The 72,089-nt window shown below is 37.2% G+C and overlaps 2 protein-coding genes and 1 pseudogene across 6 annotated transcripts; 1 reads left to right on the forward strand and 2 right to left on the reverse strand.

Moving 5' to 3' along the window:
• The first annotated feature begins 3,347 nt into the window (after positions 1-3,347).
• Positions 3,348-7,411, forward strand: LOC149190087 (putative sulfate transporter 3.4). The gene is made up of 9 exons (XM_089410427.1): positions 3,348-3,404; positions 3,596-3,709; positions 3,873-3,989; positions 4,099-4,225; positions 4,639-4,925; positions 5,020-5,210; positions 5,333-5,418; positions 5,538-5,629; positions 7,253-7,411. The coding sequence occupies exons 1-9, from the start codon at positions 3,348-3,350 to the stop codon at positions 7,409-7,411; spliced, it is 1,230 nt and encodes a 409-aa protein (XP_089266553.1).
• A 28,604-nt stretch (positions 7,412-36,015) lies between these two features.
• LOC149190088 (glucan endo-1,3-beta-glucosidase 9-like) lies at positions 36,016-42,930 on the reverse strand. 4 transcript variants are annotated; one of them, XM_089412026.1, is made up of 4 exons: positions 41,085-42,930; positions 36,766-36,852; positions 36,580-36,672; positions 36,016-36,407 (listed from the first exon to the last, which is right to left on the reverse strand). In XM_089412026.1, exons 1-2 carry the CDS (start codon positions 41,432-41,434, stop codon positions 36,828-36,830), a joined length of 375 nt encoding a protein of 124 aa, XP_089268152.1. In that variant the 5' UTR covers positions 41,435-42,930; the 3' UTR covers positions 36,016-36,407; positions 36,580-36,672; positions 36,766-36,827. The 4 variants fall into 4 exon arrangements, with proteins under 4 accessions (XP_089268152.1, XP_089268153.1, XP_089268154.1 ...); XM_089412028.1 differs by having other exon boundaries at positions 36,095-36,407; positions 41,085-42,119; XM_089412027.1 differs by lacking the exon at positions 36,766-36,852.
• A 2,178-nt stretch (positions 42,931-45,108) lies between these two features.
• On the reverse strand, positions 45,109-47,117 carry LOC149190089 (ran-binding protein 1 homolog c pseudogene; annotated as a pseudogene). Its single transcript, XR_016255620.1, has 3 exons — positions 46,685-47,117; positions 45,411-45,562; positions 45,109-45,251 (listed from the first exon to the last, which is right to left on the reverse strand). The product of XR_016255620.1 is annotated as a ran-binding protein 1 homolog c pseudogene (transcript).
• Positions 47,118-72,089: the final 24,972 nt, after the last annotated feature.

Genomic DNA, 72,089 nt, shown 5'->3' on the forward strand with positions numbered 1-72,089 from the left:
GTGACCCCTCAGGAAATCCTATAAATAGAAGAGACCACAAGATCATTTAGACACACACATCTTCTCTTCTCTTTTGTCTTGGTTCATACAGGTTCGATGGAAAGAGTTCGCTCAAGGGTCTGAGATAATAGGCCGAAGGTTTGCTCTGGGTTAGGGTCTTCTAGATCTCGGTTGCTAGAAAAGGTATGAGTTTTTTCATCCTCAGTCGTAGGCACAGAGTGGGTAAGAGAGTGATTTTGGCCCTTTGGTCACTAGGAGTTAGTTCAGAGGGAGTGACTTTGGGTTTATAGACAGATCAGAAGGTTCTGCTCCCCGTTCGCTAGCTTTAGGTAGCTTGGATAGCACTGCAAGGGTGCGACTTTGACTTTTTGGTCACTCAGACAACCCAGCAAGAGAGAAACTTTGGTTCTTCTATGTTCAGGGCCATAGTCGCAGGCACAGAGACCTCCTCGAAGCAACTTTACTGTTATAGTCACTTGGATAATGTCTTCATGGGTGTGACTTTGAGGGTTTTAGTATCTCATTGATGGTACTGATGAGAGTGACCCAGTTTAGATTTGGGGTTTTGGCATATCAACATCAATGATCTATGGATCTGGGTTTCTCTATTACAGATCGATGGATCTGAGTTTCTTTGTCGTTATGATAGATCTGTAGATCTGGCTTATTGTTACATGTTGTTGATCATATGTATTGAGCTCACTATAGTCACTGTTGTAAATTTTTATGATGATCTAAGAAGAAGAAGAATATTTGCAACAGTTTTCTCCATAGTGGGTTTTTCCCTTCTCACGGACCAATCTTGGTGTATCTGTATGTGTGCATGCTTTCTTCTACTATTCCTTTTATATTCTATTGCATTGATGATGATGGTGATGTTGTTTCTTTCTATGTTATTGCACATGTTGATGTATAATAGTGTAGATCTAAATAATGAAATGATGATATGGGGTGAACTTAAAGTATTAATTGTGAAATGCAACTATCATAGTAAAGAACAATGTTGCCTTAAGGAAAATTAACAGGGCAGTCCCTATACACATGGCCAACCTCATGACAATGATTACATCAAAATGGAACACCTTCATAATCTAATTTCTAAAGATGTACAATCCATTGATAATGTAGTTCCAAATTGGCTACCAAACCCTCCCTCGTGTCTTGGTGTACCAATATTCTACCATAAGCCTTACTTCTAGACTCCATAGACCCTCTATTATAGTCCAAAAATTTCCCTAGGTCATCCCTAATGCATCGAAAGATGTATTCAATGCACAGATGCAAAGGAAGGCCCGACAACCTCACCCATATAGGTCTTGATCCCAATTGCTTATGTTCTGGTTTGAATAGAAGAGTTTGTTGTAACCCTAGAGGTAACCTCTCGACGAGAAGAGATCAGTGCATAGGACATCTGTAAAAAAAGGAAAAAAACGTTGTTTTATGTCCCATTATGATTACTCGGAGATATGTTATACACGTAATGCAAAGAAAACTCCTTGGATAAAAGATATATTTCTAGATGGCCACGTTGTTTGTGAAAATGATTTTAGAGTTGTAGTGAGGCGACAAAATGAAATATTGGAAGATTCAAAATAGAAGGTTGCAGTTGCAGAATCTTTTATTGTAAATCTTAGCAGAATGCATGAAAGACTTAGAAAATGAATATATGGAAATACGCAGCACAATTTAAGGTTATCTAATTAAAGTTTATAAGTAGTGTGAGCTTTTCCCAACCAAAGTAAATATGTATTACTAAAAATAACCAACAGCTTCCTTACACATTTCCAAGAGAAAAGCAATTAATGAATTACAGTAACAAAGGAACACATATCATATTCAGAAGATAGTTAGAATCATCGAAAAAGATTTATCATATCTCCAAGAAAAAGTGGACACATTACACAGGAATTTCTCTCCGAAGTCAAGAATTTGGAACCCCAAAATGGTTCCTCCATGTCTTTCTTGTAGAAACATTACAATGGATACAATTATAAAAGATTGTTAAATACCATTAACTAACTTAAACTACTTTTTAAAACTACTCTAAACTCTACTCGTTCCTTATGAGGACTCAAACTAAACTTAAAAACTTAAAATAATTTCTTTTGGAATTACAAATTACAATATATTTTTAGAAAATATAACATGCAGTTCACTCTCATTCGATATCTTGGGATATTTGTGCATACTCACTTGAAGAAGCTCTAGGTTCCACTACTTTGGTTGGTGATAATAATTCTCTGAACTTTTTCCACACTGCCAAATCAAGATTCAGGCAATTGATTAATCTATCATAAACCATTCTGAAATTTTCTATTCGGTTGTAGGTTGGCTTCTCTTTGAAGAGGGTACTAACCAACCATAATAATTGAAAACCCTTGTGCAAATTATTAACAATGGTGGACCCTTTTAGAATTGTTGCATTTTCATGAGAGGCATTGATTTTACTCTTTGCTTCAACAAATAAGGTTTCTTATGTCTCACATGGGAGACGATTACCCTGTTGATCCCAACAAAAGGGAAATCATGCTCTGATTCTTTTATCAAAATTTGAATTCAATGCCAATACAGATTCTTTGATTTCCCCTAGTTTAGTCTCTGCATTTTTTTCTGTAAATATTCTTTTGCACCATTTTGTTTATTTTCAGAAAAATGGATGTTATGTCGTCAATCTCCATTGCTCTCAACTCCTGAGAAGACTTAACATTTATAAAATCAATCATTCTTTTAGCTAATTGTGCACTTCGTTGTGATTTATCTTTGGGAAAATAAATGAATTAGATATTGTAGTTTTTTTTATAATTTACTAAAAATAAACAATAATTTAAAAATAAAATCTACATAACATATTTAGTACTTTTATTAGAGTAGTGATTTTACGAGAAAACACTCACAAAACTCATATATGTGCATAAAAGCATTAAAATCAACTTTCAAATTGAAAAGTTATGTTATTAATAACACTCTTCTTATTAGTCCCTGCCTGGACTATAGCGATCGATTGATCGTTGACTCTGCATTAATTCATCTTTTGACAGATTTTTTTTCCGCCTAAACATATTTTAACCAAAGTTTAATGCTGACAATGTGATTCACTGAAATTTTAACCAAAGTTTTCCTTTGAAAAATATTGTACCTCTTATTGCGGCCTTCACGTGGCCCGAGACAAAAATATTGTGGTAACTTTGTTTTATACAAAGTTTTCTGGCACCCTGCAGCAGTGATTTTTTCGTGCCTTCATTTTGCAAGAAGCAATACCATTTTATCCAAAGTTCTATCATTTTATATACTGTTGCCAATTTCTTTACATCAAAGTTTTTGCAATTTATTTATATCCCACTGGCTGCATGCCGGCCACCTGCATGTTCTTCGGGCCACTTGTCACCTCCTATATCTCCTGTCCTGTATTCGTTCCACGCAATAAACAATACATGCTCATTCCTCTTGCCCCTCCATGCTCATGTTAGCCCATTGTTCTCTGCATAGTTGAGCGAGTCGTTGCCTGTTAATAACATCGTTAAACTTTGAATTTGAATCACGCAACATGCAAGTGCTGAAATGATCGAGTTTTTCATTAATTTTTGTTGTATGGTAGAGCAAGAGGAATCCCAAGCTATTCTGGATTTCTGCTGCTGCTCCCTTGACATCAGTGATTATAGCTACTGTATTCGTCTTCGCCACTAAGGCTGATAAACATGGCATTAGCATTGTAAGAATACATTATTCTCTGATCTCCATTATGACAAGTGGCTTTCTTCACAGCCATTGCCTCACCCCACCCACAGATTTCATCTTCTCTGTGCACATTTTATCTTTGTGACCATTGGACTCTGGAATTTGGTAACTCACACTTATTATTTTGTTTCCTGCAGATTGGTCACTTGAAAAAAGGGCTGAATCCACCTTCCCTTAACATGCTGCGTTTTAATGGCAGTTACTTAGGATTGGCAATAAAAACCGGGCTTGTCACCGGACTCATCTCACTCACGGTATTTATCATTAGCACTTTCTGTTTTGGTAAATACAGAGAATCATTTCAATCAATTCCATGCTTGTTGAATCAGCCTAACGAGAATAGTTGTGATAATAATGTAAGAGGAAGGTATAGCAGTGGGAAGAACATTTGCTTCAATCAAAGATTATCAGGTTGATGGAAACAAGGAGATGATGGCCATTGGATTGATGAACATGGCAGGCTCTTGCACTTCCAGCTATGTTACAACCGGTTACACACTCAATTCTTTCTATATACTATATTGATTTTAGTGGATTTTAATCATCATCAAATATATATTACAGGGTAGTTTTCTCGATCAAGCTCAATTCAATTATTTCAATTAATATTTGACTATCTTTAAATTCAATACACCATATTAATTTTAGTGGACTGTAATCATCATCATAGAATATATGTTGCAAAATCATTTTTTAGATCAATTATTTCAACTAATCTTTTACTATCTTTAAGTTATTACTCTTCGTGGGACTTTAATCATCATCATGGAATATATGTTGCAGGGTCATAGAATATATGTTGCAAATCATTTTCTAGATCAATTATTTCAACTAATCTTCTACTATCTTTAAGTTATTAATCTTAGTGGGACTTTAATCATCATCATGAAATATATGTTGCAGGGTCATTTTCTCGATCAGCAGTAAATTACAATGCTAGCTGCAAGAGTGCAGTATCAAATATAGTGATGGCTTTAACAGTCATGGTTACCCTTCTGCTTCTAACGCCTTTGTTCTACAACACGCCTGGAGTTGTATTGGCATCCATAATAATTGCTGCAGTTCTGGGTTTAATCGACTTCCCTGCAGCTTATTTCATATGGAAAGTTGATAAGATGGACTTCCTCGCATGTGTGGGTGCTTTCATGGGAGTCATCTTCATCTCTGTGCAGATGGGTTTTCTTATTGCGGTAAACATAACATAACGGACTTTTATTTCAGGCAATTCATGAAATTTTAAATTGTTTCTCTTCTTAATATTTTTAGTTTCATTCATTTTTTCAGGTCGGCATCTCTGTATTCAAAATACTTCTGCATGTGACGAGGCCTCACACTTCCCTTCAGGGCAGAATTCCTGGAACCAATTATAACAGAAACATAGAACAATACAGTGAAGCCACCAGAATCCCTGCATTTCTCATTCTTCGAATCGATGCCCCCATTTACTTCGCCAACTCGACCTACTTAAAAGAAAGGTTGGTCTGAGTTGATTTATAGTTTCCCAAGAGTCAGCATTAATGGTACTAGTCTTGAGAACAGTAAACCTGCATTGATTACACTGAGTTTGACAGCGCCTGAGGGTGTAAATTCTGTGCAGGATAATGAGGTGGGTAAGTGAAGAGGAGGACAGAATCGAGAGTGAAAATGAAGATACTCTGCAGTATGTCATATTGGACATGACTGGTAAGACAGTCAGGCATTAATCCACCCTCGCCTTTCATGGTTATTCTGACTACAAATTTCAATTCTAATGGAGGCAGATATATGGTACATAATCCAACATGTTCTGTTGTTGTTTGCAGCTGTGACAACTATTGACACAACAGGGGTCAATATTGTTGTGGAGGTCAAGAAAACATTGGAGAAGAGAGGATTCCAAGTAGGCAGTTTTTCTGTGAATATGTCCATTTTAATTTTTAAATCGTTTGTCAAACATTTACATTACTATATATTCAAAAGTAAAGACCGATGTTTATTAAAGTAAAACATCTATGGTTAATATATTTAAAATTAAAAATATTCTTTAAGAAAGTAATTTTAAATACGGAAAAATAACTTAAATAAATTGAACATGGTTCCCAAAATTGGAAATTATCGTTTCACAAGTAATCTTTCGTACGGAACGATAATTTTAAAATAAATAGCTTTAATAATGATTTCCCAAATTCAAAATTTATATTTTCAATACGGAACAACAATTTTTAAATATATAAATTCAAAGATGCCTTCATATACAATTTTTTAAATATATAAATTGAAAGATGCCTTCACATGGTTTTGTAAAAAGTGAAACAGATTTAATTTGGGTTTTTATAAATTAAATCTTATTAATGTTATCCAATTTGGTTATGTGGGCGATTAACAGTATCTATTCCCTATATATATATTTGATTTTTCCTTTTTCTCGGTTTAGTTATGTGGGTGATTAACAGCTTGCATTCCCCGCATTCTCAACTCGGCATATCTTTGTTTAGTATGCAATGTGCCTTGTGGGTGTCCTTGTTATTCCAATTTTATTTCAGGGGTTTTTAAGTGTTTTTAATTTTTAAATCTGTAGTGTAGCTGCACTTTTTTAATTTAGGATTTGATTTACAGAGATGTCGCATCTTGGTCTTGTTGGGTTTTGAATCCTAAGTATTCCTTAAAAATGCAACAACGATTGAATTTTCTTTAATGAAGTTTAATTTACAGAAAAGATTCACCTGAAAAGACAGCTCTTTATAAATTCTAGTGCTCAGACAAGAAGGTTTGACATTCAGATTTTTAAATATTTTTATAAATTATACAAATTATGCAGCTGATCAAGTAAATTTCCCAGCAAAAAGTTTTAGAATTTTTTAATATTTGTTGTAAAATGCAGGGCAGGCACCAAGTCTAATGCAGGGCATGAATAAAACTTGAAAGTCTAAAAGAGGATCACTCCGATTTTTAATTTTTTCCTTCTTTTTAAAATGCCGCTAGTGAAGACGTATTCAAACTTCCAGATTTTTCTTTATAATGCAACTCCTGAATTAAACTTAAATTCACTTTCAACAAGCATTTATATTTTATTTCTTTATATTGCTCTAAGGCAATAACATTTAATAAAATTCGAATTTACATAAGAAAAAGCAATTGGATATCTATATGGATTTTGACGGAAGATCTACATGACGATGGGGATGGGGTTTGAACTTGTTATTGAAGAAGAGCAAAGGTGCCACGGGACGAGCTATTGCAGTCAACGTGGCAGCTACCAAGTACTCCACGATGGCAACAACACCGAATGTTGTTTTTTTGCAATGCACGATGGCAACAAGGTCAAATTTACGTGGTAAGTGCGGATGAGGGCGTATATTAAGGTCAGTTCATCACTTGTCTACTCTTCTACTGGTTTGGTGGGCCGGGCACTAATTTAAGGTAGAGGTATTGGCTCTTGGGGATGCTTCCTGGCTCACTGGGAGACTCCAAAATAGTTATAGATTGGGCTCTGAGCCACAAATTCATTATAATGCCTTGCCTACAACATTGGTTGCAGAATGCTCAAAATCTGATCGCTTCTTTCTCCAACATCACCTTCGAGCATGTTTTTTGGGAGCAGAATCTGTGTGCTGGTGCTCTCTCCAAACATGATTCGATCCACTTTGACTCTCAGGTGGATGGCTCTGTCCGTGGATCTGGGACTTTCCTCTTCTAGCTCTAGGTTTTTTTTTCTTTACTTGCTCTATTTTTCCTCTGATTTTTGGGTTTCTGACGCGGGCCTCTAGATCATGTGGAGGCTTATTGTAGTTCCTTTTTGTTTTGGTAGTTTTAGTTTTTCCTTGTCCCTAATTGGATAGTGGATCAATTTTAGATTGCATGGGGCAATTTTTAGTTCTTCTGGCCCATTGTGGATCTGTGCCTATGTGCAACATTTGTTATGATGTATTTTTGGCGATTTCTGGAAGGTATGTTCCAGATTACTGCTCTTTCTTTTTGATTTTCACTGGGCTATGGGGATAATGCGATCTATATATGTAAACTTTGTTTTTCAATGAAAGCAGTTTGTTTTTTTCCTGTGAAATTGAGAAGGAAGTCAAATTTACAAGGAGGCAATTGCCATGAAAATCCCATGCCCTCCTAATGGTAATGGAAATGTTGAAGCAAGAACGGATATGTTGATGTTAAAACTGTAGAAAGGGTTAATGTCAAAATGGCAGGGATGGGTTTCTTCTATAGTTGATTTGTCTTCCTATTTCGAACTGGTCTATGTATGCAAGCACTGATGTCCAACGAGCCCATTTTGATATTAAACTTAGTGGGCGGAGGATCAGGACCACGGACAAATAAATGCAATATATTTATCGCAAGTCTTCGTACTGTACTATTTATATTAAAATAAAGTTTATATTTTTGACAAATTAAAAATCAATAGGATTTCATAACAATTGTGATGTAAAAATCATGATTTCATATTTTTAAAAATAAACAGAAATTCGAATGTTTTTTAAAAGTGATTTAACTTTAAATTTTTATGTAAAAGGAGTTGATTAAATTATTTATTAATATAAAGACTATAATAGATAAATTAAATATATATTAAATAAAAGTTTTGGACAATTTGGATTTATTAATTTTTAAAGTTATAAGTAATTTTGATATATAAATCCATAATTAATATTTTAAAGTGATTTATTGGTTTTTACGGTGAGTCTTTTTAGTGTGAATTAATCAACTACTATTTAAGGTAATCTATTAATTTTATATCTTAATAGTCATTTATAGGGATTTAATCTGGCTCACCACCACTGCTTTGCCAACAATAGACAAGACATGTTTATTAAAAAATAAAAAAAAATTATTGTACTCTCACCAATATAACTCGTTTAAAAACAAATCTGCAAAAATAATTTGAAAACAATTTCAACCGACATCTTGTACTCTGACCAATACAATTACAAAATAATTTATTACAAAATAAAAAATTACTCTTATGATTTCAGTATTTAAAAATAATTTCGAAAAAATTTCGGCTGTTATGCCATCTGCAACGTAGACCTTCTGGCAGGCCTTGGCAGGGACTACCGGCTGCATGCAGCACTTGTTTTTTTTAGATTAGAGTTACAACATTTTGTAACAATGCCTTTTAAAGTTCATAATTTATCATAACTCTTCAATCAAAAAGTGGTCCTACCATGATAAAATTACAGCTTGTCAAAAACCATGATCATAATAATTGCTATCTTCATAATAAAAAATTTAACAATAAAAATTTTAAAACTGACTCTTGCATCAAAATGTGGTATTATTAATAATACCATATACATATATATAATTGGAGTCTCCTTTAGGTAGTTGCTCAAGAAGTTAGCAGGTTGGTGCTCAGTGAAGAGTGGAAGTTGCTACTTCCAGCAAGTCAATGCTTGCAAAGAAAAAAAAAATTGAAGCCTCCTCTAGGTTGGTGTTTACAAAATATAATATAGAGAGAAGTTGGCACTTGCATTTGCATCAAAACAAAAAGGTTTGTGATTTTCTCCCTTTATGAGTTTTCATGTATATATAGTGTTTTTATGTGTTGCTTATGTGTGTGATGTTCATAATATTATTTTGTATTAATTTCATGGTTAATTTTTGAATATTTATGTATCTTTGCTCACTGTTAAAGAAAATGGCTAAAAATGGTTAAAACTTATAAAATATTGATTCACACTTTCTTTCTCCCTAGCCGCCCTCATTATTTTCCTACTTTCCAACACACTTTGTAATTGATTTTATGATTTTGTTTGCAATAGTATATATTTTTCACACTACGGTTTTAAAATATTGGATTTTTAAACTTCAAAGAAATGGTGTTATTAATAACACCACCTTTTTATTCCAAAGTTAGTGTTAAAAAAATTATTGTGATAATATTAATTATTATGGTTATAGCTTCTGACCACTTAATTTTATCCTCTAATAAATGGTAGTATTACCTTTTGATTCCAGAATTGATTTTAAAGTTATTCCTCACAATATTATGAGCTTTAAAAATTATTGTTACAAAAAGTTAGTAACTTTAATTAAAAAAAATAAAAGTATTATTAAAAACATAACTTTTCAATTTAGAGATTAATTTTAATGTTTCTATATTCACAACTAAATAAAATAATATATGATGTAGATTTTATTTTTAAATAAATGTTTATTTTTAATAAATTATAAGAAATCTATTATATATATATATATATAAGCTAATAAGAAAAAAGAGGCAATGGCCAATTGAAAAACTAATTTTTTTTTTTTAAATAATATTTTTTAAATATAAAACACTTATAAAACCTATTGGACTAAAAAAACACCCCTTTTCTTTTAAATTAAAACTATCAATAGAATCATCTTTTTTACTAGTATAGAGTTAGTTTAATAACTTAAAAAATAAAGGTGAATTTATCCAATCTAACTCATTCTATATCAGTTTAATAATTTTAGGTTAATAAAGTTATACTAGTTTACATATATTTATTTTAAAATTTTACCAAGTTGATGGATTGAAACTCTCTCAACCATTTGTAAACTATGTAAATAATCACCTTTACATAATAATTTAAAAGATAAATGATTAATCTTAATAATGTGATTCCTTCGCAAGAAATGTGGCATCTAAAATGCAGCAACGTTATATTGGTTGGATTACTAAAATTGTTTTGTTTAATTAAAAGTTATTTGATAATTTTAATTTAAAAGTATTCGATTACGTTAAAAAAAAATATGATTTTTTTATAATTTATTTAATAATTTGTGTTTTTAATAATAATTTTATTCAGTTTGTTAGGTTATGTTAGTTTTCAGATGAATGGATGGTATTTAAGGCCTTAAAATTACTTAAAATCGTACTCAATTCATGCTATAATTATTTTTAATATAACTAAATTTTTATCTAGATAATTTAGAACCAATAACCTTGATATCATGAAATATCTTAACAAAACATCCTATCACCTAATAAATTTTTTAATAATAATTATATTAAAAAACAATAAAAATCTATTTATTAATTTAAAATAAACTAGTATTCATAAATAATTATTATTTCACTGCGAACGTCATCACCAAGTTAGGCTGATAGGTCTTCCTATGCATCAACAATCGTCAACACTTTTACCGTGCACCGTTGGATCAGGTGAGACACTTTCAACCGTTGATTTGAAGTGTGACTGCTTTTTCCAAATATCGGTTGAGTTGTCTTCTTTTCACCTCTGAGTTCTATTGTGCGGCTCCATGGCATGGAAAGATATTTTTACTGCTTTTTTCCATTCTTTTATGTCACTCCTAAAGATATTTTTACCGCTTTTTCCCATTCTTTTATGTCACTTTGGCCTCAGAGTTGATCGTTTCTTTGGTCTGCCAGTTGTTGTTGCTGTTCTTCTTCCCTGGCTTTTGGTAAGCACTGTTCTTCTTCCCTAGCTTTTAGCAAGCACTAATTAGTATTAAGCATTCTAGAACACAAAAATGTCGGTTTGTTACTGGTTATGTTCTTTTGACCTAATTCCATTAATTTGTCGACATAACAAATGTGATTGCGGTGGATATTTGTGGAGGATAGCAGTTTTGTATTTCTCTACGAATTGAACCAGACATAATGTCCGGGGTTGATGGAGAAATTAAAGATTTTTACTCAGTAATGGGTGTTAAATCTGACTGTACTTCTTCAAAGCTTAGGGCTGCTTACAAGAAGCTCGCAATGGTGTCCTTCATAACTCTGTCAATGACTTTTGGCCCTTTTTGCCTTTAGTTTCTTCTTGCTTTTGTAGAATTTGTCTCAGGATTGAATATCTCTGTCTGCTGTGATTATAAACGGGATTTCTCATTGTAAAACAGCTCGGATTTGACAGAGATCATTGATTTTGTGCTTCTTTATTTTGGAGGATTCATGAATGTGCCGAGCATAAGCCATGGATATAACTAATTCCATGGATTGATTGATTAGAACTAATTATAAGGCTCTTTTAGTAGTTATTAGAAGATTTATATTGATTGATTTACGCTGTTACTATTGAATTTCTGATTGGGAAATCATCTAAGACTAGTCATGTTGCAAAGATGGCACCCGGACAGGTGGTCTGCCTCAGGGAATGCAAAGGTAGCAGAGGAGTCTAAGAAGAAGTTTCAAGCGATCCAGGAGGCTTATTCAAGTTCAGTAACTCTTTATATCTTTGCATGGCTCAATTAAACAGGGAATAATGATATAGTTGTAGATAAAGTTTGGTACCCAGGGCTAATCAGCATGGAATGGATTGGATTCTCAGTTTTGTCAGATGAGAACAAGAGATTCCTGTACGATGCAGGAGTTTATGAAGACGATGATGATGATGTGAGTAGTGATCCCACTCATTTGTATCACAGCGTCGAGTATTGTTGTTATTATTGTTCAAAGACAAATAAATGGCGCCTCTGGAAATTCATTGGAAGAAGAATGTATGTACAGGAAATGGGAGAATTTTTGGATGAAATGGCGGTAATGATGAATGAGAATAAGGGGCAAGTGAGTCATAAGAGCACTCAGGATCTTAAACTTATCAATGGCTGAATCCTGACAGTAGACTTGCTATCCTAGAAAAGATCTGTTTGTGTGCTTATTGTGTTAATCTTTTTCCTTTTCAGGTGAGTGGATCAGAGAGCTTTGAGCAGTTACAAGATCTGTTCATGGAGATGTTTGAGAGCGATCTCAATAGCTTTCATACACCTGTGAAGCCTTCCAACAATAAGAGGAATCGAGCCGATTTCCACAGGGGCGGAGCTGTGAGAAAAGATGAGATTGCAGAGCCGAGCTTCATGAGTTCAAGTCCCTTCTAGGCACAATCTTTTAGCAGGGGTGTAAGTTTGCATTTCTGTTCTATTTTATTTCTTTGAGGCGAAGATCCGCTCAAAGTTAAGATCCATTTGAAGTGGTGGTGGGATGGGTTAGTAGCTAACTTAGACTGAGTCTTTAAGATTAGGAACGAAAAGTCTTATCTTAATTAAAGATTAGGAATGAAAAGCGATATTAAGTTGAGTTTTGGTTATTATTGTTTTCAATTAATTAATATTTATTTATATTATTTTATTTCTAAAATATGTATTTATGGGAAACTCCCTTTACATTTTAGTATGTTTATATTGATGAATTGGTATTGCGTTGAACTTGAATCACACTTCTTCCATCAATGAATTTAAATGATAATTAATATTTCATTAATTAATTTGTAATATTTTATAATTAATTGGTATATAATATATAGATTGTTTATATTTAGTTACGAGAAAAAATTTCGGCCCAAATCACATTGTGATATATTTGTGGACGCCTTTTGAATCAGCAAGTGTGGTTCATCGTCAGGACGAGTTGAAGAATCAGACCATGGTTGCAACTTGTCCTGACGATGAACCACACTTGGCATCGGAGTTAATCGTCAACACTTTTACCTTGCTACGTTGGATCAGGTGAGACACTTTCAACAATGGATTTGAAGTATCACTACTTTTTCCAAATATCAGTTGAGTTGCCTTCTTTTCACCTCCGAGTTCTGTTGTGCCCTCCGTGGCATGGCAAGATATTTTCACTGCTTTTTCCCATTCTTTTATGTCACTCTTGAAGATATTTTTACTGCTTTTTCCCATTCTTTTATGTCACTCTTGGCCTCAGAGTTAATCGTTTCTTTGGTTTGCCAGTTGTTGTTGTTGTTCTTCTTCCCTGGCTTTTGGCAAGCACTGTTCTTCTTCCTTGGCTTTTGGCAAGCACTGATTAGTATTAAGCATTCTAAAACACAGAAATGTCGGTTTGAAGCTCTGTAAAGAGCTTTTCGAAATTTGACTTCCATTCTCTGATTTTCCTCGAGAGGTTGGGCTTTCAGAGGAGACAATCGAGGCAATGCTGCGGCATTATCCTTCCATCAGAGGCATCAACTACGACCTCCCTCATGTCGTGGCCACTGCTCCCCATCTCCCAGGTTACTAACAACACCTTTGCTTCATCAATGGTATATATGCATAACAATCTTATACATATAAATATATGTAAATAGGTGTGGAGGACATGGGCGGAGATATGTTTGAAACCATGCCCTCTACGGACACCATATTCATGAAGGTAACTCTTGAACTTGCTGCGCTATCATGTAATTTAATTAGAATGAGCTGAGAGCACATTTTGACTATACAATTTGTTTGTGCGATGTCATCAGTGGATCATGCATGACTGGGGCAACGAGGACTGTATCAAGATACTGAAGAGCTACAGGAAGGCAATCCCAGAGACAGGGAAGCTCATGGGTTTACTGTAGCATATGAATGGGATGCATCTAAGCATTGAAATTTCAGAAGTTGGGTTTATTGTGCATATGAAATGGCATGTGTTCATGCTTTTGAAATTTTACTCAGAGAAAAGAAAAAATGGATTTGGTATTGCATATGAATGAGATGTATTCTTCGTATATGCTTGGCCATCTATAGAGGTTTCTTGATTTTGGGTAATTAACTTACTCTAAAATGAAATAAGACATTCAATGTGTTCCTTGTAATATAGATATAAACAAAACATCTAAAGAAAAGTAATTGCACAATGATCAAGTCTAAGAAAACAAGGTTTTCCACAAACCAATTAACTCTTCTAGAAAAATTCAACAATTCCAATTTAATAATCCTATTGGCCTCTCTTTGTACCTTTTGGGACAATTGCTAGTTATAATACATTTTCTATTTTTAAATAGATATCGAATTCAAACAGTGAATAAAACTAATAGCCTTAATGAAGTTTGCTCTTCTCTATTCTATTTTTTATGAAGTTGGGAAATTAATTGATATATTTGTTGTTCCCCTAGGGACGACAAGGTATGATAAGTGACCTTTTTTTATTATTATCTATAGTAATTTTTCTTCGTTTGCAATTGTTTAATTCAATTGTATTAATGTAGTTTTATTAAAATGCATAAATTAAAATATATTATTAATAGGGTTTATGGATTATAAAATAATTTATTTAAATTTTATAATAATTTTTATAATTTTTTTTTATTAAATAAAAAATATTAATATGTTTTTTTGTAAAGTGAAGAAATATATATATATAATTATTTAATTTATATTATTTTAAAATAATATTTTCTTTGTTTAATAAATTAATATAAATATTGTAATATGGTATTTTTAATAATAAATATATTATAGTATGATTTTATTGTTTTTAATTTTAATGAGCAGATTTGGTTTTTCCAATAATAATTAGCTTCATTATTATTAATGAATAAGTTCTACAAATAAGTATATATAAAAAAAATCAAAAGACAGACATATATATATATATATATATATTAATATTATATATATATATATATATATATATATATATATATATATATATATATATATATATATATATATATATATATATATATATATATAGCACATTAACTCATAATTGCTTTTCTTTCTTTTTTTTTATTCAAAAAGAAACTTATATTCCATATCCAAATATACATTGTGTGGGGCAAAAGGACTATTTCAAAAAAAAACTAAAGCTTTATCAACAATTAAGCTGCAAAAACTAATAACAAAGTTCAACAACATTTCACCTCATATACATTTATAGTTTTGTCATAAACAATTGATTTTTTCAAAAAACTATAAACGGAATGAAATTCCATTTATTTCTTGATCATTCCATAATTCATATTAACTAAACAAACTGTGTAATGCCACTTTAGAAAGTTTTTTCACTTGTTGGTTCAATTCTCTATATATGTGGGTCAAACAACCACATTTCTATATATATCTCCTTGAAAATAAAATTTATGTTTGGAACATTAATATTTGCATTATCATTTTCCTAGTCAATGACTAGCTTCGAATCCCCAAGAACTTGAAGCTTGCTCAAACCAAGATGTCTAGTAGTCAAACCATGTCTAGGATCATACTAGAGACGATAATGATGATGTTGGTTGATATAAAGAATACCCCCTACACCACATCTCGAGGGGTCTCCTTGGCTGGCACCTTCGAAGAAGCCCCAAGGAATCTATTTATCCATATTTGTTATGACCGACACACGAGATTTATTTTTATTTTTTTTGATCCAAAATTCTTGTTGGCCGGATAAATCATTCCTGCAGACAAGGCCGATCTCCCTAGTATCAATAGATATCTAGCAACAAGTAGGACAAGCAGATCTACCTTTCTCTAAACATATTGCGATTCATTAATAAAAACTATAGAGGTGTTTAGACCCTACCTTAAGTCCAACGCTAGTTTGTAGCAGCCATCCTTCAACCATCCGAAAGAGTTTCCTTTTAAGAACCCGCAATCACAAACAAGCACACATCAAATAACGCCTGCATAGCTAATATAATGAATCATGTTCATCATGGTGATCAAGGAATCCATAAAATAAACCATAAAACACAGCTTATTGAGAAAAATAAACTTGATTGTATTAACTTTGAACTAGAAGAACTTTACAACCTTTGGTGCCTTGATGTTGTACAAGCTCTTCCCAGGGTTCGAAACAGAAATCTCCTTTACTTTGACAAGCCTCACCCTCTTCCAAATGAGATCAAAGAGGTATGTAATCTCTCCTCACAAAAGCTCAATTAAGAAGACTAAGTTCCAGTAGCATTTCACCTCAAAAATATTCAGCTTTCAACTTCCTCAATAACCAACCCAATGCTTCATTTTATAGTGCAAAGGAAGGGGGTTACAGGTCCACCTATGAAGGGATAGAGTCCTCCTTCAAAGGGATAAGCTCCACACATCAAGGGGTTAGCTCCTTAAGGTATGGGATGCATGAACCTTAAAGGAGCGAACTTGCCACCTCAAGATTCCTTCTAGAAGCTTCCAGAAATGACTCAAAGTGAGTTTTTAAGAATGTACTTGCGCCTTTTTTTACTTTTACAGGGGTCTGCACCCATTACATAAAGACAGAGTGGTCAGGTGCACAGGGGATATGACCATTAGGTGTGGGACTGCAGGTAATGCTAAGAGAAACTACGGAACCAGAGTTTTAGAGACTTTTAAGGGCTTATTCTTATTTTCAAGGCTTGACATGAAGAACTGAGGTTTAAGACTTGCAAAAGAGAAAAGTACGAGTGGTGATAGACTCACACAGATTGCAGAATGTCATGGTGACAATTTTTGTGCAACAGATTGCCCCCTAAAGTGCAAAGTCTGTAATATATGAGGATAGTGTTTGTCATCTAAGAAGAGTGAAGAACTTTATCATTTCAAGGATCATCCTGTGGACACCCTGGCCGGAACCTGTAAAAACATTCAATACAAAATATAAATATGTGAATGTATCATCATTGAGGTAGGAATTCCCATACTCAGATCAAAACTGACTAGAAAACTAACTAAACTACTCTGATAAAGGAATGATTTTGCAATACATCACAAGTATAAACATATGTAGACATAGTATGGGCACAGCCATCTATTTATGAATGGTCCAGTGTACAATGAATAACAAAATTTCTCGCAGCTTGGATGGTGGAAACTAGATCCAGGGTCTTGTTTTCTGCTTCCCGAACTTGTACGATTCTATCCAAGTGAATGAATGTGTTGAAGTCGAACATGGTAGAAACCACTTGATTACTAGTCAATGATGTGAACTGTTAACAAGTGTGAGAGAAACCACCAATAATGTCAATGGCTCTCAAAGTACTCAGTACAATCCACGAAATGTGAATAGATGAGCTAATGTCGAACATGTCATAGAATCCTTTGATCGAAGGTCAATGATGCAACCTGTCGTCGAAGGCGAGAAACCTACCATTAGGGCATGCAGATTCCAAGGTACTGACGATTTCTAGATCATCTTTCTAGATAATGAGTTGAAGTCTTTAGAAAGCGATCTGTCATAGGCAAGCCCACAACACAAAATCATAGATCAAGTTTGAAGAAATATATTTGGCAAGGACTAACTCAGGGATGGTCAAAATGGATGACAGATATTTTGCAGATGAATGGTTTATTTGAACTGACCTCTTGAACACATAACAACACTGCGGATGGTTTGGTGACAATTGACCCAAAGTTAATACCCAGAAACTAGCTGAAGACTTTCAATATGGTTTGATTAACTGTTAGGCAAAGGATTTCCCAACCCAGGTGAACAAAAAGTGTCGTGTTCAAGAGTGGTTAACTACTTTTCTAAAAAACAAAGTGTAACAAATAGGTTCATTTTTCTCTCTTTTCCCCCACCATTTCTGGCAAGTACCTCTTTATTTTTGACAAGCTTGAGGAGGATAACATTTGCTTGGTTATAAGCTCATCCTTCGGATGAGTCCAACTTAGTTTAAAATTCGAACCCTAAGAAGGAGTGGTTCATTCTTGTTTAAAATTGAACAGGTCCTTTATTGTTGAATTTTAACGGGTCCAGTATAGGGAAAACTCCGTGTTTTTCAATTTTAGGGAGTCAGAAGAAAAACTTAAGGAAACTCCATGGGTGTCATTTTTCATAAATTTGTGTCCCTCAAGCTCGAAAAAGTATAAAATAATACTTGAGAGAACCGCTTGACCATTACGATCAAGGAGTACTTTGCATAATTAGTGGCCCTGATCTGAAAAAGTAAAAAAGCGATCAAAGACACGTCGTTTTATAACCAATATCGAACTTGAAACGACAAAATTCTGGCGATATTTTCATGTTTATACGGTCAAAAAAGAGCAGTAAGTGGATCGTCTTTTTAATTCCGTTTTAACGAGTTTAAAAAGAAAAAACTCGGCAATCTTTTCATATTTTATGAGTCAAAAAAGATCTTAAAGAGGAATCGTCTTAGAGGAACGAGTGGTATAAAGGGTAGCAACTGGTTCTAGTGTGGTACTGCATCTGGTTCTACTGGAAACCTGCGGACCCTGTCAAAATTTTTGAAAAACCTAAAATGTTTTCCTCCAGTTAAGTTTAGGTTTTATTTACGACTTTTAGTGTCTACCTAGATCTGCATGTGTTCTGTCAAAAATCTCTTGTGAGTGAGTTCCATTGGAATTTTTGTTTAAAATGATTTTCTAGAAGTTTTGCATGTCTAGATTGGTTTTCACTTGGTCTCTATAGTGACTCAGAGATTAGAAGCCCAAGAAACTTTAGATTACCCTGGTCTCTTTTGTCTTCTTGATGAGTCTGACCTGTTTGTGAAATCTGTCCTTTGTGAGAAATAGATTTACTTTTCTCTTTGCAAATCTTTGAACGAACTTGGTTATAAGTTTTGAATTTCATTTTTATAAAAGAAAACACATCTGGATGTTTTTTGATTGATTTGTTATTCTGAACGAATGAATCCTTAGTTTACTGAACAACTAAGTAAAACGTCCTCAAAAAGAATTGAAGCTTTTATACAATTAGGTTTTTAGAAGTTTTTAGATCTCAAGATTAGTTTTTGTAGTTTTGAGTGTTTTCTTAGAACTTCTAGATCTCTTTTGAAAGAAATTGTTTTTTGTAGTTTTGAGTTTTCAAAAAGAAAAGGGATTTATTGTGAGCATAATTAGTAGCCTTGTTTTGAGTTCTTATTGAAAAAGACAAAAGATTTTCTTTCTATTTACATGTTGAAAGAAAGATTTGTTTCTTAAAGAATTGCATTCTCAAACTCTTTCTTTTAGCTAGAAATTCATTGAAGGAAAAACAAATTGTTTATCATTTTAGGTGCATTTTTAGTGTTTTTGGAGTCGAGTCTTCACACCATCAAAGTTTCATTTCCATACCTATTGACTTAAGAAACAACCCATAAAAGTAACACTTAATTAAAATTGATCTAGCAATCTTTTTTATTTCTAGGGCTCTTATCACCAATATAGCTTAGGCTAGTATCTTGGAGTAGGGAGTAATTAACTCTCCAAGATAGTTAAAACAAACAAATGGCTATATCTTGTGGTAGGAAATAAATCCAATTGTAAATGATATAATTTGGGAAGCTTCTCTTAAAGGAGTCAATCACAAGATCATGTCCGAACCTTTGAGACAATCAAGTCTGTCTCATTGGGAAAGATAGAAGATTTGCACGTATTATAAACGGTAAACCTCAAATTAACCATTGTCGAGGAGCCTGGGGTCACTTGTTAGTAAACCTCGGATTAATCATGTCGAGGAGCCTTTAAGGGGATTGAGCTTTGTTACTTTGCCCTTGCATGTAGATCGGATCGTAGACTGTTCCCCCAGTTGTATTTGTTATTGTTGGTAACCTTAGTGTCCATAAACTTAAGATTATTTCATAAGGTGATGGTGAAGGACGGATCTCACTGTACCTAGAGTAGACGTCGAATAGACTCACTTGGACTCTCTGGGGGGTTCTCTTCACTCGAGATGGTTATGTGAAGAAACTTGTGCCAGTCTGTTTCATTAAGCAAGTTGTCAGGGTAACTGTTCCAACCACCCTTTCTGTATTAAAATTCTACGACGTTGGATTTCATCACCAACTAGTGTTTTTAGTATGGGAAGTTACTGTTTTTCTGTGGTTTGAACTTTTAGATTTTTTAGGCGTGTGATTCAGTTGTTTGTTTCTTTAGAGACTTTAGGTGCTTTTATTGAAATTTTCTTTGTTTGCGTGTGATTATTTTCATCCTACACCCAGAGCTTATTATTCTTGATCGATCATGTCGAGACAGTCATCCATGTTTTCCCAATCATCAGAAACATTTTTATATGGCAGTCCTACTATTCCTTTGGAGTACCATTCACTTTCTGGTATTTTTTCAGGAGCAACTCCTTGACGAATTGAACATCAATTATCACCTGGTAATAATGGAACTAAAACGTTGAACGTAGAACAAATTTTTATGATGTCTGGTAGTATTCCAAATCCTCAACCTCAAGGTAGTCAGTTACCGCCTGGGGCGCAAGGTAGTCAGTTACTGCCTGGGGGGCAAGGTAGTCAGTTATTACCTGGGGGGCAACCCCAAGGTAGTCAGTTTCCACTTGGAGGGATACCTCAAGGTTTTCAACCTTCAGGACAGTACATACCCCAAGGTCAACCCCATATTCCTCAGGATGCTTATCAACCCCAGAATCAGTACGTGCCTCAGGGTTATCAACTTCAAGGTCAGTACCCAAATCAAGGTTTCCAACTGCCTTATGGTCAATCATTTTTACAAGGAGCTGGAAATGTACCTCCTAATTATGAGCCCTATGTTCAACTAGGTTATGGTCCTCCATATGTACAACCTTTTATGGGTCCCGGAATGAATATGGTGTGGGATCCATCTCAAACTCAATAGACTTTGCAACCTAATGTGCAGTTATCTAATCAAGCTGGACAGCCTTTGGTTTCTGGTTCAATACAGCAACCTGTCCAACCTACGGTTCAAACCTCTGCATCTAGTTTATTTCAGCAGCCTGGGCCTAGCTCACTTCAGACTCCGCCTCGAACTGCTGCTACAACTGCTACATTTTCTGTTCAATCTACCACACATGTTTCTAGAGTATCTGTAGCTCCGGTTTCTACTATCCCTGCATTAGTGTCAACTCCTCAAGTCTCTGTGCCGCAGTCAAGACCTACGGTTCAGACTTTGGTCTAGATGCCTGCAGGACAAGCTGGTCCAAGTACAATTGCCACGAGTCAACCGTACCAGGGATAGTATCAATCCGGTCCTACTGTACAAAATCTAGTTTATCAGAATCAACCGTACCCTGGCTATACTTATCAATAGCCTCAACACCCCCAGTTTGGTCTGGTTAATCCTGGTTTTCCAGGAGGTTATAACATTCCTAATGCAAATCCGATTCCAGGTTATCTTGGATATCCTCCTCCTAGAGCTGGTCTCATTACACAAGGTTTTCATGAACCTAACCATCAGTTACCATTTATTGCAACTTTGGATTTACCTGATTTGTCGCGCCTTATGAACGATCCGATTTATTATCTTTCGTACTGGCCGCCAATGCCTAATAAGTTGCCTAGTGATATCCTAAAATTCGAGGGTAAGTCAGGTGAGGATCTGTCAAATCATGTGATGACTTATCACCTCTGGTGTGCATCTAATTCCATTATAGATGATTCAATTCACTTACGTCTTTTTCAAAGAACTCTTATTGGTCTTGATGCCAAATGGTACATTGAGTTACCACGAGGCTCTTTTTATAAGTTCAGTCAGTTAGCCATTTCTTTCTTAACTCATTTTCAATTGCTGGTTAGATACGAAAATGGCACGGAACTCTTAACTTCACTAAAACAATCCACGTCCACATATATTTCTGATCATATTCATGAATGGCGACGTAGAAGGTGTTTAGTGAAAGTTTTTATTCCGAATCAAATTTTAGCAGAATGGTTCGTAAAATCATTGTTACCTAAAATCATTGAAGATGTAGCTAAAGCAAGAGTTGTCACTGAAGAGCAAGTCATTGCTTAGGCTCAGTACCTTGACCTCATCTATACGCAGTCAGGTACTTTACATGAAAAAATCCCTAATCTTCCGAAAACTACAGCTCCTTCAGGGTCTCATGCCACTGATGGTATGATTGGTTCAGTTAGTATTAAAAGCAAGAAGAAATCTTCAAAGAATTCTTCTCCTACAATAACTTTACCTGATTCCCTGAAAGGAGATTCTTCCGCTGAAGTTTCTACTGACGTCCATGTTGTAGATTCATCTACGACCAAATCCGGTAGTAAAGAGAAGGGGAAGAACAAAAACAATCAAAATTCAAAATATAAAACAAATAAAAATGAATCTATTGATGAAAAACAAAAACCTCGCTATCCTTGTTTCATCTGCGACGAGGATCATTTCACTAAAGAATGCCCATATCAAGCAGAGTTTTTGAAATTTGTTAAAGGTTCTCAAATGCCTGCTGTCTTGAAGGATCCTTCTCCTACTCAAGATAGTAAAGTGGTTGCTTCTTCCTCAAATACCTCAGAAGAACCCATTATGATGATGTCTCATGTCAGGATTGCGACGCAATCGCAAGATTATGGTAGTAAAAATCCTGTTGATGGTAAAGAAGCAGAATCTTCTAATTCAAACCCATCAACTTCAACTCCTCCTGTTTCCGATCCACTACAGATCGAGAAACCCAATCTAGACTTTGTAACCAAACCGCCTGCTAAAGGTATATTTTGGAAATGAGCTTTCAATCCACATGCGAGAGCTACTCATAATTATAACATTGTTGAAGACTTGGCCATTGCCCCTTCAGCAATGTCGGCTTTGGAAGTGTTGCAATCATGCCCAGCAAAACGTAAATTACTATTGTCTGCTATAGGAGCTATCGATATTCAGGATTCGAACCTAATAATATTCGATTTAGAGAATAGTACACCCCGTCTTCCTCATCAAATGGCTTTCCAGATTCCATTGTTAGTAAAAAACAAACCTTGCTTTCGGACTGTGATTGATGAGGGAACTTCTACGTGTATTATGTCGATCCAGTGTTGGAGATCGCTTGGTTCTCCTACACTCAATCAGTCTCCGACAATTCTAAAGGATTTTGATGGCCGAGGGTTCCATCCTTTTGGTATTTTGGAAGATTTACCTATAGGGGTCGAAGGCAAAACTGTAAATCTAGATGTGGAAGTGGTTGATGCCCCTCTAGATTACAACCTTCTCCTGGGTCGCAGTTGGTCTTATGCTATGATTGCTATTGTTTCATCGGTCTTTCGGCTTATCAAGTTTCCTCATAATGGAAAGATCGTTGCAATAGACCAGCTGAGTTATTTCTCAACTGACCCAGCCTCTACAGATAGTATTTAACATGTCAGTAAAATGACTATCCCTTACAAGGATGTTGGGGTAGGTTTGATTAAAGATTCTGGTTTACTAGGAACTTTTTCCGTCCCTCCGCCTAACGTATCGCCTTCTATTGCAACTACTCATATGAATTCATCGAATACTATTACTTTTCATGATCTTCAAATCATACCTTCCGATTCTGAAGTGGATTCATTTCATGGCACAATGCCTTTAAGTCCCTTTGAAATTGCATATTAGGCTGTAGAGTCATTTTCTGATTCCTGAGCTATAGCGACGATAGTTTCTTCCTGTAACAACCTCATTAAAAAATGAAACCGGGAGTTAGGAGCATAGTTCTTTGTCTTATGTCAAGCTCGTTAAAAAATGAAAAAAGGGTTAGGAGCATAGTTCTTGTCTTATGTCAAGCTCGTTAAAAAATGAAACAAGGGTCATGAGCATAGTTCCTTGTCTTGTGTCAAGCTTGTTAAAAAATGAAACAAGGGTTTTGAGGATAGTTCTTTTCCTGTGTCAACCTCATTAAAAAATGAAACAACTCCCTTTCCAAGTCGATTCTTTCCAAGATCTCGAAAGTGAACCTTCATTCCATCCACTTGGTTGAATGCAATGAAGCTTGGGGGGCATGTACCTCGATTTGAGTCATTATGTTGGGGGCATGTGAACTTATAACAAGCATAGTTTTTCATTTCAAGCTTGCGTAAACATGAAACCAAATCCAAGCAGAGTTCTCTATAGTTCAAGCTTGTGTAAAAGTGAACCCATACTTGATTTACATCTCGTGATTGTCGTTTTTATCCGCTTAATTCTGTTAGATGAGCCTTGGTTATTTTCATTCCATCGCCACCATCTCTTTGGTTGATCATATGCTTTCACTTGGTTGTTTACCCTTCTTGAGGGACCGCATTTATGAGTGGTTTTATTAGCCAACCTCTTAACCATTACATGTTTTGAGCAGTTCCACCATTACCAGAACTAGTTGCTACCCTTTATACCACTCGTTCCTCTAGGATGAGTCCTCATTAAGCTCTTTTTTGACTCGTAAAATATGAAAATATTGCCGAGTTTTTCCTTTTTAAACTTGTTAAAACGGAATTAAAAAGAAGGTCCACTTACAGCTCTTTTCTGAAAATATAAACATGAGAAGATCGCTTGAATTTTGTCGTTTCAAGTTCGATATTGGTTATAAAACAACGTGTCTTTGATCGCTTTTTTACTTTTTCAGATCAGGGCCACTAATTATGAAAAGTACTCCTTGATTGTAATGGTCAAGCGGTTCTCTCAAGTATTATTTTATACTTTTTCGGGCTTGAGGGACACAAATTTATGAAAAACGACACCCATGGAGTTTCCTTAAGTTTTTCTTCTGACTCCCTAAAATTGAAAAACACGGAGTTTTCCCTATACTGGACTCATTAAAATTCAACAGTAAAGGACCCGTTCAATTTTAAACAGGAACGAACCACTCCTTCTTAGGGTTCGAATTTTAAACTAAGTTGGACTCATCCGAAGGATAAGCTTATAACCAAGCAAATGTTATCCTCCTCAAGCTTGTCAAAAATAAAGAGGTACTTGCCAGAAATGGTGGGGGAAAAGAGAGAAAAATGAACTTGTTTGTTACACTTTGTTTTTTATAAAAGTAGTTAACCACTCTTGAGCACGACACTTTTTGTTCACCTGGGTTGCAAAATCCTTTGCCTAACAATTAATCAAACCATATTGAAAGTCTTCAGCCAGTTTCTGGGTATTAGCTTTGGGTCAATTTTCACAAAACCATCCACAGTGTCGTTATGTGTTCAAGAGGTCAGTTCAAATAAACCATTCATCTGCAAAATATCTGTCATCCATTTTGACCATCCCTGAGTTAGTCCTTGCCAAATATATTTCTTCAAACTTGATCTATGATTTCATGTTGTGGGCTTGCCTACGACAGATCGCTTTCTATCGACTTCAGCTCATTATCTAGAAAGATGATCTAGAAATCGTCAGTACCTTGGAATCTGCATGCCCTAATGGTAGGTTTCTCGCCTTCGATGACAAGTTGCATCATTGACCTTCGATCAAAGGATTCTATGACATGTTCGACATCAGCTCATCTATTCAAATTTCATGGATTGTACTGAGTACTTTGAGAGCCATTGACATTACTAGTGGTTTTTCTCACACTTGTTAATAGTTCACATCATTGACTGGTAACCAAGTGGTTTCTACCATGTTCGACTTCGACATATTCATTCACATGGATAGAATCGTACAAGTTCGGGAAGCAGAAAACAAGACCCTGGATCTAGTTTCCACCATCCAGGCTGCAAGGAATTTTGTTATTCATTGTACAGTGGACCATTCATAAACAGATGGCTGTGCCCATATTGTGTCTACATATGTCTATACTTGTGATGTATTGCAAAATCATTCCTGTATCAGAGTAGTTTAGTTAGTTTTCTAGTTAGTTTTGATCTGAGTATGGGAATTCCTACCTCAGCGATGATATGTTCACATATATATATTTTGTATTGAATGTTTTTACAGGTTCCAACCAGGGTGTCCACAGGATGATCCTTGAAATGATAAAGTACTTCACTCTTCTTAGATGACAAATGCTATCCTCATCTATTACAGACTTCGCACTTTAGGGGGCAATCTGTTGCACAAAAATTGTCACCATGACATTCTGCAATATGTGTGAGTCTATCACCACTCATACTTCCCTCCTTTGCAAGTATTAAACCTCAATTCTTCATGTCAAGCCTTGAAAATAAGAGAAAGCCCTTAAAAGTCTCTAAAACTCTGGTTCTGCACTTTCTCTTAGCATTACCTGCGGTCCCACACCTAATGGTCATGTCCCCTGCGCACCTGACCGCTCTGTCTCTGTGTAATGGGTGCGAACCCCTGTAAAAGTAAAAAGAGGTGCAAGTACATTCTTTAAAACTCACTTTGAGTCATTTTTGGAAGCTTCTAGAAGGAATCTTGAGGTGGCAAGTTCGCTCCTTTAAGGTTCATGCATCCTGATGAGCCCCAAAAATGGGTAACTTATTGGGCTCATTTTGCCTATTGTTCTCCATTAATCCACCATTCTTCATAGTTTATGTATGCTTTTGAAGTATGTTTATGTTAATTGAATGAATGAGAATAGTCACTTGACCATGAAGGCTAATACCTGTTTGTTGCAGATTTTTGGACAACTTTTGGACCAAGATCAAGCATTTATGGGCCATTTGACAACCAAATACGAGGCAACAAGGCTGAGTATTTGTAGGAAGGGTGTCCTACACTAAATGACCCCTTCCTCGAGTTCTCCACCATCAGCTGAGAGTTCAGCAGCCCACCAAAGTTGATTTCCAAGGGCAGCCGAGCAGCTTTTGTGAAGTGGCTGAGTACTTGCAGTTTTGAGCAGTCGAGCCCCTTGAATTAAGGAGGACTGCTGGAGGTCCTCATAGTGCATAAGTAGGAATGCTTCCAGCCATCATAGGTTACTTGTTGAACATTTGTATTTCGCACTATAGTGCTACTTTGTTTCTCAGCCCATTTTGGAGCTTCTACTGTAACACATTTTGGACATGGTTGTTTTTTTAGTAATGGAAACCAGTTTTATATTGCATCATTTCTAAGCTTCTTTTTAGGAGCCTGTAGCTCTTGGGGTTGGGCCCAACCCAAGCGCCAGGACCTCCTCCATGTACTGTTATATTTTTTTTTACTGTCTTCATAAAATAATTTCTTCTAGTAGATTAGAATCTTGCTTGGTTATCTAAGTCATTTTTTATGATTGAAAGAGCTTTTCGTGGTTTAGAGTGATTTGATAGGTTGAAAATAGAAAAGATCTTCGAAAAAGGACATCAAGAAACCTTGGATCTCACCTCTCCCTTCTTGGGACCGTGAGCTGAGACCCAAGTGTCCTTGCTGCCACAAAAACACTATTTTTGCTTCTTCATGCAATTGCTAGTGTTGGTTTCTCAGTTGCAAAAGTTGATACCAGATGTAATTACACGCTTAGATCCATTCTTGCTTGGTTTTCATAAGTTATTTTACCTAATTTTCTACCAATGAATTTCTGTTCATCATGGGTGTTGGTTCCTAGCTCAAATTAGGTTAGAATAGCTAGATATTTGGTTTGCATGGTCTTTGTTTGGTCAGTTTCAATAAGTAGTGTGCAGAACACCTGTGATACCTCCTTGCCTACCCTTCCACCATTAGTGCAACCTGTTCCATCCCTTAACTCAGATTCTTGCCTTTGGTTTGCCGCACTTCCTCACTTTGACCTAATTTCCATATTTTTGTGCAACATTGCTCTCTCCATCCATTGAACAGATCCAACCATCCTCATCACTTCTCAGCTTCATTTGCCAGGTTCTAAACCTCTTCACACCCTCATCCAACCTCCATCTCCACTTCTCCACCTTTCTTCCACCTTCAACCCTCCAAAATCTCCTTTCGAAACATCCTGTAGAACATCTTGTAGAACCCCTGTAGACTTCCTGTAGAAGATCATGAGAGTGGTTTTTCAAGATCCGATCACGATGAAACTCTCTGGAAGGGTGTTAGGGACCCCTTAGGCCCTCTTCTCACCTTCCCAACCTCCTGCAATCACCCTCACCATTTCCTTCCATCAATCAACCTCTACACAGTCAAAACAGTGAAGCACATGCATAATGATTCTACAAGATTACTCAAAAATACAAAAAGACATTCCTTTTCAGATTTCACTGCAAGAGTAGCTTAGTCACATGCATTCTACATTTCTAGAATTCAATGACATCCATTTCCACTGCTTTCATCTCTTTTCTTGCACACGTGGGGTTAGTCTATAAAACTAGGGTTTGCATTCTTTTTCCACTTTCAACTTCTTTTTGCGAGTAGACTAGCTTCCTTTGAGTTAGCTTTTGTCCATCACTATTAAAAGCTTCTTGTAAGAGCTCATAGAAGTTGTCTTAAGCTCCTAGCAGACTTGTGCCAGCTGATCCAGTGACAGCCTGTGGCAAGATCTAGTACTTGTGCATATAGCACCATCGCTTCCAAGTTTGTTACGAACTACCGAGTTGATAAGAGTAAAGAAGGGAGTCCCAGGAGTTGCAACATTATTTCTGCAATATTGGAGCCCACCATCTTTTTGGCACCGTTGCCGGGGAAGCGTCAGAGTATTTGTGATTGTTGCTTTTCTTCTACTTTCTACTTCAATCTTTTGCTAAGTAGTTTATTTCAGTGAGAGTAGAGTAGTTGTTTCATTTCCATTCTGTAATTTCATTTCCACAAAAGTAGATTAGACATTTCCTGCTTTCATTTCATTTCAGAAAGCGTAGATTAGATATTTCCCGCTTTCATAGATTAGCATTTCAATTCCGCAATTTTAATTCTGCAAGCGTAGCTTAGCATTTCATTTCTGCAATTTCGTTTCAGCGAGATAGATTTTAGTTAGTTGCAGCTCAATCGCTTTCAGTTTTGTAGGTATAAGCAGAAAAAATGCCAAAACTCCACCAAAAATATTTCGTTTCATGCCTCGTAGGAACAGAGACAATACAAGGAAATTCTTACCCAACACCCCCACTACATCACTGAGTCACCCTTCTCTCTTCTTCGGTGGAAGTGATCCAGAAGAACCTATAGGTGAACCTCTAGAGATATACTAAGATCCTATAACAGAAGAAGAGCAAGAAAACATTCCTCTTGAGACCATGGTTGAACACAGAAATGGTATAGAAAATGAGGAGAGAATAGAAGGTTCCTTTCCCATCTGAGAGACCAACGGGGACATGAAAATGAAAAACATAAGTCCCTTAGCCTTACCTCACTTCCACGGATTGACCACTGAAGACCCTGATACCTTCTTGTTTGAGTTTGTTGTCCTTTTTCGAACTTATGACTATGCAGAAGACGAGAAAAAGTTGAAACTCTTTCCCTCTACCCTCAAGGATATAACACTACGCTGGTTCATGGGGTTACCTGGAAACAGTATCACAACTCGGGCTCAGATGCAGCAAGCCTTTAAAAATAAATATCAGGACTATTGTATGTCAAAGGAAACGAAGGGAGAGATCTTTCGGATGACCATGGGAAGTGATGAGTCTTTAGAAGACTATGAAGAAAGGTTCCAACTTAGTTATAAAAGGGCCAGGTGAACACTGGACCCCGAATCTCCGAAGTTGTTTCTGCTCCGAGGAGTCCCTGAAGACCTTCTAGATACCCTCCATTTGCTAGTTGGAGGAGACATCTACCAACTACCTTATGAGGACATAAAGACTGTGTTTAGAAACCACTCTAGGGCAGCCCGGAAAAGAGGTAGGGGGAATCCACTTTCAGCTAGTGCCACCTTCTCCAAGAATGAGTTTGCAAATCAGATGGAAGACCTCAAAAGTGAGATGAGACAGACCATTGCCATGCAACTGGATACCTTCCGAATCCAACAGAAGAAAGAGGAAGTTGAGAAGGCTTTGGCCATATTTTGTCCCAAATGTACAAGGAAGCATCCTAAGAACGAGTGTCCATTGCACTCAGTGGAGGTATGTTTCGTTTGTGAGGAAGACCACCCCACAAACCAGTGCCCAACCTTACCTAGACTTAAAGCCATGTACCAAGGGGCTGAAGGGGCCACTGAGCCACTCTACTTCCTCAACCAAAGGAGGCCACATGGATCTAGACCTTACCAGTAGGGGATGAAAGGAACATCCCAAACTTATTACAACCCCAACCAATCCACTCACATGCCTTCTTGGGGCCCCCCTGCTCATCCTTCCTAGTCCACACCTCCTCCTTGGTCTTATCCATCTCAATACCATACTCAACCCGTTGCTCATTCATTTCACTCTCATGCTCAGCCACAACCTCAGTGGAATGCACCTCAACCAGGGTGGAGGCCCCAATACAACTCTCCTCCCACTATTTTGCCTCCATCACTCGCTCAACCACAACCATTACCTCCTACTCCTCCAAGACAACCTCAGATGCCTGCTCAACTGAACCCAAACCCCAACAACAGACAGGCCCAACAGGTATACACTGGAGAGACGGCATGCCCTACCTATGCCGTGGAGATTCAGGAGATCAACCTATGATCTAGAAAGGTCCTTCCAGATCGCCAAACTCCTCCCCTGGAGGATGAGGAAGGGAAAGAGGAAAGTGAACCCAAAGCCATTCCACCCTTTCCTGAGAGACTAACAGTAGCCATGCAACCAAACCCAGATGGGACTGAACTTTTAGGAGAGCTTAAACAGTTGTGTGTGAAAATCCCACTTCTCCAGGGTATAAAAGATGTCCCAATTTACAACAAATTAATCAAGGAGAAGTTTTTCAGGCACCCAGGTAGGCACAAGAGAGATGCCCCGACTATCAATGTCATAGGACAACTATCCAATCTGATGTTGGGGCAAATAATCTGTCCAAAATATTTGGATCCTGGGAGTCCTGTAGTTGATGTCCACATCAATGGCACCATAATCCTCCACACCCTGATCGATCTAGGGGCTGCCATCAATGTGATGACCAGGGACACTATGCTCAAACTCAACCTTCAGAGTTCCTTAAGAAAGACCTCGACAGTACTGCAGTTAACAGACTGCTCCACCGTGACTCCCGAAGGGATTGTGGAAGATGTCCTGGTCTCTGTTGATTCTTGGGAGTACCCTGCGGACTTTTTGGACCTTTAGCCAAAGGTAAAACTCACTCGATACCCCCTCATTTTGGGAAGGCCTTGGTTAGCTACTGTGGATGCTTACATCAGTTATCGAGCTAGGAGCATGACCATCAAGAATGGGCCCATGTCCAAATAGTTAGTCCTATACCCTCCTACCCAACCTCTGCTAGAACATTACTTACCTCTCTGGTTGGAGGAGGAAGATGAAGATGAAGTCTACTCTGCACCAGTGTGCACAATGGAAGCCACCTTGGGAGGTCCTCAAACCGAGGATGACCTAATTGAGAATTTGATTCAAAATCCACCTCCCCGTGTGCTGCCATTAGAGAAGCTGGTAGAAAGTACCCAAGCCTGCGCTTTAGTGGACCTCTATGTGGCTGATCCGACCTCTCCCAGAGTTAAGAATGTGGAATTTGGCCCTGAAAGAACCTTTAAGATCAGCTCATCCTTATCTCCCTCTCAGGAGAAGGAGCTATGTAGCTTATTGAACCGCCATTTGGAGGCTTTCGCTTGGAGCTATAAGGAGATGAAAGGAATCCATCCGTCGGTTTGTACCCATCACATTTACATTAAATAGGATTGTACACCAGTCAAGCAGCCTCAGAGGAGAATGAATCTAGCCCTTAAGGACATTGTTAAAGAAGAATTGCAAAAGTTGTTGGATGTAGGATTCATCTACCCCATCTCGGACAGCGAATGGGTTTCTCCTCTGGTGCTTGTGCCCAAGAAAAATGGGAAGTGGAGAATCTGTGTAGATTATCGAGAACTTAACAAAGCCACCAAGAAGGACCATTTCCCTTTGCCTTTCATAGATCAAGTGCTAGATGGGCTGGCAGGGAAGAAGTTATTTTCTTTCCTAGATGGGTTCAGCGGGTATAATCAGATCCAAATCAGCCCGGAGGACCAAGATAAGACCACCTTCACTTGTCCATGGGGTACCTTTGCCTACCGGGTCCTTCCCTTTGGGCTATGCAACACTCCTACCACTTTCCAGAGAGCAGTACTGAGCATATTTGCTGAGCTGGTTCATGATTCAGTAGAAATCTATATGGATGACTTTACTCCTTATGGGTCCAACTTCCAAGAAGCATTGACTAACCTGGGAAAAGTTTTAACCAAGTGTATTGAGATGAACCTGTCCCTCAGTCCTAAAAAATGTGAATTCCTGATGACTGAAGGGACCGTGCTAGGTCATACAATCTCTCAGCAAGGATTACAGGTGGATCCTAACAAAATTTCTATCATCCAAAAGGTTCCACCTCCTCAGAAGGTAAGAGATGTTCGGAGTTTTCTAGGCTTAGCAGGATACTATAGAAGATTCATCAAAGATTTTAGTAAGCTAGCCTCGCCATTGTTTGGTCTTTTGGGGAAAGATGTTGAGTTTAAATGGACTGACAACTACCAAGAGGCTCTGGATGAGTTAAAAGATAAGCTGGTAACTGCCCCAATCCTGAGAGGTCCAAACTGGGCCCTACCTTTCCACATCCACACTGATGCCTCGAACAAAGCCATAGGGGCAGCCTTAGGACAAGTTGAAGAGAAGCTACCATATGCCATATACTTTGTCAGCAAAAACCTGTCCAAGGCAGAATTAAACTATACTGTGACCGAGAAAGAGCTCCTAGCTGTAGTCCATTCCCTAAACAAGTTCAGACACTACATCACTAGTTATCAAACATTTGTACACACTAATCATGCTGCGATAAGGTATTTGATGAATAAACCTGATGTGAATGCTCTTATCATTAGATGTTTACTTTTATTGCAGCAATTTGACTTAACCATTGTTGACAAACCAGGAAAGGAAAATGTTGTCGCTGATTTTCTGTCTAGATTAGATTTTCCTGTAGGTGAAGAAGGGACGGTGGATGACCAGATGCCAGATGAACACCTGTTTTCTATTTCAGTACTCTCTCCATGGTTTGCTGACATAGCAAACTACTTGGTCTCAGCACAGTTCCCTCCACACCTATCCTCGAAAGAGAAGAGCAGAATTGTGAGGAAAAGTGCCCCCTTTACTTGGATTGGGGGCAACTTGTTCAAACTCGGCCCAGATCAGATCCTGAGGCATTGTGTTAGGGAGGAGGAAGTTTTTGACATTCTCCTAACCTGTCATGATGGACCCTGTGGAGGCCACTTTGCAGCAAAAAGGACTGCCTTCAAAATTCTACAGGTAGGCTACTATTGGCCCACTCTTCATCAAGATGTCAGAAGATACATCAGCCAATGTGACCGATGTCAAAGGATGGGGAAACCGACTCCGAGGGATGAAATTCCCCTCCAACCTCAAGTGACTTTCGAGCCATTTGAGAAGTGGGGCATGGATTTTGTGGGTCCTATCAACCCTCCTTCAAAGCAAAAGTCTTACATCATTGTGTGCATAGACTACCTGACAAAGTGGGCAGAAACAAAGGCAATCAAGGCAGTGACAGAAGAAAAAGTGGTTGAGTTTTTAAGGGAAAATATCTTCTACAAGTTTGGCTACCCAAGGGAATTAGTCACAGATCAAGGAAGTTAGTTCACCTCTAACCTGATTGAAGACCTGCTCGCTCATCACAAGATAAAGAACAGAACTTCCACCCCTTATCATCCGCAAGCAAATGGGTAGGTGGAAGTCGCTAATAGGGCTTTAGAAGAAATTTTGACTAAGGTGGTGAGCAGCAGTAGAAAGGATTGGGCAGATCTCTTGGTTGAGGCCACCTAGGCCTACAACACCACTTGGAAAACCACAACAACTTTCACACCTTATGAGCTAGTCTACGGGAAGAAGGCTTTGCTATCCATAGAGTTCAAGTACAACACATTAAGGTTGGCAGCTCAGCTTGACCTGGATCTTAGCCATGCGCAATAGGAAAGGTTAATACAGCTGAATGGATTAGATGAACAGAGAATGCAGGCTCTCCTCCACTCAGAAGTAGTTCAACTCTAGAGAAAGATATGGCATGACCGACACCTTAACGAAAAGCAATTTCAGCCAGGAGATTGGGTACTGTTATATGACTCAAGATACAAGGATTTCAAAGGGAAGTTGAGGACAAGGTGGCTGGGACTAAATGTGGTGGAGAAATGCAACGACAATGGTTCAGTCCTTATCAGGACCATTGATGAAGAAGCCATCCCCATGCTTGTCAACGGGCACCGATTAAAAATCTATAGGAAGCCCCTTTCCAAGTAGGAGCTCATTGAAACTTTGGATAAATCAGTGCTGGTAGCACTACAACAAAACCAGGGATTTGCGCCAGATTTAGCGCCAGATTTTAGTGCATTTTTTTTGTAATTGTGATGAGCAACCTGGCGCTAAATCTGGCTCTATTGTACAATTTTTAAAGCGTCCTTTTTTGCACCTGATTTTGCATCATTTTTCACGCTAGATTTTGCATCATTTTTTACACCAAACTATGCATCATTTTTTGCGTCAAATTTTGAACCAAGATTTGCATCTTATTTTATGACAGGTTTTGCTTCTAGTTTTGTGTCATTTTTTGCATCTATTTTTCATTCTCTTTTGCTTCCTATTTTGTGTCATTCTTTGCTTCCATTTTTGCACCATCATTTGCATCAAGTTTACACTGTATTTTGAATCCAATTTAACGTCTTTTTATGCATCTATTTTGTGTCAGTTTTTGCATCTAGTCTTACGCCAGGTTTTGTATCTAGTCTTACACTAGTTTTTGCTTCTATTTTTGCACCAGCTTTGGTGCCTATCTTTGCACCATGTGTTGAATTTGATTTAGCACCAAATTTTGCATCCATTTTTGTGCCCATTTTTGCATCTTTTTTTGGACCATTTTTTACATCCACATTTACGTTTGATTTGTCTCCATTTTTCCCATCTCATTTTGCACCATATTTTGCGTCATTTGTTTCATCCAATTTTGCATCATTTTTAACACCATCTCTTGCATCTAATGTTACATCATTTTGAGCATCCAAATTTGCATTTATATTTGCATCTTATGTTGAGTCATGTGTTGTGTCCACCTTTGCATCTTATTTTGTGTCTAATGGTACATTCAATTTAGAGCCATTTTTTACGTCTACTTTTGTATTTGTTTTTGCACCAAGTTTTGCATCCAATTTTAAGCTATTTTATGCCCCTTTTTGCACCATTTTTTTGTGTCTACTTGTGTCGAATGTTGCACCATTATTTACACCGACTTTTTCATCCAATTTTGCATTTTTTTGGTGTCTAGTTTTACATCGTTTTCACCATCCAAATTTGCATCTTTTTTTGCCTCATTTTGTGTCCACATTTGCATATAATTTTGTGTCTGAGTTCGAGCCTAAATTTGCATGTGATTAGGAATCATTTTTTACATCCAATATGACATCCTTGGTTTCACCTTTTTCAGCCCCATTTTGCATCTTGTTTTATGTATTTTCTTACATCTTTTTTTTTTTTCCTTTTTTGCACCCAAGTTTACATCCCAAATTTACACCATTATTTGCATCATCATTTGGCATATTAATTTGTAATGTTTTTTGCTTCTTTTTAACGCTCAACTTTGCATCTTATTTTACATCTAGTTGTTGTCTTTTTTTGCATCTAATTTGGTGCCCATTTATGTGTCCTTGTTTTTGCCCAATTTGATATCCTTTTGTATGCCATGTTTTGTTCCCTTCTTTGTGTCAACTATTGCACAATTTTTCACTTCTAATTTAAAACACTTTGTATGTCAATTGTTTGCATTTTGTATTAATTCCTAGTTTAACATCCAATTTTACTTTCAATTTTGCATCCATGGTTACATCCGCATTTGACTTCTTATATAGAGTATATTTTTCTTTACATATATGACCCCCTTTATAGATTCATAGTGAAATATATGATAGTTTCTAAATATCATTAAAGCAGATATCACAATTCAAAATCATTTGTAAAGAAATTTAAGAGAAATTGACAACATCCATCCAAAAAAATAACAATGTGTCATTAACAATTTTCAAAACATGTATAAAATAGCAACATAATACTAATAAAATCAGTATTATTTTTAATCAAAACAAGTAAAATTCAAATATGATTAACAAATCAAAATATTTCATGAATATCGTTATTCTACGATAAATTAACAACATACATAAATCAAACTCATCGTATGATTACAAAATCAAAATGTCTCATTGATATAGGGTAAATTCACAACACCCATCTAAACATAGCAATGTCATTCTACACAATAATTTCTTCATAAAAAACAATGCATGTGCATGCCTAGCTACCACCACCAAGATCATCCTCATGATCATCTTGACCATCCTCATTACTCTGATCCACATCATCACCAACACCGCAACTATCATCATCATCTCCTCCTTCACCACCATCATCCCCATCCTCATCCTCATCATCTCCTGATATATGTTGAACATAATTTGGATCATCGTCTTGGCAATCATTACCTATAACATTCTGACAAAAAAAATCAATATTACATGTTAGTATTAATTACATAACACAACGCATGTTTTTGTTATACAATGTTAACCATAAAATGAGGTAAGATATAATATCTAATAGTACTCAAAAATAAAATGAAAATATGGTTTAAAAGTATATTGGAAATCCAACTAAGATTACATACCATAGAGTCCATCCAAACAACAAATTCAACCCATCTCTTTTGCTGCAGCACCTCCTTTTCCAAATGATTTGGAGGTCTTCCATATTTTAGTTCCTATCAATCAGTAAATAGGGAGAAATTAGATAACAATGACTTTCTTCTAGTACAAAATTTATTAAAAAAATATCACATGTTTAATATACTTACAAAGGTTGTTATCAGTGCTTTTATACCTTTCTGGCCACTACGATGAGTGACTTTTGTCTTGGTTAACCTCGCCTTGGATGCCTTGTCCTTAAACATAAACCAATTCAATTTATTTTCACACAAATACATGTCTAAGATATTTATAAGTATTAATACATTCTAAATAATGTTTAATGAAAAATTCAATACCTGAATGCTCTCATTGTCGGCTTTTCTTTGTGCATCCAACTTCTCATATGATTTTACAAGTTCTTTCCATACTTTAAAAGGTATGTCAATAGGTCTTTGTTTCAGTCTTTGATCTTGAGGCATTTTTTAAATTTTTCTTGTTTGGTTAAAAATTTTGGTTAAAAAAAACCGAACAAGTAATTCACATCAATGGCATGGGGACTCTATGGATATGTGTAAAAAAATGGCTATAAAGAAAACATCCAAAAAACATATGATCTCTCCCTTTGATGGTCACTTGGGGCATATGGCTGGAAAGGAACAACTCCATTTTCGAAAATCAAGGACAATCCTTTCTCAAAGTCCTTCCTAATATTTGCTCCAAATGTCTTAAAATGAAAAACAAAATTCAAACGTCATCCTTAAACATCTCCCTTAATTATAACGTTGGACCATAAATTCTTCACTTTTATTGTTATCGGCTCTGGAATGAAATATGTGTGCACTAATGAAAAAACATTGAGTTTCATTTTTCATAATCACAAACAATGAAAAAAGAATCACACGTAACTAGCATCATTTTGGAAATTTTATATTTATTAAAAATCTTTAACATGTTTTCCTCCCATATCTCATAAAAAGGTGTGAAATTTTTTATATACTCTCCAATAAGCACTACAACAAAACCAGCGATTTGGAGGTTTTACACTAAGTTTTTCAACATCGAGCTTACTAGGGCTTGCACCACCGGGGTTATTAGTAAGAATCTCATGAGGTTTGCATAGCCATGATTATTAGAATCAAAATAGTAGGATTTGCACTAAAAAACAGTTCATAGAGCTTTCCTGCTAGGGAGAAAATCACAAGTTCAACTTCTGCAGTGCAGAGCACCGAGAGCTCGTAAGCTTTCTTCAGCAATCCACCTACGTTTCGAAAATGTAGCCTGCCTGCTGACAATGTTCTCAATCCTCTTCCTCTGCATCTTTCCCCTCCCTATTCTTGTATGTTCTCTTTCGTTTTTCCCTCCAAACAAACCCTCTCAAATTGAGAAAGCAGAACAACTCACTCGATGAGAATCCGAATCCAATTATCGCTTCTAACAATAACCCAATACGATACCAGAAGTGATTACACAGAACCTGATTGACTCTTCATTTGTTTGGAAAAGAGCCAAGCATATACTTCTGACGAAGGTTTCCGTCTCAAGTCTGGCTCGCAGGACGTCGCTTAGTCAATTGCGAGAAAAGTTTTCCACCTGCCTGTCACATACGGTTTGTCACACTATATATTAAAATAAGGTTGATCATACTAACAATAAGGTTGTATAGTTTAAAAGGAGGGCTCTCCTGACTGCATTTGGTTGGTTTATAGAAAAGATTGCTGGAATGTGTAATGTGAATGCTCTGCTAACTGTTTTTTAAGCATTTGGAAGTATTAAAACCCCCTAGGATAATTAATGTAAGACCTGTTAATTAATGTGTAAAGATGGCTATTGTCCTTGGGCTACCTTAGCTGTTCATGTTTAGTGATCTGTGGTATTATGACTCCTCAATTCACTATTAAACCATGAGAACCATGCCCAGGCAGACTAGTGTGACATTGTGGATGAGAACCAAAACTACACTCCTATAACCTCCTTTTTCATCCTTTAAATTGCAGAATTAACTGACTGTTCTAGTAATCGTTCTTGAGCACCTGAAGATGTGCACCCTAAATAATAAGAATAATACCCTGTAACATATGAATAGTCCATCCTGTGCATGTAGGATATGCACATGAGGTCTAATAAAATCACTAACCAGAATACCAGGTGTTATTAAAGCCTCTACAGGTTGATATATATGAATGTTACAGTGTGCAGGAGTATGATTCAATTCCATACGAAAATACAAAACATCTGATAGGATTTCCTTATACCTCATAGGCAAACAACCATTGTCCCTTCTATAGATGAGCAGAATAAGTGCTTGGTTCTCTACACTAAATAAAGACAAAGTATAGTACTTATTGCTGACAAAATAGGATTTAAATCGCGGTTCAATTGCTTGACATTCAGCTAGTCACAGAATTGTAGAGTGCATAATCATAAGTGATGTTGCGAGCCAGTAGAAGTGCTCTCCTACAAAAGCCTGATCTAGCATATCTCTTACCTTTATTTAGTTGGGATCAGCAAGGTAGTTTTGAGCTAGCATACTGATTTTCACATGAGTTAGTTGAGGCCAACAAGAAGACCTAAACCTGGTTAGGTACAGCTAGGTGATTTATGTTGTAAAACTGTTTGTAATTTGTGACATTGAGAGAGGTATGCTCCCGTAACTGTGCTCCCTTATCATATCATTAGCCTTGCTTGGGTGTAACAGTCATGTAGGAATGTCTACGGCTGGGAGGTGAATCCATCCTTTGGCAACTTGTTTGACAGCCCTTGTCTTTTAAATGATAGGTATTGCGGTCCGGAGCCCATTTTGCATGCTGCTATGTAATTTATATTATGGTTAGAGATGAACTATATCAATGTGCTTAATCATTTGAGATGTTATAACTGGAATGTAATATTTGATTTACGCTTCTTATATTCTTTCACGGTTACTAGTCTAGAATTGCATTACTGTTCACGCAATTATTAAGTTGGAACTTGGCACCAAAGCTGCTTATGAGAGCTAAGATTTAGGTCTGTGTGCCAGTTGGGCTGCCAGACCTAGTTAAGTGAATTTGGTTCTGTTATGAAAGCGAAGTTTTCATGAGCCCATTGTGATCTGGTTTTGAGAGTGCATTAGAGTTTGTCTATGTGAGAATCATTAGAAAGTTGTATGTGTATGTGTGTGAGAGCTCAATACGTTATAGAAGAAAGCGACAACTAGTGACTAAGACTTTAGTTGGTGTACGTCAGTCCTGACTGTTGGGTCGTAACCCTTCATAGTCACATGATCCAGAATGTTGGATCAACACGTTATATGTTGTCAGTCATTGTACCTAATGTGCTCAACCAATGAAGTCTATAAAACAAACACCTCAAAATGGCTGACCATAGCATCTGTCTGATTATGAAATTCACCCTATATTTTGATCAACCAATTAGGATGCCTTCTATATCGAGCACAGTGTTGAAAAAATTGGCATCGGCAAAAAATCGGCAGAGGGTACAGAAGATATCTTCTCGGAAACATCGGCAAAAAAAATTGGCAAAAATTGGCAAACTGCGGCTCGGATGGTACCGATGAAAAACCAATGATACCAATTTCATATCCCATGATGTTATTCAAGTTTCGATTGGACTCATGTAACAAATATGGGTGTTCCTGACAATCAGAGAACCTAGGGCTGCATGGCCTTGGCAAGCTCAAGATTAGCATGACATCTCCCCTTAAACACAGGGATAAGCAAAGGATGACCTTCTAATTGTTGGTTGGCAAAATGATCCAGCAGCAGTAGATGCACCGAATAAAATTGTGTCTATAAATGTTAAAAGCCATATACTGCAGCAACTACTTGTAACAAATTAACGTCATCAAATAAGGAAGATATTAGGCCATAGAGCAGCATCATTGAAATTGTAACACCACCCAACAGCCCAACATGGTCCCAATGGGTGACGCAGATATATAATCTCCTTAAACTATGGATTCTAACTACATCATAGAGGAAGTTATTAGTTTGGTGCAAAAATCGGTAGGGGTCATCAACTCGGAAAGCTCAGGAGAAAATTAGCAAAAACTGGGAAATCATAAACTCGGAAAACCCAGGATAAATCAAAGAGTTTTGCAACTCAGTGAAAAGTTAAAACATTGTACTGTATGCCAATAGACCAACATGATCTGAATGCTGGATATATATACAGTTTACCTCAAAGAACTAAGGAATATAATGACAGAGAAGCCAGATCACCAAATAACTTCTGTTTCCCAAATTTCCACTCAAATCAAGAACTTATACAGCATGAAAATAACCTAGTTTAAACTTTGACCTTTGTATTGAGGTCTTGAGATTCTATGAACTATTTTATTAGCTTCAGTAACTCGTTGAGCTTCTCAGATGTAAGTACCTGCTGGAGAGAGCTGTTCTTAGTTATAGTGTAGTGGACTATTAGATTTCCAAAACTACTAATAAAATAGAGTTGGTACAGACACATGGAAAGCCAAAATATAAGGATGTACCTGATATTGACTCCTCCATTGAAAGCATAGCGTACGACATTGTCACGAACCCACATGTCAGCAGCTTCAGAAGACGAACTGAGAGTTTCCAGCAAGTCATTAGTAATGCTGACCATGACTTGAATATCAGAGCCGATCAGAGCCTCCAAGACCTTGGGATCTGCATCAAAGAGCTTCACTTTCATAATGTGATTGGCCTGTAGCAGCTTCACAACAATAGAGGGAGCCAGTCTTTGTGATGACAGAATTCCCCAGTTCACACCAATGTCACCCAACACACCAAAGCTGGATGCCCAGATTATCCATGTGAATGATACCAGTGTTCTTGCATTGTAATAAAACATCTTCATATGCTCTGTATGCCACAATGTCAATGTGCAAACTGCATTTCATGCTGTCTGTGAGGAAGACAGGGTATATGCTATAGCGTAAGATGTTTGGAGAGACCCACATTGCTGTGAATATCAGGTATGATATCCCCATCTGAATGAAACTGACCCACAAGCTTCCATTGGGACTTGGGCATGGTTCACTGTGACCCACAGTAAGCATAGTTTTATTACGTTCTATGATTGAAGGTGAAACTTTACAAACTTCCATGGGATCTGGAAATAGTTTTAAAAATGACACACTAACCATAGATTTATTATTTTTTAACTGTATGATTTAAGGTGATACTTTACACGAGGAACTACATCTGTTCATCAATTTGTCAAGAAGCATGGCCTACAATTCAATTGCTCTAAGCCTATCACTTCTTCCACCTGTCAAATAAATTGTTTCCTGTTTGTTTAGTTGACTATGGTTCTAATAAATATACTATTGTTTGATGTAAAAAGACAAAACAAAACAAAAAATATGGAAAGTTGTGACCCCATTTTCTAACTACAAATTGAAATCGGATTACCATAGTGACCACCTCTGCTTATTGGAATAAAAAAGGGGGTGGGTTAACCCAATACGATACCAGAAGTGATTACACAAAACCTCATTGACTCTTCATTTGTTTGGAAAAGAGCCAAGCATATACTTCTGACGAGGGTTTCCGTCTCAAGTCTGGCTCACAGGACGTCGCTTAGTCAATTGCGAGAAAAGTTTTCCACCTTCCTGTCACATACGGTTTGTCACACTATATATTAAAATAAAGTTGATCATACTAACAATAAGGTTGTATAGTTTAAAAGGAGGGCTCTCCTGACTGCATTTGGTTGGTTTATAGAAAAGATTGCTGGAATGTGTAATGTGAATGCTCTGCTAACTGTTTTTTAAGCATTTGGAAGTATTAAAACCCCCTAGGATAATTAATGTAAGACCTGTTAATTAATGTGTAAAGATGGCTATTGTCCTTGGGCTACCTTAGCTGTTCGTGTTTAGTGATCTATGGTATTATGACTCCTCAAGTCACTATTAAACCATGAGAACCATGCCCAGGCAGACTAGTGTGACATTGTGGATGAGAACCAAAACTAGACTCCTATAACCTCCTTTTTCATCCTTTAAATTGTAGAATTAACTGATTGTTCTAGTAATCGTTCTTGAGCACCTGAAGATGTGCACCCTAAATAATAAGAATAATACCCTGTAACATATGAATAGTCCATCCTGTGCATGTAGGATATGCACATGAGGTCCAATAAAATCACTAACCAGAATACCAGGTGTTATTAAAGCCTCTACAGGTTGATATATATGAATGTTACAGTGTGCAGGAGTATGATTCAATTCCATACGAAAATACAAAACATCTGATAGGATTTCCTTATACCTCATAGGCAAACAACCATTGTCCCTTCTATAGATGAGCAGAATAAGTGCTTGGTTCTCTACACTAAATAAAGACAAGGTATAGTACTTATTGCTGACAAAATAGGATTTAAATCGCGGTTCAATTGCTTGACATTTAGCTGGTCACAGAATTGTAGAGTGCATAATCATAAGTTATGTTGCGAGCCTCATTGCTCAAAGTCTAAGGGTCTTGTGAGCCATAATCACAGCCATGTATGGCATATCTTGTGATTATGGCATTTTATGAGGTCAATTCTTGTGAAGACATTTCAGTTTATAATAAATTTTGAACCTCAACAGAGTTTTGGCAAGACCTGGCTGAGCTAGGACATCAACAACACAGCTGATATGAATGACATAATCTAGCCTCAAGAGGGAGCCTCTTTTGTTTCATCACCCTAACAATCTATGAAGTGGTGGAAAGCATAACAACTTCCCCTTGAATATGACACCTAAACTGAGTACAAATCCTAAATGATGTAGCCCTTGGTGCATGTCTCTCAAAGTATCGATATTTCAAATGTTGAAAGCTCTTGTGCCCATTTGATATGCATTCGATTGCAGTTCCCCTGAAGAAAGAATCTTATAAAGGTGAGGCCATGGCCAATATGTTAGCCATATCCATTGGAGTTGCCATTGCTTGACAACTTTAGTGTGATCAGTCCCACCATGATTCACATGGGCTTCTACACAACACTGGCTGTTGCTATTGTAAGAGTCTTCAAGCTCGTTGAACACATAGTATTGATAAGTGTATTCTTTGGGTCTCTGGTTTTCAAATTCTGCCTATGTTTTCCTCTCAGTATCATTATTTCAAATGCTGAAAGCTCTAATTCCCATTGCTGTGTATTTGATTGTGGTTTCCCTGAAGAAAGAAGCTTATAAAGGTGAGCCCGAGGCCAATATGTTGGCCATATCCATTGGAGTTACTATTTCAGCTTATGGGGAGGCCAAGATGAATGCATGGGAGGTGATTCTCCAGTTAAGTGCAGTTGCATGTGAGACTACCCAATTGGTTCTCATACAAATTCCACGAACATCAAAAGGGATTAAGTTGAATCCCATCACATCTTTGATGCTCCTTGTTGCCTTGTTTTTCTTAGCACCCCCTGGGCCTTAGTAGAATACCCATTTCTGATAATCAGGGCCTCTTCCTTTGATTTGGATTACATGACATTTCTACTTGTGCCTTGGCTCTTAATCTTGCAGTGTTTCTTCTGATAGGAAAGACTTCAGCCTTGACTATGAATGTTGCTGGTCTTGTCAAGGACTGGCTGCTCATAACATAATCTTTGTCTGTAATAAATGAAAAGGTTACAGTCATAAACTTGAGTGGGTGTGGATTGGCTTTTCTGGCTGTCTGTTACTATAATCATTTGAAACTTCAAGCTCTCAAGTCCAATGACAACCAACCAAAGTACCTCAGCAGTGCAGCTGATGCCAATGATGAAGGAGAAGGTTTGATAATGACAAGTGGGAGATTCTCAATCAGAGATTCAGAACCAGTAGAGAAAAATCAAACTCAAGCTTCAGGATTAGGTATTTAGATCATTAATATTGTCTTGTGCTAGAGATTACTGTTCTTGGATTGGCTCCTCTATGCCCAGATCTATTTGCAGGGAACAGGCCAGTCATTCACAGTGAAGAAGATAATGACAAGATTAGTGTATAATGATGGATAGGATGGTGCCATGGTGCCAACCTAAATCTCAAGTAAGGAGACATCTGTTCATCAATTTGTCAAGAAGCATGGCCTACAATTCAATTGCTCTAAGCCTATCACTTCTTCCACCTGTCAAATAAATTGTTTCCTGTTTGTTTAGTTGACTATGGTTCTAATAAATATACTATTGTTTGATGTAAAAAGACAAAACAAAACAAAAAATATGGAAAGTTGTGACCCCATTTTCTAACTACAAATTGAAATCGGATTACCATAGTGACCACCTCTGCTTATTGGAATCAAAAAGGGGGTGGGTTATGCACAATCCTCCGTATCATTTGCTATTACCAGAGATAATTAAAGCCACCCTAAACTCAAGTCTTAACTATGCTGATAGGGTGTTTGGGGAGGGGGATCCCTTACCAACCCACTATAATCTGCACAAAAGCATCCTAAGAACATATGCAAAATCAACCCTTCAATGAAATGATCCAAGAATATAGGTACTCAAACATTGATTTTATCAAAGAAAAATACAAGACAGAAAGAAAAGATCATAACAAGGATTAGAAGAGTCTAAGAACAGTGCTCACTGTCTACAGAGCCAAGATGAATGCAGAAGAGTTCTTCCTTCAGTTCCCCATCTGAGAAATCAGTTGCATGCCAGACCCAAGTTTTATCACTACCTGCATGCTCCTGAAGTGACATTGGGGAATGAACTGCAAGGCAAAAAAAAAAAAAACAATATAATCCAGATAATAAGGATCAACACAAATTCTCGGCACAGAAAGCCTCTTAAAACTTGGACGTAAGATAAGCTATTACAATCTCAGGGGGGAAATTACACAAAAAAAAAACAAACAAACAAATTTACAGACTTAAATGGTTTGCACATATTTTTAATGTCTTGGATTGCCTCATGACCAGCTGAACCTTTGTAGTATCCTTGTGCTTAAGAAACTTTACTGTTCCTACACCACGCTCCTTCCATTGATTCCCATCCTTGTCAAACCTGTACAGCTTCGCCTTCCTGCAGGGTCAAACATATAAAAAAGAATGGGAATATTAATAAACAATGAAACTGCATTAGGATCATTTTAAGAGCCCATGGCATCCATTAGAAGTAACGTCCGCAATATCCCACCATATCAAATGCATTCAAAGATAAATTACCAACGACCTATTAAAACACAAGAGATATTCCTTAACATTACCGAAAAGGATCCCACAAAAAAGCTCAATAATAACATCAAACATGTAAGAATACAAATCATCAACTATTTAATAACAAAAGAATGCTCATCCCATACATCCCCATAAAGTACAGAAATGATCAACAGCCTGTTCAAAACATCATAGAAAGTCAACGAAAACAGTTGACAGAAGACCAAAACAGACATATGCCTGAATCATACCACCTCACAACATAAAAAGACAAATCACCCTAATGCCAATAACCGAAAGACAGATTATCAAATAGGCCCAATTCAGTATTCAATGGCTAATCCAAAAACCAAAAAATACGAAACCCCGTATGCTTAACAATAACAAATGACCATCACACCCCCCACTAAACCAGAATAACAGAGAAACCATCATAGATTCTTCAAAGACATTGAAAAAAGGATGGCCTATAGTTCAACAAAATATAAAAAGACTCGTCAAAATACAAAACCCCCAATGATAACAAATAAACCATCAAATGCATCCCCGAAAAAATCTTCATCGGCAGCCTATCAACATAGGAAAACAATTATTACAGACCATAATGAGATCAAAAAATGCTGATCAAAATATCAATGGGACATCAAAACAACAAGAAACTCACAAAATACACAGAAAAGAAAAACCCTAATTACCCGATAAAACAAACCATAGCCCGCTAAATGCATCTACCATAGAGTTTCTTCAGCACCCCATTGAAATGACAAATCCGATCATCATCAACAGGCGAACAAAACATCGAGAACCCGATAAAAACAGATCTTACTAAAAAGGAGAAAAATTAGAAGTAAATAACTGCCCAAATGCATCTTCCTTATAGTCAAGGTCCCATTTATGTGCACAGGAAAAGGGCCACCGAAGAGGCCATGAAAACAACTTTCAACTGAGAAAACAAAATCATGAAATAGCCATGGATTAAGAAATTTACATGTCAAGAAGGACATGCTCCTCTTCTTCGCCCGTGGTGACAGTAACCTCCTCAAGCTTAACAATGGGTGCAACCTGAGCTCCAGTGTCCTCTTCCTTTCCGGCATCATCCTCGTTCTCTCTCGAATCGTCATCTACTGCCCGTGTAAGAACAGGATCCTCCTGAGTTCCAGCCATCCCAATACCATATAGTGCACAGAGGGAGGGCTCGAATGAAATCGATGGATCCAAAATATGCCAGAAACTCGCCCAATATCAGACACGAATGCGAAACCCCGAGGATTTTGGACAAAGGATTTAACTGTGCAAAAATGCTTCGAAGGCAAAGGGCAAAGAGGTCGACGGAGAGAAAACACTCTATATAAGGGTTTTTGAGGTCGATGGAGAGAAAACACTCTATATAAGGGTTTTGAAGAGGGAAGGCCGGTAGCTGTTAAAGATTGAGAGTAAAAGTAGCATCGTTAAAGATAATATAATAAATTATTACAGGGATGGTTGGGGGGTTTTAAAGGGAGAGAAGGCCATGGAATAACCCCTAAATCATCTCCAACATGAGAGGCCTACTTCATTCATGTTGTCATGTTGGGACCAGAGGTTGTTGTGCGTTTTTTGTTTTCGCAATTTTGAACTCTTTCCTCGGTGATATATTATTGTGTTTATTGTAATAATAATGGGATGGGGTTCAGGGTTTGTAAATGAGATAAATATGGAAAAGTAATTAGAAATATTGGTTTTAAATTATTATAATAAGTATTGTTGTGGTTGATCCATGATAAGTTGTAGGGTAGTTGGTTTGTATGGGGTTTAGTTGTTACGAGGTCTTAAGTTCAAATGTCATGGGGAGGGGTTGAGAATGGAAGTCATTTTGGGGGCATCAAAACTATTCTAAGGGGCATCTTCCACTGAGCTTTACACAATCCTCGATGTTGAGGATGAAAATAATATGAATATGCCAAGCTCACTCTACAGCCTAGTATGGTTACAGCCATGTTTGTCCATCATTCCAAGGGGCATCTTCCACTGAGCTTTACACAATCCTCAATGTTGAGGATGAAAATAATATGAATATGCCAAGCTCACTCTACAGCCTAGTATGGTTACAGCGATGTTTGTCCATCGTCAAAGTTGAAATTTTGCTAGTGTCGGCCAAAATAAATTTAAAAAAAAAAAAATACAAAACATTTAAATAATGTTTTCTCATAAAAAATAATTGCCAATGAAGAAATTGGATCCCTCTCCGCTCATATTATATCTATATTTAAGATGGGTCTATGCTAGTGGATAACACAAAAAACACAAAGTGAAGAAGAGTTTAAATCAAGTCAAAGCAAAACTTTGGGACTAGCGCAATTCATCTAACTTCTATTGAAATGCGGTATTTATACGTGTAATGTGATCTATATATATCTATATATATCTATATATATATATATATATATATATATATATATATATATATCTATATATATATATATATATATATATATATATATATATAGATATATATATATATATATATATATAGTGTAATTGCTATTATTTTGTTAAATGGTTGTTTAATTAATGTTGGTTATTCGATGGCAAGATGGTTTTGTAACTCTTAATGATGTAATTGTTCATCTTCTTGGTTGTAGTGTGCCATGTTGTTGACATACAAATATTGTAATGGAGCCAAAAGAAAATGACAGTAAAGTTATAAGTTTATCCTCCTGGAAAAGAAAAATTGTGGAGTTAAAGAACCACTTCTAGGAAATCAATTTACATCACATCCATAGGGAGCTAAATACAACTGTAGATTCTCTCTAAAAAAGAATTATTTGTCTGGAGACAGGTTACATATATTATGATGAATTAGTTGGCAACCCAGTTCAAAGTTCTCATTCGATGCCCATATACTAATATGGATCAACTTTAAGTCAAATTTTCAATTAGTTATCAACTAGCTTACTATAAATTTCAAGTGAGTCTACATTCAGCTTTCAATTAGCCTCAAATACAATGTCTTTCTTTTTCTCTTGACAAGGGCCTCTTCATGGTTGTATAATACACTTTCGGGAATTTTTTGTTACAGGCTAATGTCATTTCTAGTCACTGTCTTCATTTTTCTCATAGTAGGGCCCTCTTCGTGGTTGTATAATACACTTTCTACAATTTTTGGTTGCATGCTATTGTCATTTCTAGTCAGTCTTATAATTTGCAGAAGAAAAAAAAATTGTAAAACCCTGGTTTTACAACAACTTCTTTTTCTCTTCTTCTGGGTCGTGATGCCTTGTCTTCTGGCAACCCATTGTAATGACAGAAGTTACAATCTTTTTGTCAATGTTTGTGCTTTTTTTCTTCCTCGTGAATAACAAAAGGGTCCTTTTTTTCTATAGTAATAAGAAGAAGAAGAATAAGAAGAAAGATATTGTAATGGTTATGTCATGGTTGGCATTCCTAAATATAAGCAGATATAGGATAAGCATGCATGCATATTAGAACTTGGTGCGCATGGATGGAATTCAATGTGCCAAATGATGTAGATGTTTCACAAGCATGGGGTGTGACATTTCAACCCTAGTTATCAATAGTGATGAGAGGCCACCAAGGACAATACCCCTTGGACCCTATGATAAGTGTTGCACATTTTGGTGTTAGGAGTGGAAGGGTAAGCTTGGTTTGAGGAGGTTGGTTATGGGATGTTTTTTGGTGCACATGAGGTTGTGCATCAACTACCATGGCAACACTTGAATTAGTGGGTCTTTACAAAAATAAACTGGGAGAGTTAAGTTTTGTGAACAAAAGTAGCCTATGGGTGATATTTGCATTGATCACTTGTGTTAGGAACCTTTTTAGGCAAGTTAACTAATACTTGGAAGGTGTGAACCATGTAATTGAAATAATTCAATAGTGTCATCCTTCCTTCAAATGAAGCAACAAAGCCAAGAACATGACTATCAAATAAATATTAGCCCCCTATTGAGCCCTTGTTGCACATTTACAAATTGCTCAGACATTGATGTCATGGTGTTTCACACTAAGTATATCTAAGATTACATGTGATAGTATATGCCTCATTTTAGTACTAACAACTTCATTAGTTTTGTTCTTATATATTACATACTTTTTTTATTTGTGGTTGTTATGTATGTGATGTTTATAATAATTACAAAACTAACTATGTGAAAGCATCCCTAACATAAATTTTCATTTGGCACTAATAATATTTTCCTTACAACCCCCTTCCTTCATTGGCGGTGGGAAGGAAGCTGATCCTTCCTTCCCCCCACACCCCCTTTCCTTCCTTTGGAAAGAGAGGTAAGAGCAAGAGTTGGAAAGATGCCGGAAAGAATGCCTACCTTTGGTAGTTGTGTTGTCGTATCGAGAGAAAGAAAGTCAGTTACATGTCGTCCTCCCTTCGGTAGATGAATGCCTACCTTTGGTAGTTACCTTCGGTAGGAGAGAAAGAAAGTCGGTTACCTACGCTTCGCTTCGGTTGCCGTATCGAGAGAAAGAAAGTCGGTTACCTACGCTTTGCTTTGGTTCGGTAGGAGAGAAAGTCGGTATGAGTACTTTGGGTGTTGTTGGTTGTTCTTTTTTTTCGAACAACTGTTACTTGTTTGAAGAAAGAAGTCTATCTTACTCTGAAAGAGGTAAGGGGCGGCACCGCAGGAGAACGAAATGCTCTCCGGAGGAGCCATCAAAGGTACGAGTTCAAGAAAAAAGATAAGCGGTAAGCGATCATAGTGCGAGGATAGGGGAAGGCACACTTGAGGGCCGTCCGGGCGAGGGTGGGGTACGGGTAGGGAGAGGGGGGAAAGGATAGGGGAATAAGAGAAAGGAGAAAAGAAAAAAGAATAAGAGAGAGGAAATAAGGGAAAGGAGAAAGCAATCGACATTAAATTCAACAACTAAAAAGAGGCTCTTTGAGCCATGGCTAGCTCTCAGAGAATTTCATTCTCTTCGAGCTCTATACATATTATACTCGTCTAGACATATGATACTCGCATCTCTACGTTTCACTTCTTTACTCTCTTCTCTACCGAGATAAAGATCTAGATCTAGTATAACTTAGCCATTCCAATAGCCAATAGTCTTTAGTCCTATTTAGTACCCTTCTAATAGTCCCCTTGGCATAGTAGGTAGATATTGATTCCTTGCCCATGCATGAAGTTCCATAGCAAGAGATTAGACCCACTTCACCATTGACCTTAGCATATGGAAGGATATGGTTTCCATTAGCGGTGTCTCGCTTTTATGGATCTTTTTATCCATTTGCGTAGGCTTATCTCATAAAAGCTCACCTTTCTCTCCCATGAGGATTTTCCTCATAGAAGATTGCCTTTCTCTCCCGCACAACTTTTATGTTTTTCTCAATGGATATTTATCTCCAATCCATCCAACTTATCTAGAATTAAATCGAGAAGCTTTACCATGAAAGAATTATCCTTTCCCATTCACCAATGTGATTTGGCAAGAATCTCATCTCTTGGTGTCTTGCTTTTCCAAGTGATTAATTTATTAATAATGTATTTACTTTTTATATTACACATCATACCTAACTTTTCTCAGCTTAGGTTTGCAAAGTTTGACACACGAAGGAGGGGTGTTACATTTTGGATCCCTCTCTTTCCTTAAGATCCCTCCAACTGCAGCTAGAGTTCTTAGTTGACTGTAAGGAGGAAGCCCCTATTGGAAAGGGACAGACAGTTTGAAGGTGTCTATCTTGTTGGTAATTCCTATATCGAAAAGTTGTATTTTCATATTCCAGGGGTTGGGAATACACAATTCCCATCCACTTGAGCTCAATTTTATCTCGCAAAACTTCATTGGGATCTACCTAAACACATATGCAAACATAGGTGAAAATGCCTTTCAAAAGTCTTTCCCTGTCTACTTTGACGAATCTTCCAATAAAATTGCCCACTTTTTCTAAGAGATCTAGATGGGTAAAGTGAATGGGAAAACTGGGAATCTTACCCATACTAGAGTAGTCATCGGCAACATAGTGAGAGGATTGAAGTTGGGAAACCATGGCTTCACTAGAAGACCAACTCATCCCCAAAACCATGGACCTTGGTCAAGGATTTTTTTCTTATCCTCAAGACATTTGAAGATCACCACAAAAAAACATGGGTCTACATCCACCCAAACCGACGTTCATCCAATCCTATCATAATCGAACAGAAAAATGCTACTTTTTCAATAGAAAATGGGGAATAAAAGTATCACCCAAGGATAATGACCATCGCATCAAGCGCTCAATCATAAGGGAGGAGCAATAATTTGACAATCACACGTCCTTGATTTCTGTTGATTTAACTCTGAACACTCACGTAATATTCTCTTGCTTGGCGAATTAAACACCACTGCATGGAATGGACGAGGATTGAGCCGAACCCTGGATGAAGCCCACTTCATTCTCATCTAAACACAAAACTATATATACGTCAAAGCTATTACAATAGATTCTGACTGTCAACACCTCAAGGTTCTGTTTATATGTGGCTACCTTTTATGGTTACTATTGAATGTGTGATTGGCAATAGTAATGGCAGCTTAGGGCTGCCAAATTTCCTTCGATTCCCTCACTACATCCTAATGCAAATAGTTGTTCAATGCCTTGGTTGTCTTTCAAAACTGGTAGGCAGCGTCTTCTTTGATATTTCTCGATGGTTTTAATTCCACTACAATCACAACTTTCATTTACATAAACTTCGTGTTTTCGCACGAGCGACGATTGTTCCAAGGTGAAATGTCACTTGGATGGTTTCAATGTTGTTGACCCATCATAACTAACTAACGGATATGCCCATTACAATTTTATACCACCCCATTATCAATATCAATTATGCATGGGAACCAATTAAAGCAACTTTTCACATTAATTTTATATGAGCATGAGAACATGTGTTAACAAGCAGCCCATAAAGCCTCATTTTGAATGCCATAGTCACTTAGAAGGAATTCCTCTTGTAGTAGCATCCTCCCTACTAAACTTTGCTAGTGCTAACATTAGAACCACCATTACAACAAGATATCTTTCTAGTGTTGACAACACCATTATAGTAAGATACCTCAAGAGAGACAGAAAATTTAAAAAGTATGATAGTAATACGTATCCAGAAGATGGTATTGAAACTAGTAATTGTTCACGAATCCATAAGATTGTAAGGTCATTCTCATTATCATAATCATTGTCATCATCATCACCATCATCCTTGTCATTGTTATTGCCATCATTACATTATCATCATAATCACCATTCATGCCATCATCATCATCATTATGGACATTGTTTGCAATTGTTCATAATTGTAGATGTTGTAAGAAATATCATCAACCCAAAAAATGTGATCAGTGCTAGAAAAGGGTTGTTTAGGACACATTGATATACGTAAGAGAAATAACAGCTCTATTTTTGACAGATGATCGATGATGATCATCATCACCACCATTATCATCGTCATTGTCATTTTTATCATCCCCAGCATCATCATTAATGTAATTTCTATCGACATTGTTGTAATCATGCATCATCATCATTCATGCCATTATTGTTTTTGATGATGACCTAGATGAAAATGATGATCATGACACCAAAGATAATGCTTATGATTATGACAATGACAACATCTAAAATTGGGAAGATTCGCCAATGTCATTAGCATCGTCATCATCATAATCATTGCCATCATCATCATTGTCATTGTAACCACTATCGTCTTTATCATCATAATCACAATTCATGTCATCACCATCATCTTCATTTTCATCATTGTCAATATTATTGACATTGTCATCAATTGTTCATAATTGTCAATGCCATAAGGAATATCATCAATGCAAAAAATATGATGAGTGTTGGAAAAGGGATGCAAAAGTGAACATAGAAATGGGGGCAACAATAGAAATAAAATTGGATGAAAAGTGGATACAACATAAGTAGATGCACAACAACATGAAAAACCTGACACAAAAGTGGATGCAAAAGTAGATGCAGTTGTCAATGCAAACTTGGATGCAAACATGAAGGAAAAATTGGAAGCAAACATGGGTCCAATGGTAGGTGTAAAACTTGGCACAAATTGTGGTGAAACAAATGTGGATGCAACAACGGAAACAAAAGTATATGCAAAAATGGATGAAACAAAAGTGGATGCAATAGGGGATGCAAACGTGGAAGCAAATGTGGTTGCAATGGTAGGTGCAAGATATGGTGCAACAAAAGTGGATGTAACAATAGACAAAAAATATGCAAAATAAGATGCAAAAATGGATGTAAAAGTGGAAGCAAACATTGATGCAACAGGCAAAAAAAAATTGGATGCAAAAAATGGATATAATGTAAGTAGATGCAAAAGTAGATACAAAACGAAATGCAAAACCCAATGCATAAACTTGACATAAAAGTGGATGCAAAAATAGATGCAATATTTGATGCAAAAGAGGATGTGAATATGGATGCAAAATTGGAAGCAAACATGGATACAACAGTGAGTGAAAAACATGGTGCAAATTGTGGCATAACAAAAGTGGATGTAATGATAGATGTAAAAAAAGAATCAAAGTATGATGCAAATGAAGATGTAAAAAGGGATGCAAAAAGTGAAATTTAAAATGGATGCAACAGTGGATGCAAAATTGTGTGCAAAAGTGGATGCAATAGAAGTCGATGCAAAAGTAGATGCAAAACGAGACACAAAACCCGATGCAAATCCCGGTCCAAAATTGGATACAAAAAGGGATGCAAAAATAGATGTAGTAGTTGATGAAAACCTAGACGCAAATGAGGATGCAAACGTGGATGCAAAATTATAATCAAAAGTGGGTGCAAAAGGAGGTGCCAAACTAGGCGCTAATTGTGGCACAAAAATATTAGATGCAATAGTGGGTACAATAATAGATGCAAAAGAGGATGTAAATATGGATGCCAAACAAGAGGGCAAAGTGGATGCAACAAAAGTAGATGCAAAATTTTATGCAAAACTAGACACAAAACACGATGTAAAACTTGGCGCAAAAGGGATGCACAAATGGATGAAAAAATGGATGCAAAAAATGATGTAAAAAAGGATGCAAAAAAGGATGCGAAAGTCGATGCAAAAGTTGATGCAAGTGTAGGTGCAAAAAGTGGATGCAAATGAGGATGCAAAAGTATGTCAAACAAAATTAGGTGCCAAACTTGATGCAAAACCTGGAACAAAACCTGGTGTAAAGGATGACACAAAACTTGGCATAAAATTTGGTGCAAAACGTGGTGCAAAACCTATTGCAATACCTGGTGCTAAACTTGGTGTAAGATTTGGTGCAAAACTTGATGCAAATTTTGTGTCAAGTTTTGCACCATATTTGATAAATGGATGCAAATAGCACCAAAAATGGGCTCTAGATGCAAAAAAAAGAAGTAAAAAGGGATGCTAATCGCTGGTTTTGTTGTAGTGTAGTGGAGCAGGGCCTTGTCTCTACTCCACCCACACCTTGATCATTGAAAAAAAAACAAAAACAGAAAATAATAAAAATATCCTTGGGTGAAAACCTCTTAGAGGTGCTCGGGGCAGACAGTGAAGGTGAAAACCTCCTAGAGGCGCCCCAGTTGTCTCATCGAAAAAAAAAAGGGGGGAAATAGGCCTAATTTCTGTTGAATAATTGCAAGTTGCAGGGAAAATATTGTAGGTTAGGGGGGGGCGCAAAACAAAGATAGAGGTCAGCACCAGGCTGCAAACATCCCTCACACACACTTCCTCCATGACCACTCCCCTTTCCTAGGATTTGATCACATTCAGGCTAAGATTTCACCTTCTACAGGAAGTTCTATATCTTCTACAGGAAGATCCTGTAGAACCTCCAGACAGGCAAAAATTGATCATGGAAGGGAATCCGAAGGTTGGAATCTACCTGCTAAGCCTGCAACCACCCCTATTTACATCCATCACCATACATCACCCTGTTTCATCTCTTCACACCTCCATTGCACCCATTCTGTTATTTATTCCTGCACAGTCACACAAAAAAAAAATATAATAAAAAACCCCTGTTTTCCTCATACTGCCAGCAAGAACTTTGAGTGACAAATCTAGCAGTGGTGTTTCGCTCTCCCTACCTGTCAATCTCCATCTGGACTCCTCATCAGCCGAATCCCTCGTCAGTAGTATAGCCTTGCTTGTTTAGCTTGCATCCCAGGAGGAGAAGCAGCTACAGGACATCCTACAGGAATCCTGTAGCAGCTGATCCCTCTAGAAGACATACTCTGGAGATGAGGACAGCCAAAAAATAGTAAAGGAGACATGAAAAGAGCTCATCTTGAACACGAAAACATCATCAGTAGCTTAAACAAAGCAAGACTTGAGCATGCAGCGACAACAACCAATGGAATGGACTCCGAAACACATGCATGCAGTGTCAACGAATGAAGGAATGGGTTCCAAAACCCGTGCAGGAAGCAACAACAAATGAAGGAATGGTTCCAAGACCCGAAGTCTGCACAACACGGCCATGACCATGCAGGTAAGTGTCTAAACTCATTTGTCAATTGCATAAACTATATTTTAAAAGCTGCATGCCTATGGAAATGGTTCGGATAGAATGCTGGCCACCCTCGGCTAGTTACATAGCCTCGTGGGATCTGAAAAAGCTTAGTTACATTCAAAATTGCTGACGAGACATGCATCCAACACGTGTGGAGCGTCCATTCAAGGATAAATCATCGGGACTGGCAGTGGTGGCGGCAGTTAATGGCAAAGGGAAGGTGATGGCGGCTGGAAACACACAGAGAAAATATGGCCATGATGTTGGATCAACGGTTCAGTCCAGCCACCTCATCCCCTCGCCATGAATTACGCTGCAGTTAAAAGATGCTTGACTGAAACTCACACCACCCTCTATTCATTTGCACTTGCAATGTCCTCGACTGCAGTATGCATCCTCCGCTTCCAAAAACTGTTAACCAGTCGTCCACCACCGGTTTTTCTACCTGTTTTCGAGAATCTCCCACATATCGGGCTCGCTCAAAGGCATAGAGATATTCTATAGGAACTAGGGAAGTCTTCTACAGGAAGGGTTCTATAGGAATGCCTACACAACTTTCCGGAGCAGAGAAGCCTGGTATTTCTCTTCATCGAATTTGGAGCTCCAACCAAGGTAGGCTCGAAAAAACTCTTCTATGCATGGTATGATTTGAAAAGGTGGTGAATTGAACGGTATCAAACTAAGGAACCAGAGAAAAATCTTCCTGGGGATTGGAAGTAAAACATTTGCCTGTGTGTTGCACTGGGTTTCTCAGTTGTTTCTGCATCCAAATTCTCCTCCACGTTCCTATTTTTTTTAAATTCTCCTGTAGGAAGATATGCAACTGTGGGGGCCAGCCTGTGTATGAAAATTTTGAATTTGTATATCTGTATATGTGCTGGGAAGAAAAATTGAGCTCTGTACTCTGTCTGTAGAAACGAAACTCTTCCTTTCATAAACAGGCAGCCGAGTTCTGGGCAACAGCAGCCTTGAAAACCAGGGAATAACTGCTAATTAATATTGATACCCGAGAAATCCCTTCTTGAGTTCAGGGGGAAAACCATAAACAACATTCCTTTTTCTGATCAAAGAAAAAAGAAAAAAACACTCTCACCATGCCAAGGGGATTCATAAGGAAAGAACCTTCGGACACCAGCAAACTACACGAGCATCCTAAGGTGGTGGACCTTTTCACCTGAGCCAATTGGATGTCATTTTTTGACAAAATTCGGGGTCATGACGAGGAGATAACAGAGGAATTTTTGATGTCCCTAAGACCTCAATCAAAGACATAGGCCACAATAAGTTTTAGGGGTTTGACCCTAGAACTTACCCCTGATCTCATCAGTCGTGTTACTAGTCTGCCATTAGGGCTCCCTTGGATCAAAGAAGAGAGGTCATTGGGCCAAGTTGCCAAGAAAACATTCTTCCTACCCGAGGAACATCCTCTAGAAGAAAAAAACAGGGTGAGGAGAACCAGCTTGCCTCCTCTTTGGAGTGAGGTCAGTTTCCAAATTATGAAGTACATTACATGTGAGGGGAGGTTTAGCATTGTCTATGGATATCATTTCAGGTTGCTGTGTGAACTAAGGCATGGGATTGATTCACCTCCAGCCCAGAAGCTGAGCATTCCCTATTTTCTTCTTCAGTCACTAATTGAATGTGGTACAAAATTGAATGAAGGGATCCCAGATCAGCTAGCCCATCATGGGCTCATCAAGCTATTAGTGGAAGATGCCCTGCACACCTACATTGTTCCCATATCTTGGGAAATCTTCTGAAACATGTCCCGGGATGACGATATTGGAATCCTGGCCGAAGACATCACCTCATCCAGCAGTGAGGAGGGAGAACACACTGAAGAAGGTAAGAAAACCAATGGTGAAGGAACATAGGACATTCAAGCACAACAAGGACAGAAAGAAAAAGGGGGAGAGGGCCAGATTGTTGAGCCTAAAACAGAGGAAGAAACAACAGCACAAACCCCAAGGGAAAAGAGAATGCAGAGGAGAGCAGAGAAGGCAGACAAACCCTAAATGAAGGTTGTCATAGCCAAAGCAGACACACAGAAACAAAAGGGAAAGATAGATCCTGAAATGGCCGCAATACAAACAGAAACAGTTGACACAAGGACTTCTACAGGAAGCATGGAAAAGGAACAACAAAGGGGGAAATCACCTGAAATATTGGCAAGAGAGGCAGCAACTGTGCTTGTCGCCTTAAGAACACCTCCAAAACAAAAAGGGAAGAGAAAGAGGCAAACCTCCATGTACTTTAAAGCAAGAAGGAGCACACGGATCAAAGTAGGCAGACCCCAGCCGCAGTCAAAGGAGCCAATTGTCATTGAGGACACAACACCTAAACCAAAACAGGGGTCTCCTTCAAAGATATCCGTCACCTATGAACGAGGAAACCCAAAAACCTCCACTTGGAGAGAAAGAATGAAGACAATGGACTCAAAGATAGCTCTACAGGAAGCTGAGAAATCTCTACAAGAAACTCAGGCTAAGCTAAAAGAGACCGAGAAATTGGAGGAAAAGGCAGCCAAACAATCACAGGAAGAAGAAAAGACAGAGGAAATATTGGAACCAAGCCCTCAGCCCAGCTTGGGCTCATATTATAACCTGTTAGAAGCTGGGAAAATAATTCCCCAGAAATTTGCGGTGCCACTCTTCTTTGCGCTGGAAGAAGAAAAAATTAGAACTCACACTTGGATGAGGATTGCCAAGTCAAAGGGTGTGGCAGACATAGGCCACCTGGAAGAACAACTCAAGGAGCCAAGGAGAGAATTGGCCATGGTGAAGCATGTGGAAAGCAGTCAGAGGGCCAAACTACAGGAAGAGAACGAGCTGCTGAAACAGCAGCTACGGCTACAGGGAATTCATAAGGAAGATAGGCCCTCCATTTTAGGAGAACAACAACAATAGGAAAAGCCTCCAGCAGACAAAGAAACCTCTGATGAATAGCAGAGAGTGGACGGGCTGCAGGCCGAGGTTGAGGCGCTAACAAAACAGCTACAGGAGAAGGAGTCATAGGTAGCAGAGGAAATACAGTCTCTAAAGCAACAAGTACAAGAAAAGGAAGCCCAACTGGCCTGCATGGCCAGCTGGGCAGTAGAGGCCTTACAGTGTAGGCAACCTGCCAAGTCATATGCCTTATATCTTAAAGATCAATGGTTGCAGTTCCAGATTAACACCTTGGCCCAAAGGGGCACCATTCCATTTCAAAACTACCATCAATTCATGACCTTGTGTGACAACAACTCAGCAGAAGATAAGGCTAAGTTATCTGAATTCTATTTACACAACTTGGCCCTTACAAACATGACCCTTTGGGACCTTAATGCTACATTGGGAGATGTGAAACTTATGGCCATGGCCTCTTGGTTAAATCATGAGGAAAAGAGGGTAGCAAAGATTCAGGATATTATGAATAGGGAGCTAAGTGAACCACTCATGATCAGGGTAGAACCAAAGGATGCATCAGCTTTAATATATGCCCATCAGCACCTGGCCAACAGCCCTTAGGTTTTACCAGATTACATTGAACGACAAGCTCAAGCCATTGCCCACTTTGAGGATATGAAAAGACTGTTGGGGGATAACTACATTCATGCTTGCACAAGGAGGTGGAACACACTGCCCCATAGTTTGAAAATAAGAGAATACCACTCCCCAACCAGGATGAGGGAGGCCTTGGCAAGGGTACCCCTCTATAAACAGTCAATGCAAAATCTGCAGGCCAACTGGATCGGCCTAAAGTTTAGTCCTCCCTTGCTTTTAGGATTGCTGGAAGGAGTCAAAGAAGAAGAAGAACACAGGCAGTGGGAGGAAGTGGAAAGAAAAGCAGGATTTCATGACCGAGAAGAAGACATCACCTCGGAGGCCTGGGACATGAGGGAGGTAGTCAAAGCTATCAAGGATGATGAGCTAGATTAGTTTCTTAGAGGATGAGCAACCCATTTAGTAGGGGGGTGATGATGAGCCCCAAAAATGGGTAACTTATTGGGCTCATTTTGCCTATTGTTCTCCATTAATCCACCATTCTTCATAGTTTATGTATGCTTTTGAAGTATGTTTATGTTAATTGAATGAATGAGAATAGTCACTTGACCATGAAGGCTAATACATGTTTTTTGTAGATTTTTGGACAACTTTTGGACCAAGATCAAGAATTTATGGGCCATTTGACAGCCAAATACGAGGGGACAAGGCTGAGGATTCGAAGGGAGGGTGTCTCCTGCACTAAATGATCCCTTCCTCAAGTTCTCCACCATCAGCTCGGAGTTCAGCAACCCACCAAAGTTGATTTCCAAGGGCAGCCGAGCAGCTTTTGTGAAGTGGCTGAGTACTTGCAGTTTTGAGCAGCCGAGCCCCTTGAATTAAGAAGGACTGCTAGAGGTCCTTGTAGTGCATAAGTAGGAAGGCTTCCAACCTTCATAGGTTACTTTTTGAACATTTGTATTTCCCACTATAGTGCTGCTTTGTTTCTCAGCCCATTTTCGAGCTTCTACTCTAACACATTTTGGACATGGTTATTTTTTGAGTAATGGAAACCAATTTTATGTTGCATCAGTTCTGAGCTTCTTTTTAGGAGCCTATAGCTCTTGGGGTTGGGCCCAACCCAAGTGCCAGGACCTCCTCCGTGTACTATTATATGTTTTTTTTACTGTCTTCATAAAATAATTTCTGCTAGTAGATTAGAATCTTGCTTGGTTATCTAGGTCATTTTTGATGATTGAAAGAGCTTTTCATGGTTCAGAGTGATTTGATAGGTTGAAAGCAGAAAAGATCTTCAAAAAAGGCCATCAAGCAACCTTGGATCTCACCTCTCCCTTCTCGGGACCATGAGCTGAGACCCAAGTGTCTTTGCTGCCACAAAAACACTATTTTTGCTTCTTCATGCAATTGCTAGTGTTGGTTTCTCAGTTGCAAAAGTTGATACCAGATGTGATTAGATGCTTAGATCCATTCTTGCTTGGTTTTTATAAGTTATTTTACATAATTTTCTACCAATGAATTTCTGTTCATCATGGGTGTTGGTTCCTAGGTCAAATTAGGTTAGAATAGCTAGATATTTGGTTTGCATGGTCTTTGTTTGGTTAGTTTCAAGAAGTAGTGTGTAGAACACCTGTGATACCTCCCTACCTACCCTTCCACCATCAGTGCAACATGTTCCATCCCCTAACTTAGATTCTTCACTTTTGTTTGCCACAATTCCTCACTTTGACCTAATTTCCATATTTTTGTGCAACATTGCTCTATCCATCCATTGAACAGATCCAACCATCCTCATCACTTCTCAACTTCATTTGCCAGGTTCTAAACCTCTTCACACCCTCATCCAACCTCCATCTCCACTTCTCCACCTTTCTTCCACCTTCAACCCTCCAAAATCTCCTTTCGGAACATCTTGTAGAACATCTTGTAGAACCCCTGTAGACTTCCTATAGAAGATCATGAGAGCGGTTTTTCGAGATCCGATCACAATGAAACTCTTTGGAAGGGTGTTAGGGACCCCTTAGGTCCTCTTCTCACCTTCCCAACCTCCTGCAAGTGCCCTCACCATTTCCTTCCATCAATCAACCTCTGCACAGTCAAAACAATTAAGCACATGCATAATGATTCTACAAGATTACTGAAAAATAAAAAAAGATATTCCTTTTTAGATTTCACTACAAGAGTAGCTTAGTCACATGCATTCTACATTTCTAGAATTCAATGGCATCCATTTCCACTGCTTTCATATCTTTTCTTGCACAAGTAGGGTTAGTCTGTAAAACTAGGGTTTGCTAGGGTTTGCATTCCTTTTCCACTTTCAGCTTCTTTCTGCGAGTAGACTAGCTTCCTTTGAGTTAGCTTTCATCCATCACCATTAAAAGCTTCTTCTAAGAGCTCATAGAAGTTGGCTTAAGCTCCTAGCAGACTTGTGCCAGGTGATCCAGTGACAGCCTATGGCAAGCGCTAGTACTTGTGCATATAGCACCATCGCTTCCAAGTTTGTTACGAACTATCGGGTTGATAAGAGTAAAGAAGGGAGTCCCAGGAGTTGCAGCATTATTGCTACCATATTGGAGCCCACCACATCCCATACCTTAAGGAGCTAACCCCTTGATGTGGGGAGCTTATCCCTTTGAAGGAGGACTCTATCCCTTCATAGGTGGACCTGTAACCTCCTTCCTTTGCACTATAAAATGAAGCATTGGGCTGGTTATTGAGGAGGTTGAAAGCTGAATATTTTTGAGGTGAAATGCTGCTAGAACTTAGTCTTCCTAATTGAGCTTTTGTGAGGAGAGATTACATACCTCTTTGATCTCATTTGGAAGAGGGTGAGGCTTGTCAAAGTAAAGGAGATTCCCATTTCAGACCCAGGGAAGAGCTTGTACAGCATCAAGGCACCAAAGGTTGTAAAGTTCTTCTATTTCAAAGTTAATATAATCAAGTTTATCCCCAGTTGAGTCGCCAATTTTTTGGCCGGATAAATCGTTCTTACGGACAAGGCCGATCTCCCTAGTATCAACAGATATCTAGCAACAAGCAGGACAAGCAAATCTACCTTTCTCTAAACATATTGCGATTCATTAATAAAAACTATAGAGGTGTTTAGACCCTACCTTAAGTCCAACACTAGTTTGTAGTAGCCATCCTTCAACCGTCCGAAAGAGTTTCCTTTTAAGAACCTGCAATCACAAACAAGCACACATCAAATAACACCTGCATAGCTAATATAATGAATCATGTTCATCATGGTGATCAAGGAATCCATAAAATAAACCATAAAACACAGCTTATTGAGAAAAATAAACTTGATTGTATTAACTTTGAAATAGAAGAAATTTACAACCTTTGGTGCCTTGATGTTGTACAAGCTCTTCCCAGGGTCCAAAACAAGAATCTCCTTTACTTTGACAAGCCTAACCCTCTTCCAAATGAGATCAAAGAGGTATGTAATCTCTCCTCACAAAATCTCAATTAGGAAGACTAAGTTCCAACAACATTTCACCTCAAAAATATTCAGCTTTCAACTTCCTCAATAACCAGCCCAATGCTTCATTTTATAGTGCAAAGGAAGGGGGTTACAGGTCCACCTATGAAGGGATAGAGTCCTCCTTCAAAGGGATAAGCTCCTCACATCAAGGGGTTAGCTCCTTAAGGTGTGGGATGCATGAACCTTAAAGGAGCGAACTTGCCACCTAAAGATTCCTTCTAGAAGCTTCCAGAAATGACTCAAAGTGAGTTTTTAAGAATGTACTTGCACCTTTTTTGAATTTTACAGGGATCCGCACCCATTACACAGAGACAGAGTGGACAGATGCACAGGGGACATGACCATTAGGTGCGGGACCGCATGTAATGCTAAGAGAAAGTGCAGAAAAAGAGTTTTAGAGACTTTTAAGGGCTTTCTCTTATTTTCAGGGCTTGACATGAAGAACTGAGGTTTAAGACTTGCAAAGGAGGAAAGTATGAGTGGTGATAGACTCACACAAATTGCAGAATGTCATGGTGACAATTTTTGTGCAACAATTCTCTAACCATCTTCGTTATGACTCCATTTGTGATCTCAGGAGGAATGTGTTTATTGTGGAAGGTATCCTAATTATGAGCCCACCAAATGTTGTGCACAAAAATAGTGGGGAGTGCCTTAAAGCATTGAATAGAATCATCCTCTTTCCATCCCCTAGTATAATCTTCAAGGGATATATTATTCTAGCATGTTGAAGAAGGATTAAATGCATGAGCCAGTGAGCTCCATATTCTTTCTACATATGGGAAAGATCTAAATATGTCAGAGATAGTTTTGGATTCAATTTCGCACATAAAATAATAGTTGGGACAAAACCACCCTCGTTTCAAAAGATTGTCCCACATGAATAATTTTTTTCTCTTGGATAACCAAATAGACAATTTTCATTTAAGCATACAATGATGTTTCCAAATGAAGAAGCACCACCATTTCTGAGTTTGTACAAGATCATTATGAAAATAAGCTTTATTACCTATCTTTGTGGTGTATTCACCAAAGAACGATTCTTTTGACTAGATCAACCAGTCAAGATTGTCATTCATAATATGGATAAAGGAAGAAATCAACAATATGATTTACGCACTTGTTGATTTCCAAGCCCTACTTCCCAAAGGAGTGTTAAAATGAGATTTGGCATTGGCTATAACGTAAATCCTAACTTCAAGTAGAATTCTGATGTGATTTTAATAAAAACTATAACTTTCACCCAAACTATCCCAAGGGTCGACTCCAATACAAATAGATTGTCCATTTCCAATCCTCCAAATAACCCATCTTATAACAAAAGGGACAAATTTTGTAATATCCTTCCATACAATCAAATTGCTCTTACAAGATTTGTTTGGATCCCTATACCAGTCTAAAATATATTTTTCACCTAAATACTTCGACTGTAGAGATAGACATGAAATAGAAGTGTTGCTTGTAAAGTGCTAAAGGATTCGAGTGGCTAGGGATTGGCAAAGAATGTGGATCTACTCAAGGCCCCAACCTACCAAGGATTTAGGCATGGTTAATGTGGACCAAGAAACCAACGAAAAATGTTTAAAATCATATTTACTAGAACAAAGAAAATGAAAACTAAGTTTATTTTATTTTATTAAGAATTCCCTTCGAATCCAATGCGATGAATGTCCAATATACATGAATACTTTCTAGTACTACATTAACCAACAATAGATATCCTCCCTTGGAGAGAAGCTAGTTGGTATAAATAGAGATATGTGTTTCCATCTTTTTAATATCCATAACAAATCCTAAAAAAATTTGTCATTTTCTTTGAGCATGAAACCTAAATAATTCACCCCTTTATCTATGGACTTGGATTGGAAAAAAAGAAAGTCTTGAATGTTGGTGGATGCAGAATCATAAAGATTGTGTATATTTATATATGATTTTTTATTGTTAATTACCATATCAAAGACCAACGAGAATTGATCACGAATATTATTTAGGAAATGAAAAAAGTATTATTCCCTAATATGGAAATAAAAATATTATCTATGAAGAGAAGATGTGATATAGCCATAGTTTGTGAGATGTTTACCCCTCTTATTTGTTCTTTGTTAATATCATGGATAAGATGACTAAGAGCTTCAACAATGAGTGGAAATAAAAGAGGAGATAAAGGACATCCCTAGTGTAGGCCTCGTAAAGAGCCAAAAAAAGGATGTGGGACAACCCTTTATCAAAAAAAAAACTAGCTTATTATACACAACCCATTATCCAGTTTACCATCCTGAGATCCATCCCTAACTACTAGTCTTAAAAATTTCCAATTCATTCTATCATGGAGATTGATCTTGATGGATGCAACACTGATATTTTTTGTTTTCATCGAGTGTAGCGTCGCTTGATCCAAAGAAACAACATCATGAATCTGGTGATTCTATAGAAAAGTGATTTGCTTTTCAAAGATAATCTCACTGAGGATTGGTTTTAATCTTGTTGCGATTATTTTATATATTAGTTTATAAATCATATTACAACAAGAAATGGGATTAAATTCATCAAAAAACTTGGTGTACTAAAATTTTAGAAAGAGGGTGATAAACGTAGTGTTAAGGGATCCTAAAACTTTACCTAAAGCTCGTCACTCCTTAATATTTTCCAATAGATCATCTTTGATAGTTCGTAAAAACTAGAGAAGAACACAATACTCAACCCATCCAAACCATGACACTTCCCCATTTGCATATTGGATATGGTTGTTAGAAGTCTTCCTTCAATTCTTCTATAGTTAGAGTATCATTCATCTCATTAGTTATGGATCATGGAAAGAGAGAGACAATATCAAAAGTTTCTTGAATGGGACATCCAAATAGTTATGAGAAATGAAATTTGAAATGTTGTGAGCCTAGGTTGGAAATATCTTGAAAGAAAGAATAAGATCTGTCATTATGATCCTTAATTAATTGAATCAAGTTCATGTTTTTCTCATATTAGCAAAATTATAGAAGAATTTTGTGTTATTATCTCCCTCTTTAATTCATATTTCCCTACTATTTAATTTCCAAGTTTCCTCTTCTTTATCCAAGAGTTCCTTTTACTGGAATTCCATCACTTAAAGGTTTTCTATGGTTTTAGCATCGAATATATTTGCATCATTCAAGGCATATATATCACTTATACAACTTTCCAAAGCCTTTAATTTTTCTTCAACCTTAGTTTGGTAGTCCTTAGCCCAAAGATGAGATTTTTTCTTTACAAGTTTAAGGTTTTTTGTAAACTAAAAAATAAAATTTCCAGGGTGACAAGGAAAGAGAGGAGTCCAAGATGATTCAACCATCTTGATATAATCCTCTTTATAGAGCCATATATGATTGAAATAGAAAGGAATTAGAGGTTTTATTTCATCTTTAACCATTTCCAAAAGAAGCAAACAATGGTATGATATTACGCCAACCTAATATGGATTGGATCATTATATATTTTTTCATCCATATTGATGCTTTTAGAGAGGAAAACATGGATGAATCATCCCTCTCGACCATTTTTACCGGCATGACCCTGTTTGGAAAATTTGGGTTTGAAACCTTCCAGGAGCATTTTAAGGAATAAAATGATGTTTTATGGGTTTAAAGATTTATTTTTTTAGATCCACTCCTTTTTCTTCTATTCCACACACAAAGACCTTTCCAACAATGCAAGAATCACATTGATCAGAGTCTGTATGCAAAAGTTATGCCACTCGGAATTCGACCTTCCTGTGTTTCACCACCATAATTCAAGAGGATGCCATGTCAACCCCCAATATTCATGAAAAATGGGATACCCATGTGATTATGATGTAGAATAATATAGAATATTATATATTGTAACTTTGGTTAAGATTTGAGGTAGCCAAACCTAACCACTTGTATGTTATTGAGTTTTGTTATAACCAGGCCACTAGGAGGAAAAAGGATTCCATATTTTGAGTGCATTTGTTCCATAGATGAAAAAAAATAATCGAGAGGGATAGGAGACAGAGCACAAAGATATTATTTTTGCATTATAGTAGCCCAAAATCCACATATCATACTTATTTATACTCGCATCCATATTTCCATTTAGAGATAGAGAGCAGAGTGACCTCACCTTCCAGCTGGGTTTTTCTCCCAAAAGGATTTCCTAGTTCATATCTTGTTGCAAATGTGTGTGTGAGATTTTATTTCACTCTTCTCTATTTTCTACATAATTTTAAATTCACATGCATGCACTATTAACAATAAATATACATATCCAAAAATATAATAAAATTGTAATAGTGTATAATTTCCAATTTTAAATATTATCTTATTAGATCTATCATGACAAACTATCAAGTGGAATATCCATGGCAATTTACGGAACATATTAGTAATAGAGCATGTTTCATTGGGTATATTGTGGATATTTGTAGGGGATCTAGATCGACTAGGACAAATTTCGTAAAACCCTAATCATGGCCAACGAATTTGTGAATAACCCATTTGATCATGCAGAGGAGAGGTTTTCGGGATTGGAACAACAAGTCACAAATATAAATCATAATGTAAATCTCCTCATGTCAGCCCTAAGCAATAATATTAGGATATTCATAGAAGATGTGGGTTCAAATGTAGAGGACGAATCAAAAGTTGGATGAGGAGAGTAGAAAGAAACTGAGAACCAAGCGAAGAAAGAACCCAAAAATGATTAACCTAGTTCAAGTGTCGTGAATCAATCACAACCACTGTAAAATGGAAGAAAAGGTCAATATCAAGACATACCATGGCGATATAAATGATTTGATGCTAAATCATTGGTTGCAGCAATTGGAAGTGTATTTCAATGTCCATTAAATTGAGGAAGAAAAAAATCATTTACACGATTGAAATTAGAAGGTCATGCCCTAACTTGGTGGGAAAGCCACACGAAAACCTTGAGGTTGGAGGGAGAGTCTCTGTGGCTAAGTGGATGGAAATAAAAACCCTCATTAATTCAATGTTTTACCCTATTGGGTATGTATATCAATACTAGTGGATCCAGTGGCACTGCTTCATGAAAATGCTAGGGAAAAGCATGCAGGAGTATACCACATTGTTCAAAAAGATGGCCATAATGTCGGGTATCTCCCCAAAGAACCCAGATGTACTCCTCAAGTATTTGGGGGGGATACACCACCATCTTCCAGATTAAGTGATGTTTTCAAGCCCAAATTAGTGGATGAGGATTTTCTACAAGAAAAGTACCTGGAGAACATAGGCCTGGAGATAGTGCAATAAAGTGGATTGAAACATAATGAGAAACAAGACACTTCTAACGAGGGGAAGAAGAAACAAAAAGGGGGAAATGATAAACAAATGGCAGCCACAACATACAAGTAAAAGATCCCAATAACTGATACAACTACTGCAACATTGACAAGCATACAGAGGAGAAGTGTTGGAAGTTGCATCGAGATCTTAACCTAAAGAAAGAAAAGAAATATAATAAGAAGAAAAATATCATGGCCATTGATTCAAGCAACCAACTTGAAAGCAAATTCAATGTGGATGAGAAGATCGCCTAAACATCAGTCCAGAAGGAGGTGAAACTGAGTATCCTTTAGCAAACAGGAAGAGAAATAAATGACCAAACTCTTCTATATAAAGTTATAGGTCAAGAAGACCAACATTGATTCTTTGTTTAACTCAAGATCATAGGTGAATATCATTATAGTGAATCTGGTCAAGAAATTGGGATTGGAATTTCATGATCATCCAAGCCAATATCCATAGGGATGGGTAAATAAGTATGCAAAGCTAATGGCATGGGGGCTTCACTCAATTAACCTCTAACATATCACATGTGTCCATGGCATATGAAAAAATACCCTTAATTTGACTGTATATTGGAAAATACCTCTAAAAATACATTATTTAACCCCTTACCAATACGAACCCAATACATCTTCCCAATTTAAGAAAACATACTTTCACTAGATATTGTAGGTATCCATTTTTTCATTAACATTTTTTTATACCCCTTTATATTTTTCATTAACTTTGAGCTCCATTTTTTATACCTTCTAATATAAAAATCCTTTACCCCCTACTATATGCTCAGTATATTATGTCATTTTTTCCTCAATATACATCCCCTGATATGAATTCACGTGGTATTTTATTTACCCCCCAATGAATCCCCCTTGGTTGAACGTAACAAACAATACAAAATTGTATTTACCATCAGTGTTGATTTTATTGATGAAGTAGAACTAGATGTGGTTCCCCTTTATTTATGTGGAGCCGTGTTTGGAAGTCCCTACATGTAAATGTGAGATGAAATATTCATATGGAGATCCAACCAATATCAACTCGTCAAGGATGTGAAATCCTTCACCATTAATTTACACAAAGTCAAGTCGAAAATTTCGCCAATAGGTGCAACCAAGCCAAGAAATTGATTAGTTCTAGCAAGAAGTATGTTCTATTGTTTTTATGAGAAAATCAGTTTGTAGAAGATTCAATAAGAGGAAATGCATCCTTGGAGGAGTGTACTAAAAAAAAAAAAAAACAAAACAAAAAAAATTAGAAGAGTTGCTACAGGCATATAGGGATGTTTTATGAGATCCTAAAGGGTTACCACCTATGAGAGAAGTGAAGCACAACATCTGGCTATTGTCGGAATCCCCATTGCCAAATATTAGGTGGTACAAGTAGTATATTATAGAATAAAGTGTTAGGTGAAGGAAAAATTCCAACAACTATTGGAATGTAGTGTCATTCAACTGAGTAGGTCACCATGTGGGTCACGCATAATCATTCTGTCGAAGAAGGACAAGACTTGGTCTATGTGTATAGATTACAAGGCATTGGAAAAGATCACACCAAGAACAAGTACCCCCTTCCTAGGATAGATGATATTGCAGATAAGTTGCAAAAAGAAAAATACTTCACCAATTTGGAATTAAATTATGGATATCACTAGGTTTGAGTCAAAGAAGAAGATACTTGGAAGACTATCTTCAAAGCTAGGTTTTAGGTTCCTATACCAATAGGAGTCATAATTTTGAATGACTGAGATTAAACCTTGTAATATGTACATACCTTTTCTTCCTGCAAATGTTTTCCATATTGAAAAATTAAAAAAATGTAAAGAGGGTATGTCCTAAAAGAATAATCAAAGGACAAAAAGAATAAAAAGGTCAAAAAATATTATATATATTAAAAAAAAAAAAAATGAACCCCAAGAAAAGAAAAAAGACCATGAAAGTGAGCAAGCCAAAATGCCACTCCTATTTATTTTTATGCATAATAAAAGATTGTGTGCAGCTTGTGATCCTTTCCACAATCCATGATAGTCAAAATGTTTAAACTTGGCTATTTCATGTTTTCAATTTCATGTCTATAGATAGAGAACAAAAATCTGGCCAAACAGTGTAACCTTGGCAGATAACTAGATAGGTAGAGTAAATAAAAGGAGCTCAACTATTTAATCTGAGCCCTTGGATGTAATAAGGTTGGATTTAGTTAGTTTACTATTGTAAAAAAAAAAAAAAAAAAAAAATATATATATATATCTATATATATATATATATATATATATATATATATATATATATATATATATATATATATATATATATATATATATATATATATATTTGATAATGGTTTGCTAGCTCAAATGCACCCTAATAAAGTGAAGAAAAAATAGTAGGATGAGTAGATGGGTAAGTAGAAGAAAGGTTGTAGAAGTATGATGATTGATTAGACAAAAGCACATTTATCATCTTTCAACATTCATTTCAAATGCGAATGGGAAATTAAGCATGCTTAAGGTTTACAAAGTCAATTAATTAACTTCCCCATTCATTTCACCCATTTACTTTACCAATTTCTCATAAATAAAGTTCAAAGTACTTAAAACCTTTAAGTCAAAGAGGCTTAGAGCATTTCTCTGACTTTTGGAGGGACCAGACCCTCGGCTCAATGATTTATGGATATCAAATACTAAATTCCCCTCATGAAAATTCATCGCCCCCATGAAAATTCATCCCCCCTTCAGTTCATTCATTTCCCTACAAAACCCCATTTCCTAAGGTTAAACCACTATTTGCCTAGGGAAAGTAATCACCCCCATGTAAAACCCCTTTCTCCCCAAAAAAACCCACCAAAACACATTACCCTAAGTATTAATGTTAATATGTGAAAAACATCAAATTCACAAAAAGAGCATTTACTTAGTCATTTTTCCCTTTTCCGCTCATTTTTTCATATTAATTACTAATTTTATTATATTAAATCCCAATGAAAAACTCATTTCCCCGTATGTATATAGCTCCCACATATTAATTAACCCTACACCTTAGTTTATATATAAACTATAATATATCCTTGATTAAATCCTATGCTAATTATCTCAAGGGCTTAATCCTGCCTTAAGCCATCATTAATCCCTGAAACCACTGTAATTAAGTGCCCACCGGGCCCCCCCGCCATCTTCCGTGCAACTTCCCCACCCGATCACCATGCGATCATTTCCCTCCACATCCGATGGCCCTTATCCATATCTGGCCAACCCATCCACCGAATGATACCAACCCGAAAAAGTGGTTTTCCGCCCGGCCCCCGATGCTACGTGTCCACCGATGAATGGAATCGGGCAGCCCCTCCCAAATACCATTGAGTGCCCAAAAACAGTGCGATAGAAACCATTTATCGCTCGTCCTCTACATGACAAAACAACCACTGTTCACCCCGTACTCGCCAAAAATGACTTTTTGCGCATAAAGGCCAAAAAGCCCCAAATAATTTTTTTTCACTAGAATTTCAACTGTAAACCTTTGTACGCATGCATGCCACCTGCGAACGTCGAAGCTGTCAACCCACGTTCAATTGCACTCCACAGATGCCGCAGAGCACCCAGTTAGCTTTCCAACCTACACAGAGCCCTTTCGACCATTTGTA

The sequence above is a fragment of the Pinus tabuliformis genome, chromosome 3_1 (genome assembly GCF_031772625.1).
Source record: "Pinus tabuliformis cultivar Carrire ecotype Pingquan chromosome 3_1, CPIR1, whole genome shotgun sequence".
NCBI lineage: Eukaryota > Viridiplantae > Streptophyta > Pinopsida > Pinales > Pinaceae > Pinus > Pinus tabuliformis.

Coding starts and splice junctions, on each gene's coding strand:
- LOC149190087 (XM_089410427.1), top strand. CDS start 3,348: ATGCCGGCCACCTGCATGTTCTTCGGGCCACTTGTCACCTCCTATATC. Junction 3,990..4,098: donor CCGGACTCATCTCACTCACG/GTATTTATCATT, acceptor ATAATGTAAGAG/GAAGGTATAGCAGTGGGAAG. Junction 5,419..5,537: donor TGTCATATTGGACATGACTG/GTAAGACAGTCA, acceptor TGTTGTTTGCAG/CTGTGACAACTATTGACACA.
- LOC149190088 (XM_089412025.1), bottom strand. CDS start 41,434: ATGAAGATGTTTTATTACAATGCAAGAACACTGGTATCATTCACATGG. Junction 40,973..41,084: donor AATGGAGGAGTCAATATCAG/GTACATCCTTAT, acceptor TCTCTCCAGCAG/GTACTTACATCTGAGAAGCT.